The sequence below is a fragment of the Macadamia integrifolia genome, chromosome 3, assembly GCF_013358625.1.
Source record: "Macadamia integrifolia cultivar HAES 741 chromosome 3, SCU_Mint_v3, whole genome shotgun sequence".
Classification (NCBI taxonomy): Eukaryota; Viridiplantae; Streptophyta; class Magnoliopsida; order Proteales; family Proteaceae; genus Macadamia; species Macadamia integrifolia.
The window spans coordinates 18352949-18424779 of record NC_056559.1 but is presented as its reverse complement, the minus strand read 5'-3'; the positions used below and the strand labels follow the sequence as shown (position 1 = coordinate 18424779).

The window sequence follows — 71831 nt, the reverse complement described above, 5'->3', positions numbered from 1 at the left end:
TTTAAACCCTTGATTCGAGTATGGTTTCTTGAGATCTTGTAAATACCCTTTGAAATGATGAATCTAAGGTTTAATAGATGATTTATGTGTTGATCTTGAAGGATTTGAAGAGATATTGACAAGGTAGAAGAAGCATTGTGAGTTTGAAGTGATTTGGAGGGTTTGAAGTCGTTCTTGAGCAAAGAAGGTAAGATGGTTTCCCTCACTTGAATCTAACCTAGATCTAGGTTAGAACCATCTTATAGGACCTTGAGGGTGTGAAGAATGGGTGGGGAAAAGCCCCATTTGATTCCCCAAAGAATGGAGAAAATGGGGAAGAGACAGTGTCTTTCCCGTCAAAATCGGTGGGTACAACCGGCGGGTACCTACCCGCCTGTGGGTACCCACCTGAGAAGGCAGGGGACCTTCAGGCCTAACCGGCGGGTACAACCGGCGGGTAGGTCTTAGCAAAAGGGTCCCTGGCCCAACCGACGGGTACAACCAGCGGGTACAACCGGCGGGCCCCTACCCGTCGGTCTCAAACCGGTGGGTAGACAGCCCACCTGTCTGACCCACCCGTGTGGCCCCGAAGGTGATCCTTATGTCCGATCGAACCCAAATCGGACGTGTGACCTTCTTTTGACGTTCTAAACACGATTTTAACATCGGATTTCATTAATTTTGATTCTAAAATGGTGAAGTACTAACCCCGCTCCATTATGTTAGGTTCACCAAATCCTACCCGATTCGCTCCGGATCTCACCCGTACAGATCGGGAATCCTTACACGCTACAAGTAAGTGGAGAGAGGACATTTGGCCTTGTTTTAAGGCATTTGTTTGGCATTCATATAACTATATCTAATCTAGTCATGTCATCATGAATATGCTATATAGATTAGTCATTCCACACATTGATGTGCATATATGCTATGTTTACTTTTCAAATGCAAATTGAATGAGATGTTTATATGTTGAATGTGGACATCATGGTGCATAATCCATTGATAGACTAGATGCCGTTGTCGGCTTGGAAACGAATGCATTGGTGGCCCGTGGTATGGGACACGAAGGCACTATGCAGTCGTACTATTGTCATATAGGAGCATGCGGTATTAGGATTCTCACCATCCCATGCTACGACCCTTCCCAACAGGGGTTAAGGTGTTGGGTTGCCACTTGGGGGGACGCAGGGGTCGCGGTTGTCGGACATTGTGGCGGTTAGGCATTACGCCTGGCGAGTCATGTAGGACAGTCGGCAACCCCGGTGGTACATTCAAGAGGGCCAATCGTACTGCTTTTGAATTGTTGGAGTCAGCACTTTTAATTTTAGTCATTTACATTTCTGTTGAGAGCCGGTGGACGGCATTGTCTTTACTTTTCCGAGTACTCACGGTGGGCCTTCTCCAACAGCCCTATGGGCGTATCGCGGGAGGGAGTTTGCGGCTCATACCCGGAGTATACGTGCATTGTGGTTGTAGTAGCACTAAAAGCAAAGACTTAGTAATGTTGCTTAGGTGGATGTGATTTAAAATGTATAGCATGGCATGTAGTGCATATGATGTGTTGTGATGTGTGGACTGTTGTGTGTGGTCCACCTTTCTACTTATTGAGCTAGTGAGCTCATCCCACGTGTACACCCCTTTTTAGATGATTTTGCAGGTCACACATCTGAGGAGTCTGGGGTGGGTCCCACAGTTGAGTTTCCTGAAGAGGACTGGTGGACCCCTGAGGAGTTTGAGCACGGCGTAGACTGCTCGTGCGAGAGCTGTGCTGCAGGACAGCAGTTCTGAGGCCGAGCTGAGCTCCACCTTGGAGGCCGTGCTGAGCTCCACTTCTGAGGCCGAGCTGAGCTCTTCTATGTGATGCCGAGCTGGGCACAACCCTTGATGCCGAGCTGAGCTCCAGCCTTGATACCGAGCCGAGTTGTGTACTCTGATGATTTTGGTGATTTCCTGTATATACTTGATATTTGAATTTTATTCTTTTTGTGTATATATATCATGCCTTCGGGCCCAAATGTATATAATTATTGTATCACCATTCGGGTGTCAAGTATATAGGATTTATTCACAGGTAAAACTTAGTCTTCCGCTGATCTGATGAACTTATGTTAGTGTGTGTATGCTGTGGTGGAATACAGTATCTGATGATCCTGGCAGGTTTGGGTTAACCGGTGTTAACTCAGTCACCGCTCCGGTTCAGGGTGAACGGGGTGTGACAACTAGTGTGCCCAAAAAGGCATTCTTGGCAGGTAACATTAATTCCATAATTACTCAGCCTATAGCAGCCAAGTATAAGGATCCAGGGAGCCCTACCATATCTTGTGTCATAGGCAACACCTATATTGAGCATGCCTTACTTGACCTTGGCGCAAGTGTGAATCTTTTACCTTACCATGTGTACAAGCAACTAGGATTGGAAGAATTGAAAATCACTGGAACTACTCTTCAGTTGGCAGATATGTCTGTTAAGATTCCTAAAGGGATAGTTGAGGATGTCTTACTAAAGGTGGGGAAATTTATTTTCCCTGTTGATTTCATTGTGTTAGATACTAAGCCCTTCTCAACCAAGGATGAGATCCCTATAATTCTAGGAAGACCATTCTTGGCTACCAGTAATGCATTAATCAATTGCCGAAATGGTTTCCTAAGATTATCTTTTGGTAACCAAACTGTTGAGTTTAACATGTTTAGGATTGGCAAGCAACCACATATGGAAGAAGAGATCAATATGCTTGAGGATTTTCTGGATTTTTCTGATGATTTAGTTACCAACTTTGATATTGATTTTGATTCAGAATTCCAAGAGTGTATGGATGAGTTGGATGATGATAGTGAAAATTTCTTTTCTAAAATCTTGAGTCTTCACACACTTGTGGAGCCCTTAGGACCCCTTTCCAATTCCATTCCTAAACCTTCCATAGTTGAGCCCCCTAAGCTAGATCTTAAGGAGTTGCCATCTAATTTGAGATATGCCTTCCTAGGGCCTGACCAGACTCTTCTTGTAATAATTTCTTCAAATTTGACTTCTAGCCAGGAAGATGAGTTACTTAAAGTGTTAAAAGATAATAAGGAAGCCCTAGGTTGGACCATGGCTGATATCAAGGGTATAAGCCCTTTTATTGTACAACATCATATACATCTTATGGAGGATTCCAAACCATCCACGGAACCCCAAAGAAGAGCTAACCCAGTGATGATGGAAGCTATTAAGAAAGAGATCCTAAAGTTCTTGGATCATGGAATAATTTATCCTATTTCTGACAGCCAATGGGTAAGCCCAGTTCACGTAGTGCCTAAGAAGTCTAGTGTGACTGTAGTTCCTAATGCCAATAATGAGTTGATCCCTACCCGTGTCCAAACAGGATGGCGTGTGTGCATTGATTACAGGAAGTTAAATGCGGCAACCTGGAAGGACCACTTCACATTGCCATTCATTGACCAGATGTTAGAGAGGTTAGCTGGACATGAATACTATTGCTTTCTTGATGGATATTCCGGCTATAACCAAATCCTAATTGCTTTAGAGGACCAACATAAGACCACTTTTACATGCCCATATGGAACATTTGCTTACAGGCGTATGCCCTTTGGGCTTTGCAATGCCCCTGCTACGTTCCAACGATGCATGATGAGCATTTTTTCTGACATGGTCGAAAAATTCTTAGAAGCATTTATGGATGACTTTTCAATTCATGGGAATTCCTATTCTGAATGTCTTCATCATCTTTCCCTAGTTTTGAAAAGGTGCATATCTAAGAATTTGGTTTTGAATTGGGAGAAATGCCATTTTATGGTTAAATCTGGTATTGTTTTAGGTCATGTAATATCCAAGGAGAAATTAAGGTAGATGGAGCCAAAGTGGATTTAATTGATAATTTACCACCTCCTCAATCTGTTAAGGATGTTCGGTCCTTTCTAGGGCATGCAGGCTTCTACAGAAGGTTTATTAAGAACTTTAGTCAGTTAGCCCGACCTCTCACCTCATTACTTGTCAAAGATCAGACTTTTGAGTTTTCCAAAGAGTGCCTAGAATCTTTCAAGAAACTTAAGAAGGAGTTGACCAATGCGCCCATTGTTCAACCACCTGTTTGGACTGAACCTTTTGAACTGATGTGTGATGCTTCAGATTTTGCCATAGGAGCAGTTTTAGGTCAAAGGATTAATAAGTTTCCCACTGTCATTTACTATGCTAGTAGGACCTTAAATGATGCACAACTCAATTATACAACCACTGAAAAAGAATTTTTAGCTGTTGTGTTTGCATTAGAAAAATTTCGGTCTTACTTAGTTGGTTCACATGTGGTGGTGTATACTGATCATTTTACCCTCAGATACCTAGTTCAGAAGAAGGATGCCAAAGCCCGTCTCATTAGGTGGGTTTTACTTTTGCAAGAGTTTGATTTAGAAATTAGGGATAAGAAAGGAGTTGAAAACCTAGTTGCAGACCATTTATCCCGGCTTCCCAATTCCTTGACTGTTGATTCTCCAGTCAACGAGAAATTTCCAGATGAACAATTATTTGCAATGGCCAGTGAACCATGGTTTGCTGACATTGTCAACTTCTTAGTTTCAAGTGTGACTCCGGATCACTGGTCCACCCAAGATAAGTATAGGTTTCATTCCCAAGTTAAGCACTTTTTCTGGGATGATCCTTATTTGTTTAAGATATGTCCGGATCAGATTATCCGACGATGTGTTCCTGATCATGAGCAACATTCTATTCTCTCTTTTTATCATGATCATGCATGTGGTGGACACTTTGGACCTAAGAAGACTGCCGCAAAGGTTCTCCAATGCGGATTTTATTGGCCCACTCTTTTTAGAGATGCTTTTGATTTTTGCAAGGCTTGCCCTACCTGCCAGTCTTTTGGCCGTATCAATAAGAGGAACATGATGCCCCTCAACCCTATTTTGGTAGTTGAGATCTTTGATGTATGGGGCATCGATTTTATGGGACCATTCCCTAATTCATTTGGGAATTTGTACATACTTTTGGCCGTTGATTATATTTCTAAATGGATAGAGGCCATACCTTGTAAATCTAATGACCACAAAGTGGTGGTCCAGTTTCCCAAAGAGAACATTTTTTCCCACTTTGGTGCACCACGTGCAATAATTAGTGATAGGGGTACTCATTTTTGTAATCAACCTTTTGAGGCCCTAATGAAAAAGTATGGGATCACCCATAAGCTATCTACCCCTTATCACCCCCAAACTAATGGCCAAGTGGAGGTGTCTAATAGGCAGATCAAACAAATCTTGGAGAAAACTGTTAATTCCAACCGTAAGGATTGGTCCCTTAGGCTCATTGATGCCTTGTGGGCCCATCGGACTGCATTCAAGACCGACCTTGGTCAGTCTCCCTACCGTTTGGTGTATGGGAAAGCTTGTCACTTACCAGTTGAGTTAGAGCATAAGGCCTTTTGGGCCATTAAGAAGCTTAACTTTGATTTGTCTGATGTGGGAATTCACCGTAGTCTCTAACTATCTGAGTTGGAGGAACTTAGGAATGAAGCCTATGAAAGTTCTAGAATTTACAAGAAAAATATCAAAGCTTTCCATGATAAACACATTCTGCGTAAATCTTTTGCAATTGGTGATAAGGTCTTATTGTACAACTCTCAATTGTATCTTTTTCCTGGTAAGCTTAGATCCCGATGGGATGGCCCATTTATTGTTCATAATGTATATCCCCATGGGGCTGTGGAGATTTTGAATCCAGGAACAGGGGTATTTTTGAAGGTTAATGGTCAGCGTTTGAAACCGTTCCTCGAGTTTCCTAATACTAGTAGTGAAGAGGTCGTGGATCTCCATGAATCTCTTTACACTGATGACTAACTTTTAATCAGGTATGACCCCCTTGCATTGTCTTTGCTTTTAATTCTTTCTATGCATTGAGGACATTGCATGACTTAAGTGTGGGGGAGGGAAACCAATTTTTACTTTTTTTTTTCACTTTGTTTTGTTTGTTTTTCTTTTTATTTTTGAGCTTGCTAAGGATGAAGTCCTACTTTGGCTTTTTGGTAATGATCAGACCATTCGGTTGCTTGATGTATGAAAATAAAAGTTTTGATTAAGGTACCCATTTTGAATGTATAAAAACTCTGTTGAGAAGAAAGAAACAAGCATGTGTCTTGAGATGGGACTTTCTTTTGAAAAATAAGAGACCCCTGTTTTATGGTGATGGACCATATGTAAGTCTATGGGTTCCTTGTACTTTTGATTTGGAGTTGAGACCTTCTTTTTAATTTGGCATGGGTTGACAAATGCACAATTTTAAATGAAATGTGAAATGTGGTATAAAGAAGAATAAGAGTTTATTCCCTTAGAACTAGACAGGGCATTGCGCCTCAGGAAGCGTGGTGTCTTAATCGAAATTCCTTGGGAGGAAACCTCTGAAGTAACTCTAGCATCACTGTCTTTGTGGGCATATGCAAAAAGCGAAGCTACATAGTAACTTGGGTGTCTGGTGTTTGCTCCACCATGTCATTCAGGCCAAAAGTAGTGGAGTATAATAGAGTTTATTAGTGAAAAAAAAAAGGAAAAAAAATGTGCAAATGTCATTATTGCTTGGTAACATGTTTGGTCAAAAACACTCCAACGCCTTAGTCATTGGTTCCCTATTTCTTCACAAGTGGTTTTGCCTTAAGATAAGGATGTTTTGGAAGAGACGAGGTGAGTTCCAAATTAAGAAATATGCTAGTGCCTGAAATTGATAAAGGGTAATAAAAGTTCAAGTGTGGGGGTCCCTTGTAAGAGAAATTATCTTTGCTCCGGATCGGTATGAACCTTACCTTTAGCCAAAGTTGGGATTTATTTATTCTGAATTTTGGGTGTATATTCACTGCAAACACCCACGAGATACAACTCGTCCACTAGGGGTGACCTAGGGGTTTAAAGGCTTGTTGCACATGCTAAGTGCAACCGTGATTCCTACGAAAGTGAGTTAGGTTTTTTTTTGTTTTTATTCTATTCTTTTTGTTTTGTTCGAGGACTAGCAAAGTCTAAGTGTGGGGGAATTCTGATGAGCACATTTATATGTGAAATCTAGGATAGTAAAACATGCATTTTACATATTTAGAATGGAGCTACCTTGGGTTTTACTCTCTTTTTGCAGGTTTTATATTTTCAAGGCCTTAAGGACTATCGGATACTATATCTTCAATTTTACACGTAAAGAGGTCCTATTTCTTTTCATGGTTACGAAGAGGACGAAATTCTGAGCAAGATGGACGTGTTCAATTAAAAGTACACATTCGTTTGGTCACCCGTACAAAAGATTATTCTTTTCGGGTCAGAAAAAGAATAATGGATTAGAACTGAACTGAGATCCAGAACCAGCCCATTTGCAGTTGTCCCAGAGGTACAAGGAATATTTTAAATACCAACAAGGATCGATGGACCACATCCTTAAGTGATTGAAGATTTGTTTTTGGTAACAACAACTACCTAGTGTAGTTGGTGAGCTATGGTGTGCAAAATTCCCTTGCTCACCAAGAGGTCTCAAGTTCGAATCTTATGGTTGTTTTTTTTAGAGAATTTTGTTGAAGATTTTCTGCTTTTCACTCACTTAAAGCACTAAGGGCATGGAGGGGATTTCCACATCAAATTAGAAGCAAGGAAAATCGTGGAAGCAAGAAGAGAAGAAAAAAAAAAGGAAAGAGAAAAAATGGAAGAAATAAAGATTGTCCAAATCTTCTCTCTCCTCCACTTCATCACCAAAGATTGTCCAAATCTTCTCTCTCCTCCACATCATCACCAAAGATTGTCCAAATCACACAAAGCAAGAAGAAAATCGTCCCTAGGAGAGAGAAAAAGAAGCAAAATAAATTAGAAAAAAAGAAGGAAAGAAAATAATCAAAAAAAATTATAGGAAATTTCTCCAAATTTATTTCTCTCTTCTCTCTCCTCCATCTTAGCACTTTTGGACTCAAAAGATCTCACAATCAATTGTGGGTTTCTCCCTTTTAGGAAAGAGAAAATTGTTACCCTACCTCTCCATTCCCTATAAATACAACTCATGTAAGAGGAGGAGAGACAATTCATTCTTCTTCTAGTTTTTTTTAGTTGCTCTCTCTTTCTCTTGCTCTCTCTTTAGTTTTAGTTCTTCTTTATCTTTTCTTCAATCACTTTTGTAATAGTTTTTTTTTATTTCAATTAATGCAAGCACTCTTTTATTCTTATTCAGCCTTTTTATGTTTATGATTTATGCAATTGAGTTGTAATTTTTTAAGTTATAGTTCTAGGCTTAGATCTAGGTGACAAGATCACAAGCCGTGGAGCAATTTTTTTTTCAAGTTCAAGCATTGATTCAAGTAAGTAGGCTCCTTCAGTCAGTCTTTTCTCCCCCCTCTCATTCCCTCTTCTGACTACCCTTTCTTTCTTAATTTAGGATTTTTATTTTCAGTTGTTACATTATTGCTATCCCTCTCCCCCAAGGTTCATGGCTAGTGTATGTGTTGGCTTTGCCCCTCCTAGCTATAGAACCATCAATTTATTGCTTTTATTTTAATTGTCTCCCTTTCCCTAAAGACAAGTAGAGTAACCCTTGTAAGAGTGACTCTCTGGTCAAGTAGGGAAGCTCATATTATGATGCATCCCTCGGGCTAAGTAGAGAAACCTACTTGTGAGTCTCTCTCTAGCTTTATCCCCTTTCTTTTCTTTATTTTTATTTCAGCATTTTTTTCCTTTATTTATTTATTTTTTTTTTAATTGCGTGGGTTGTTTATTTTTAGTTATTTATTTATTTAATTTTAATTGCGTGGCTTGCGTCTTTAAATTCTTAGATGACGAATGGTTAGGACGTTATTTTAGATACATATGGTTAGGATGGTAATTAGAATTAGATTACAACCATTAATCAGTTCACTTTCGCATTATTAAAAGAAATAAAAAATAAAGTGGCTGCTCTCCCTGTGTTCGACCCATAGCTACACTGATCCGTACGCTTGCGGTTACATTTTAAATCTCAAACAGTTATTATAATATTATGGTTGTTGTTTATTAGGTTTTGTGTTTGAAAATTTTTTGTTTTCTCACTTTACGCCATTATGCTGCCGAAATTTCGTTAAAATTTCAGCTAATAGGTAAATCCACTTATTATAAATTCAAAACTAATTAACAGAATTCATCCTATCAATGCATACATGCCATGAAATGCAAAAACTAAAAATTTCACATTTAATTAAGACTTTTTAACTTTTCATAAGGCTTTTATCTTCACCCATCCCAGATCTATTATAGTTTCTCTAGGGTCTAAGCAGTATGCTGTAAGCAAGTAGAGCATCGCTCTCTAATACCACCATTGTCAAACCCCGCTCTCACAAAATCGAGCCGATGACCGAGTCAACTCCAGTTAACTCACAAACCTACCAGGATCAACAATACAGTAACCACTATACAGTATACATCTACTAAAGTAAGATAAGACATTTATTTTCAGTAGAAGACCTATTCATAATAATACCATTAATTGTTCCCCAAATACTTAATACCTAAATTGAGTTATAAAAGTTATATACATATGGGGTTGAAGGCATGATATGTACACAAAGAAATAATAATAATTTAAGCATCAACTCATCAAAAAGGTACATCAAAAGAATAAAAAACAATCAATCAGGAGTCACTACTGCCACGCGGCATAATCCTCACATGTGCAACTAGCACCGTACTCGAACTCATCAAGAACCCACCAGTCTTCGGAGGGATACTCCATAGTGGGATCCGACTCCTGATCTTCAGGTGGGTAGCCTACAAAATCATCTAAAAAGAGTTGTGCATGTGGGATGAGCTCACTAGCCTAGTAAGTGGAAAGGAAGAACACACAAGCAGTCACAATACAAATGAACCTATATGTATGCAATTCATTTTAATCCTATTCACCTAAACAACATTACTAGGTCATAGGTTATGTGCTACTCATAAGCACAGTGCACGTATACCCTGGGTATGAGCTGCGAACCCCATCCCGCGATACGCCCATAGGGTCGTCAGAGAAGGCCCACCATTGGTACCAGAATATAAATGCAAGCTAACTCCCAGCAATTTAAATGATAGAAAGTAAATAGGTGACTCCATCTGAAATAAAAGCAATACGATCGGCCCTCTGAATATACCACCGGGGTTACCGACTGTCATGGTGATCAGCCATGCGTACTTTTAACCGCTGCAGGAGTCTGACAACCGAGAACCAAAGCTTCCCCCCAATGATAACCCAACACGTAAATCCCTGTTATGAAGGTTCATAGCACAAAGGGGTATATCAATCCTAACCACATACCTCTATATGAGATAGTACGATTACACGATGGCATTGCGTCCCATTCCACGAGCCACCATGCACTCGTTTCCAAGTCTGCTACGACATCTAATCTAGTAGACACATCATGTCCAAATGAGATTCTTCCATCATATACATCAAGACGTAATGAATATTCAAACATAAAACAAAGTATAGCATATTATGTAAATGCACATACAATGCGTGATATGGCATGCGTGATGTCTAGTATACACAAGTGACATGATGACATGACTAGAATAACACATGTTAAGTGATGCATAAACGCTCTAGAATTAAATCAAAGTCCACTCCCCACTTACTTGTATAAGTGCGCAGAGTTTGTACCCGGTATGTAGGAGATCTGATGTGTGGGTATACGTATAATGACTGTAACCTATCATAAACGTAATGATTTATCATTTCACTATTTTTGGGTCAAAATCATCATGATTGAACACTTAAATCAAGTTTAGAATCATAAATGGGGGTTACCCATCTAATTTGGGCCCATTCTGGGTATTTTGGCCTGATAGGTGGGTCTGAGACCTGCCAATTTGATATCCACCGGTTAGGCCAGAGACTCAAAATTGAGTTCTAGGCACATAGGTGGGTCTGAGACCCGCCGGTGTGAAAACCCCAGTCAGAAAATGGGAATTTCTCTATCATATTCCCATCTTCTCTCCAGCTTGGGGAACTTGTTTGGGGCAATCTGGTGACGCTAATCCCTCATCTAAGGTCCACTTATACTTCCATAACCTATATCTAAGATCAAATCAAAAGAAAAATGGGGATTCTTACCTCTTTTCTCAAGAACACCAATGAAACCCCAATTTCACTCATTTAGATCAAGAACTCTCAAAAACTCTAGATCTTCACCAACACTCTTTTCAAATCCTTCAAAATCATAGTACACACCTTCCATTAGACCCTAGATTCAATTACCCAAGTAGGATTAGCATGATTCAAGTGGATTTTTCTCCAAAAATCAAAAGAGGGTTTAAGAAAGGGGTTTTCTTAAAAATCCTTGGAATATACACAATACCTATCTTAAATCAAAGATCCCGGTGAGCTAATCATCATTCCGGCCTCAAAATGCTAAGACCCAGCTCCAGTGAAGCTCTATGATCGATTCCCTTCTTCTTTCTTCTTCTTCTTCCTTTTCCTTTCTTCTTTCTCTCTCTCTCTCTCTCTCTCTCTCTCTCTCTCTCTCTTCTTTACTTTCTCATTGCAACCAACTAGTATTAATGAGGGAGGAAAGCAATAAATATCTCCCTTTTGTACCTGGGCCCCCATAATATCTTTTAGTTATAAGTGGGTGTCTCTCAGGTGGGTACTCTCAAGTGGGTCATCTCAAGTGGGTATCTCAGGTGCGTATCCCAGGTGGGTATATCTCAGGTGGGTATCTCAGGTATATCTCAGATGGGTAACTCAGCCCCCTAGTGTTATACCTTCCAGTCAGCCCATTTGTTAGTGTTTCGTTTGGGCTTCAATAGGAATAAACTCCCACACATAATTAAATTACGTAGGCATCCAAAAATACTAATACATACCTTTACTCCTTGTATATGGCCTCATGGTGTGTGCAAGTGCAAGGAAGTGCACATATTACACTTGGTACCTGCTCGGTTATGTCAGGCCAACCCGAGTTCAAGGTCACTCTTACTACCATATTCTATATGGTACTTATGTTGATTCTCTCTAGTTCAGCCCTTGTATGATCAAACCAAGTCAATACGGGTAATTAGACCAGGTTTAGAAAGTAGGGTATCACATCCCTTATCCAGTATCCCTGTCAGAATACCCAACATCACATATATCATTGCCTTCTTACCATCCCACTTCATGTCCATCATCCCCAACACATTACCCAACTCCCGTTCATCATATAACTTATGATCAATGTATGATCCTCTTTTTCATAAGCTCAAGAATGGATGGGTGGATGGCTATAGTTGGAGTGATATTCTCACAATATCAAAATCTCCAGAATTTACATCGTCAATTTGGTCAATGAATGTTTTGGACAAAGAAGGTCTAAAAATGGATCCTAATTCATTTATACATCCCATCAAGCATGAAAAGAACTCTTTGCCAATAATTGAAGAAGTTATAGATGAGTTACTCGAGGCAATGATGGCATTGACAATTGGTGAGAAGATCAAAGAAGAGGCTTGTTTGATCCATGTAACAAGAGAAATAGATGAGTCTGAAAATGTCATCAATGAACTTCGAGGATATGATGCAGAATCCTACAATATGGAGGTGTTTCGTTCAATACTCTTAGAGTATTATGAGAGCTTGGACGCTGAGGGAATCAATGAAAATGAAGACCAATGAAGATGAAGAGGAGGAGGATGAAGATGAAAGCTTTGAGGAAGAATATAATAGTGATAACAATGAGTTTTGGAGTGCCGATGAAGTGGTCATGTCTATTTATTTCTTATATGAAGACCCATCAGATTACCCAGTATGTGCCATAAGTGGGGACAATCCAATCATAGATCCTATATATACCATTCATTTGGCACTCCCCATATGAATAGATAGTCAGGATAAATGGGAGATTCCAGGATTTGAAGACATCATTGATTGGGCAAAGTACCTACAAGGGAAGACCCGGGAAACTTTAAATTGGGATTGTTGTTGGTGGCCACAAGCCAACTTTTTTTTATGAAGACCCCTGGTTGCAACTACATTAGATTGATGGGCTTGACCCACACTTTATTTTATCTCTGCTTATACATTATGCAGCAGTATCAGCTTTCCCAAGGAGAACGTGAGAAGATCAAGAATTTTTACCCTCCACAAGAGTTGACAGCCCCATTATTGATTTACTTGTTAGGTTTTGGCAAATGTAAGAGGGTTTGACCTCGTGATTTATATTTATTGGACATAGGTTGTGTTAGTTTGGTTTGCCCTGACCTTAATCCACACACGGATGGAGTCAAAAGGCAAAGTTGTGCACTATTGATGAGCACATTTATGTGTGAAATCTAAGTAGTAAAGCATGCATTTTTACATATTTAGAATGGAGCTACCTTGGGTTTTACTCTCTTTTTACATGTTTTGTATTTTAAAGGCCTTAAACATTTTCGGGCATCATATCTCTCCAACAACAACTACCTAGTATAGTTGGTGAGCTATAGTGTGCGAAATTCCCATACTCACCAAAAGGTCTCAAGTTCGAATCTCATGGGGATTTCAACATCAAATTAGAAGATTGTCCAAATCTTCAAAGCAAGAAAAATCATGGGAGGGGTTTCTTGTACAAGAAGAGAAAAAAAAAGGGAGAAATAAATCTTGTCCAATTCTTTTCTTTCCTCCACATTATCACCAAAAGATTATCCAAATCACACAAAGCAAGAAGGAAAATCGTCCAAGGGAAAGAAAAAAATGGTCCAACAAGGGTTGTGTGCAAGATCTGAAGAGAGGGAGAAAAAAAAAGAGAATAATGAATGAAAAAATTATAGGAAATTTTTCTAAGTTTATTTCTCTCTTCTCTCTCCTCCACCTTAACACTTTTGGTCTCAAAAGATCTCACCTACCAATTGTGGTTTTCCCCCTTTTAGGAAAAAGAAATTTGTTACCTTACCTCCCCATTCCCTATAAATACAACTCATGTAAAAGGAGGGGAGACACTTCATTCTTCTTCTAGGATTTTCTTTAGTTGTTCCCTCTCTCCCTCTCTTTAGTTTTAGTTCTTATTTATTTTTTCTTTAATCACTTTTGTAATAGCTTTTTATTTTAATTAATGTAAGCACTCTTTTATTTTTATTCAGCCTTTTATGTTTATGATTTATGCAATTGAGTTGTAAGTTTTAAAGTTATAGTTCTAGGCTTAGATCTAGGTGACAAGATCACGAGCCGTGGAGCATCTTTTTTTTTTCAAGATTTGTTTTCTCTAAGCCTAGAAATTTTAGATTTGGTTCATTCCAGATCTGGTTTTTAGGGTTGGTAGTATCTCAAATCACTGAAACTTTCAAGTTCAAGCATTGATTCAGGTAGGTATGCTTCTTCAATAGTCTTCTCTCCCCCCCTCTCATTCCCTCTTCTGACTACCCTTTCTTTCTTAATTTAGGATTTTAATTTCAGTCATTACATTATTACTTCCCATTTCCCCTAAGGTTCATGGCTAGTGTATGTGTTGGCTTTGCCCCTCCTAGCCATAGAACCATCATTTTATTATTTTTATTTTAATTGCCTCCCTTCCCCTAAATCCAAGTAGAGTAGCCCTTGTAAGAGTGACTCTCTAGTCAAGTAGGGAAGCTCATATTGTGATGCATCCATCGGGCTAAGTAGAGAAACCTACTTGTGAGCCTCTCTCTAGCTTTATCCCCCCTTTCTTTTACTTTATTTTTATTTTAGCATTTTTTTCCTTCATTGCTTTTTAATTGCGTGGGTTATTTATTTTTAGTTATGTATTTATTTAATTTTAATTGCATGGCTTGTGTATTTAAATTCTTAGATGACGAACGATTAAGACGTTATTTTAGATACACATGTTTAGGACGGTAGTTAGAATTAGATCACAATCATTAATCGGTTCACTTTCGCATTATTAAAAGAAGCCAAAAATAAAGTGGCTACTCTCCCTATGTTCGACCCATAGTTATACTGATCTATACATTTGCGGTTACATTTTAAATCCTACCAATTATCCACAAAGATAACATGATAATAAAGGTACATTTAATTAAATAACACCTTCTTGCATTGTTCCAAAAATAAAAGAAAAACAAAAAACCCTATAATATAAAAGAAATAATAAAAAATGTGGTTAAAACCCCATGGGCCCGTGGGAGTGTTCACGAACCAGCGAGGTAAAAAAAAAAAAATCTTCCCCAGTAGGTCTGCTATGATAAACAAGGAAAATAATAATAACAAAGAAAAAAAGGGGATGGTTCCCTTACTCGGGTGTCGGGCATACAAGACCATATGTGAAAATCATGAATATTGTTTGACTATTGGCAGTTATAATACATAGTTTGATCAATTATCTTTTGGCTCGTTTGGTTTACCGGTTTTATTAAATCGGGATGCCATTCGATGACTCAACTACCTTGGCTCATTTGGCTTACCAGTTTGATTGAATTGGGATGCCTTTGGATGGTCCAATTACCTTGGCTAGTTTGGCTTACCAATTTGATTGAATCAAGATGCCATTGGATGGCCCAATTACCTTGGCTCGTTTGGCTTATCGGTTTGATTGAATCAGAATGCCATTAGATGGCCTAATTACCTTGGCTCGTTTGGCTCACCGGTTTGATTGAATCGAGATACCATTAGATGACTCAATTACCTTGGCTCATTTGTCTTAATGATTTGATTAAATTGGGATGCCATTGGATGGCCTAATTACCTTTCGGCTCATTTGGTTTACCGATTTGATTGAATCCGGATGTCACTGGAGCGCCCAGATACCCCTTTTGGCTCGTTTGGTGTACCGGTTTGATCGGATCAAAATACTACCAGACGACCTTTTATAAGTTGAATTATTATGTGTTAACACCTTGGCAGGTCAAGATAAGAAATTTCGTGCTGTGTACAGGTAAGCTTCAAACTCCTCAATTTAAATTTCATAGATAGGATCATATTAATATCTTAACCGATGATTAATCTTATTTGTGAAGTTTACCAATGAATTATCCGCTTGTTTGCACATTTTCACCTTCGCCATCATTGAGCATGATGGCGGCAGCACATGCTCATGGTGACACAATTTGGGGAGATATTTTTTTTCCCTTCGGCCTTGGCACAGGCCTTGGCCAAAGAGAGGCAATTTGTAGGCACCCAATTTTGTCACCCAACTAGGCAGTGATGACACATAGGGAACAATAGAGGTTCATGCTTCACACCGGAAGGGAATCTAGGCCTTTGGTGATGATCCAGGTGATGGCAGTAACTCGAGAGTCAGCTCAAAAGCCTAATCCAGTATGAGACCCGGAAATGGCCTAATCAGCTTGAAACCCTAATACTACCTGAAACCCTAATTCAGCCCTGGGCCAATTTCGGACCTGATATTGTCACACTCGATTCTAGCATGTCATATATTGACAAATTGATTCTAAGTACTCTCTGATGGCGCGGGAATGGCATGAACAAGGATTGCCCAAAAAAACCCCTATTGGTAAAAGGGCAAAGTCCCCTCTTTGCTATTCTCGATATTTTTCGAGTGAATATGGAGCTCGAAACCGACACCATTGGATAGCACTCGGAAAGACGATTCCGATGATATATCACTCGTGAAGAGTAGACCACCGGATCTCTCGGTATAGATCCCGGAATTCAGTACAGGGATTGGTAGACCCGATTCAACCCTTTTTTTTTTTCCAGGACCCATTGTTTGGCCGGACCCATACCCATACTGGCTGTCGGGCCCGTCCAGGGTCCTTATGGGCCTATAAGGTCCATACGGACCCGTATGGGTCCTTCACGGACCCACAGGGCTTTTACCTGAAAAGGAAAGAAGTAAAAAAATTACCTGTTTTTGGAAAGTGTTGGGAAGGGGCCACTAATATTTGGACGGACCCATCAATTTCAAATAAAAATAGAAGTATTAGTGCATTTTAAACATGGGAAAACCCACTTTTAGAAGGTATTTTTATTTGGACCAGTGAGGCCACCCATGTAGGCTCGTGAAATATTTTTTGGGGGCCCGTAAGAGGGAGGGGTTGACACCTATAAATAGTGTCTTCATCTCCCCCATTCAACACACAAGAAAGACAGAAGGAAAAAATACCAAGGCACGACCAAGAAGGAGAGAAAGAGAGGAAAGAGAGAAAGGAGAGATAAAAGGGAAGGAAGTAAAGAAGAGTGTGGTGAGGGAATTCCTCCACCTCCCACCCTTGAGGAGAGCTCCAGAGCTTGGAGGGCTATTGAAGGCCCAGATTCCCCGAACGAGAGAAGTAAGCAACCGAGATCAGTCTTGTCTAAGCTAAGGATTTTTAGCAGAGCCACCGAAACATCAGTCGGTCCCCTCTTGACCATACCGAGTCAATCTCCAGTCCTTCTCGACGGATCAGGCTCACATCCCGAGTCCTAGGCCCTAACGCTAGGTGGCGACTCCAAATATATTATTTTTATTCTTAGAAGATACCCTGGGCGGATAGCACCACGAAATAAGCCCCCCACGAGTCTTTGAGAGAGGATGTGATGGCACAGCGGCTCGCAGGGCAGGCCCCCATCCCCTCCACACCCATCAAGCAGTAACCTAAGTGATCCAGCAAAGCTTAGTATCGCCGAGATCACTACCGAAGGGTAGGTCCAAGTTATTCACCATCTGAACGGAAAGTGGCATGGATAACCCGTTGCTCGGGATAAGTAGCTCGACAATCAGGCCACTCGACCTGTGATTCCAACGGGCTTTCCTCACCAAGATACACCCAAAAGGGCTTACCAAGTCCAACACATGAGTTACAAAATATGGACTAATCTTAATCCGAAAAGGACTCTCAACGGAATATCAACTCTTCCCTAGAAGGAATGGTATCTTGCCATATCCTTAGGATATGGTCAATACATGGAGTTCTTATAGCTGGGAGGACCTCCATATTCACTTTCACATTGCGACCAGGTGGTAAAGTGGTCAGAACAACCTCTTGATATTCTCGGGAGAAGGCAGCAATTCTCTCTCTCCCACCCCCCTCTCCTAACACATTTCTTAATCTTGTGCATTAAATACGTCCTTTTTAAACATCTCCGCACACCCCCGCAATGGAAAGGATCTGAATCCCACTCCCACTTACTTTCGTACTCTTGTGCTGTAGCTGTATTTAAAGTCCCATCGCCTAGAGGATGGAAAAGAAAAAGACCAAAAAAAAAAAAAGGTTACATGTTTAGCAGGAAATAGATCTTCTATCTGAAATCATCAGCTGGAACTTGCCAAGAAAATTTAATTTTCTATTTTTAATCTATAGGCTTAACAAAAATTTATAAAAGTGAACCTCAATGATAATTTTTAGCTGTCAACTTCAAATGGCCTTTTTCTTCTTCTTCTTTTTTTTCATGAATGGCGGCCTCTCTATCAAGTCAAGCTCGAGCAGGAATAGGATAAAGCAGTTTCACACATGCACCACTAGTCTCAGATTTCAGCGAAGTGGTCAATCAGGTTATTTTGGTGAATTGATTATGATAAGAGGGAAAAGGCTGGAGTCGCTGGACATATGACCGGTATACTGTAAGCTAAAGCCCTTTATTTCTCTCTCTTGCCCCATTTGAGGCCTCTACCCACGTATGATGTTTCATCCATTGCCTCTATTGGTGTCGTCCATTAATTTACTGCACACGAACACTATGCTTATCCCTCTCCCAATTGATAAATGGGATTGAATGATTGATCCTCAAGTTCCTCTTAAAATGTTAGGTCTGCACACCTCCTGGTCAAAAAAGGCTAACAGGGATGGTCTAAAGCTCTCTTTGGCATCATTTTTCTTTTTGATTTTTATAATATCATTAATAAAAATCATTTTTTATCAAAACATAAAAATGGTTTGATAACTATTTGAAAAAAATAGTTTTTTATGAGAAATAGTTTGATATCTCTAAGTGCAAAATGATTTTTTGAAGAAATGGATGAAGAGATTTAATTCACCCATCTTCTTTATAACTCTCTTTTTTCACTTTGGACTGAAAAAGAGAAGATAAGAGGTCTGGATTTCTAATTATTAAATAAATGACTGTTTTACCCCTCCATAATTGGTCTTTAAGCACGTGTTCATTAAAGTTTAGCGCAAAAATATTTAAAGATCAATTTTGACCAAAACACATAAATGACTCTTGATCTCTTTTTTATTTTTGTGTTTTATCAATTTTTTTTTTAAATAGAATTAAGTTCCGTAAATAATACCAAATGCATTTAAAACTACTTTTGTAAACAAAAATAAAAAATAAAAATGATACCAAAGAGGGTCTAAGTCCTAGAGTCCTCCAGTTTTTTGTAAATTGTAATCCCTTTGTTCTTATGATACAATCAAATTACTTCCATCGAAACAAATTGCAACTATTTCTATTGGTTATTGTAAGGGATAGTCTTGGTCATCCACAGCCAATGCCATTGACTTTGACCTATATCCACTATTCTGGAATCATGGTCATCAATTCCCTATAACTTTGAGGGAATACATTCATTCACAAAGATGGTAATTGACACCCTTGGAGATCAATGTGGATGGTGCTTTTCGTGATAACCTAGGACCTACTGGTGTTGGCGGTGTATTTAGAGATCACGAAGGGGTATTTTGTTTTGGATTCTCCTGCTATTGGAATCACTCATGCTTGTGTGGTGGAGGCTATGGCAATATTTATGCTCTTAAATTGGCAGCAGGATTTGGCTACTCCTCGATTTGGATTGAAGGGGATAATCTCAGGATCATAAATATTCTCAATCATATTGCAAGTTCTTTTCCATTCCATGGCAAATCAAACACATTATTACTAACTGTTGATCACTGTTAGCCAATTTCACTCAGGTCAAGTTTATCCACAATTATAGGGAAGGAAATGCGATCGCAGATTTCCTTGCTTCGCTTGGAGCGATCACTCAGACTCCAAATTCTTGGACTTCCCCTCCTCCTCCTTTTTCTTATCTTTTAATACTTGATGCTTGTGGTACTGTTTTTTTGCTGCATTTCTTAAATTTTTGTCCATCAAAAAAAAAAAATTTGAAACCCTTGGTTAGGAGATTTGGATGGTTCATAACTTAGTATTGGTCATTCTTATGGAAAAATAAGCTATCATAGGGGAGTGTGCCACCTGGACTGAGCAGGATAACATGAGCAAGCATAGATGGCCTTGGTGCAAGCCTAGACGAACAGTCCGATCATAGTCGAACTATATTCCTATGCGATAGCTCCTATCTAGGTCATGTGCGGCCTAGCCGATCAACATTTGTAAAATGGACCAATTACCGAGCGACTGAATAGAGTCTTGTGGGTTTCCTCCTCATTAGGATACACCCTCTAAAGGGACATTTCTGATCTAATACATGATTTACCCCTAGGTGTATCACTATTAGTATGAATGACACATAAGTAGAAGCTGTATACATGACTTACTGCTGTGAGGACCCACAACAATGATTCAATCTCACATGATGTTAATAATATAGATGCTCAAGGAAGAATCAATTGTAGATGCTCTGTGCATAAGCACTAGCTAACATTGGATATCCTTAGTAGAATGGGCACCTGCTTAAATCAGAAAGATCTTCTCAACCACCTAGACATAATTAAGCGATTCCCTAACTATTTCACCATTAGTCTTTTTTTTTTTTAATGAAAAGAGGGTGCTCCATGGTAGTGATCATAGCCCCTAGGACAAGCCCCCATATGACAAGCGATGCTACAGCAGGACTATGGGCAATAGTTCACCATTAGTCATAATGACGAAAAATATCAGAGACACAAATTACATATGAATTCTTAATTGATTGTAATTTCGGTTTAGCCAGGACATTTAAACCCATGTGGACTAACCTTGTTTATCTAACTTCTTACATTCAATTGTTAGGGTGTCCTACGAAGACAGTGAACAACATCCGACGACAAGAGCGAGGGCTAGAAAGAGGGCAAGGACAAAGCAATCCAACATGGTAAGTGGCATTAGGGTTTGCACTTTGTAGGAGAGGAAAGTGGCAAGTGATGCATCAGAAGTGGGAGAGGGTATGGTCATGTGTTGCCTCTATAGTGCTGGGGAAGGATGGTTCTCGTTTAATGATCTTGGAATTTTATCGTTTCATTGCAATTTAAATCCTAACACGATACTTAAACCCAAGGGTGCAACTATTGAGAAGAATGGATTTAATTCAATTATACTAGGGGTATTGTTATCCAATAAAAAAGTACACGAAAATATGAGTTCGTACTTTTAAACTTTAAAGTACTATGATATGATATGATACACTTTTTTTTTTTTTTGGTAAAAATCTGATTAATATAATATTTATTGATCTTTAGTTAAAAAAAAAAAATCTTAGATGCGGCAATTTTTATTTTATTTATTATTTTTTTATTTTTTAATCAAGGAAAGGTGGAGAAATGCCTCCACCATGCGAAAATTTATTTAAGGAATCTAACAAAATCCTACCTACTATTCAAAATAACAAGCTAAACAAGGAAATTGGGTGGTTCTATCCACCAAACTTTAGACAATATGAACGAGAGAAGCCCCTTGAGCTAAAGTATGATTTTCACTATTAAGAGATGTAGGAACTTAATGAAATGTAAAGGAATCAAAACTATTACGCAGAACGAGAATATCATCAAGAACAAAATTGGTTGCCTAGTCTGAGGCAATAACAGTTCTATCATTAGGCCAAGTGAATCTGAGAAACATTAGATCTTTGCACAAAGAGTAATACGGGCTAACAGGACACTGTTTCTCAAAGCTTCTGCTTCTATGGAGCTTACAGAAAAACTACGAGCAGCCTTGCATTTTGTTGCAATGAACTTTCCACTGGAGTCGTGGATACCATGGCTAGTATTATAAAACCATGCACCATCATAGTGCATTTAAAGATTCATTCCAAAACTAAGAGTCAACTTTAAGGTTACAGCTAAGAGGAATGTTAAGAATAACAGGAGCTTCCAAAACAAAGAAAGATTCTTTGGTCAAATTAGAATTCTAGCAAACAGATCTATAATCAATCTAATCTAAGACAAGAACCAAGTTATTCATTGGAGCACTAATAATCCTTCCCTACCAAATGATGGGATCCAAGGACCCAAGTAGATTTTGGTTGATGCAACATCTCCCCATTTTTCTGCAAATCCCTTTTAAAAGCAGCTCCCGATCTTCAAGAAAACTATGCCAAGTCCCATGAACTAGAAGATTTGAGAGGGGCCGGCCTCAAGGAAAGGGACATGGGGAAAATACTTGCCTATAAGCACTCTTAACCCAAAGAGCATACTCATTTTTAAGGATACACCAACATTCATTCCCTAGCTAACAAAATAGCTGAACAACCTTATTCATATCATTTTATATAGAAATTGGGAGAAGAAAAAAATTGGCATTGCATAAGAAGGAAGACTAGACACAAGTACTTCAATTAAAACCTACTTATCAGCAGTTCACAAAAGGTTGTTCTTCCAACCAGCAAGCTTATTATGCACATTTTCAACAATGGAAGAGAAGAGTGCTCTCTTAGATCTCCCAAATCCAGATGGTAATCCCAAATATTTCTTATAAATCAAAACTAACTTAAGGAACCCTTAAAAAGGTCAGAAATCATAGTTCTACAATCCACATGAGTATACAGATTAAAGTTGACACTTGATTTTCTTGACGTGAAGCTAAACAATACTGTCTAATGACCATGAGAATCTCGAGAAAATCATTTCTCTTGGTCATAGAAAATAAAAGCAATCATCAGCAAAAAACATTAGATGTGAAACTCTAGGTCCAAACCTACTAGTATTAATTCCTGAGATTAAGTGGGACTGCTCAGCATGAATAAGATTGCAAGAAAGCACCTCTTGACAAAGAATAAACAAAAAAGAGATCGAAAGGGCAACCTTGCTTAAGGCCTCTATTAGGCTTTATCGACCCAATTACTCCAATATTGAACCTAATATGATACTTATTAGTAGTCACACAGTACATAACCCATTGAATCCATTTAGCATCAAAATCTATTTTCAAGTGGACATTTTCTAAAAAATAATGATTCCACTTTATTTTAGGCCTTACTAAGGTCTACTTTTTCGGATATCCCTTTTACTCTTATTGTTCCGCATTTGGTGAAGAACCTCATGCGCAACATAGATATTGTCAGACTCTGAAAAGAGCTAACTCATTAACTCAAAAAAGATTCCAATCTATCGACCATACATTTTGCAATGACTTTATAGAGAACATAGTACAAACTAATGGGATGAAATTGGGAGATCACTTCAGGATTCCCTCTGCTTTGAATAAGGACCACAACAGTTTTATCAAACTCCCTAAGGCCTTAGTGAAGAAGTTTTGGACAGCCTGAATGATATAGGCGAAGATTTTTTTTTTTGGGTAGAATATAGGCCAAGAACTTTATAATCCCCAAATTGAAACATAATAGTTTTGATCTGAGAGTCTCAGACATAGGATAACATAGAGCCGAATTTTGCTCAATAGTAGCGAGAGGGGAAATGCACTAGACAAAAGCATCAATATTCATAGGGTTAGAGCAAGCAAACAAGTATGAAGAAGAAAATGAGAGAATATGAGATGCAAGACTGGGATGGTCATCAATCCACACACCAAAATTATTATGAAGTCTAGTAATACGATTAATGCATCTTCTCTGTCATCAATCAATACATCATATTTCTTTATTGAACTTAGAAAATAGATTCGTTCCGATTGGGGTCCAAAACCGTTTATTCGAATTGACAACAAAATCATAACCAACAAAAATCATTTAACTAAAAACCATTTAAAAATTGTTTAACCGATTTGGGATATTGGAAAAGAGATAAATAAAAACAGTTCGATTTTAATTTCTACCTTTCACGATTTGACCTGAATCGAAATCTACCCAAAAAACTAATAATTGCCATGTAGTTGGTTGATTGGTGCCAAATTTCATTCTAGTGGTGGGCAAGGATTAAGGTATTGTTATCAAATTGATACTATCGATTGGATCATATTGGATACTAATACTTGACCAATGTTGAATCCAATATTAAAAGGTAAAATTATAAAAATCTAAATCCCGATCCAAATCAGTATCAAATCAAATTCAGCGGAAACCAATACCATCCCCCATACCGATCTCTAAAACCCTAGTGGTGAGACTCATCCCTATGCTCATGTGTTAAATTTTGGTCACAAATAAATTATTTTTGGTTAGAAAATAAGTTATGCATTACAGAAAGGATTAAAAACCACTTCTTCATTGTTAAAAAAAAAATAATAATAAAAAAAAAAAATAAATAAAAATACCCTTATTCATGAAATCGTCCGATCGTCGTCGTTGGTGGGCCTCCCTATGCCGCTTGCTCAGATATCCCTCTCCTCTGCCTAAGCGAATCAACGACGGTAGTCTTCGCACTCATCAGTCTCCTGCCTGAAACGCTTTAGTTTCGTTTGTTGAAACTCGATGGAAGAACAAGAGGTGAACCACAGCTGCGAAAATGGGAGAAGAAATGGAGAAGCAGAACAAGGAGACAGCGTATTGCAATTTATGGATTCAATCGACAGTTATCTCTGCCTCATGGATTCCCTATCTTCCACACTTCGTCAGGTCGGGTGTGCTCCGACTTTTCTATCTTTTATATGGACAAACTCTGTTGGATTATTATTCTTTCTTCTGTTATTTATTTATTTATTTATTTCATTTGATTATTTGATCGATTTCTTTTGCTATTGCTTTTTCTGGTTTTATCTTATACTTATTGTTGTATTGGATGCCCAAATTGTTTCTAAACAAATTGGAAACTTCTGTCTATAAGATTGTGGCTTGTGGATGAACTATCTGTAATTTCACGTTGACTTGGTTCTGCAACTTGCTGTGACTTCTTTTTTTATTCCTTCCTGAGTGGCGTGCTGTTCCTGCAGATTTCCCACTCAGTGAAGGTTTGCAATAAACAGATAAGAAACGGGCCCGGAGTGGTGCTTGGGGAAGGACACTCCAATGCCAAAATCAGTAAGGGAGGAGTAGAAATTGCAGAGCTCAGAGTGTTCTCAATGTCTTACCTTTAATTAGGCTAACTTCCCTTTATATACTAGTCGATGCTGTTATGGCGGATACTATAACGGTTAACTTGACCATAGTTGTACTCAGTTCTAATAACTGTTAACTCAACTTTGGTAAAGTTCTTTGATTGTGGTTAGGTCTAGGCAGTTATGGATGTCACCATCCTATAGTTAATTATGGAATCTAGGTGATACACTATAGGTGGGGGTAGCTTCTCCCGCGGTATGCTGTTGACACACCTGGTTAACACAGTCGATCATGGGTGGAGCCGATCAATCCTTCTGCCAGTGGAGACGACTAGATCTCCGTAGGTCAGCTTTGGCTATGCAATACCAGTTGAGCGCAATGTTTCCATACTAGATAGGTGTGGTCGGGAAGCATGAGGCTGACCAGGAAACACAAGACTGGCCAAGAAGTGTGGAATCGACCAAGTGTATTAGAGGCTTGTCTCCAATGGTCGGTGATTCCATTGTTATCTCGAACTAATGCCATGCGTGTATTAAAGGCTTGTCTCCAGTGGTGGGTGATTCCATTGTTATCTCGAACTAATTACACGTGTCCTTCTCCGATAGGCCGACCATATTATCGTATATCAGATGCCCGCATGGCCTTAGTTCTGGTCATAGACCAAAGACTAAAGGGAGTAGATGGAGTCTGATGTGATGTGGACTCTTGGGGTCATGTCAGTTCCTTGAAGGCTTTTGAAGGGACTCTCATTTCACTTTTGACGGGAATTGTTTGAACTTGGAGGGGTATACTAAGGCCGTCATTAATGTGTGTTGACGTCATTAAAGCTGTCCCATTGCCGATGGGGAGCCCATCATTAACCCCCTCGATTGCTGTAATTACCAATTGTACCTTGGGAAAATTCCCCTTATGCTGTAATGAAGAGACGTGCACGTGTTGAACTCTTAAGGTGTTAGCAATCATTTGGCAGATCGATTGGTTGCTTGAATTCTAGCGGTTGTTACCTGTGAGGTGTTAACGGAGTGGATGCAGTCTTTTTGTGTTTCTTTAGGGGCTATAAGTTGGGTTAAGAGCCCACCTATTTATCTTCTTCATTCATCCTCCAGTTTGGACCGTCAGAGTTCTTTATTCTTCTTACCGTTGCAATTGCTTTTGGTGGTGAGGCTCCCACGACTCCGTCACCTGTTCTCTCAAGTTCCTCATTGTCGTACAGTTCTCTTTGAACAAACTTCTCTGTTATTTGAACCGATAAGTTTTTTTCCCTTCATCTTCATCTTATCTTTGGCTGTAGTTTTCTTTTTACAGTGTTTTTTGTGATCCCACCTCAAATCTTCTACCTTAGTGGTTGTGTTAGCTCCAGCGTGGGGACTAGTGTAGCGACGTCGTCGCATGGCTAGGGATTTCGGGCGATGAGTTTCCTTGTAAGAAGAAGTCTTGTCGTAAAAGGGCTAATGCTCCTCGCTAGCCCATAAGGGTTGACCCTACCGCTTGGCTTCTCATCAGCAAGGTGGTTTCCATTACCTCCGAGGGGGATTTGGTGAAGCTTAGGAAAAATCACATGATCCCCAATTTCATTCAATTGAGAATTCCAGAGCATGGGGAAAGGGCGAACGGTAGTCGGGATGGGAAAGCTTGTTTTTATGAGTATTTTATTCAAGCTAATCTTCGCTTCCCCATTCATGACATTTGATGTGGGGTGCTTCGGTATTACAGCCTTGTCCCCAATTCTTGGAGGGCTGTGATCGGCTTTGTGATCAGGTGTTGTAAGCTTGATAGCGCGCCAATTACAATTCATGGGTGGAAGAACTGGTATTTCTTTGCCAAGGGCCCTAGGCCTTTAGACTTTCCAACCATCTGGTCGGCAGTCCGAATGAGGAAGGCCAATATTGCTCCCTCCTTGGGTACTAAAGACACGAAATCTTTGCGTGATATCTAGACATTTGTTCGTTTAGATCTTTTAACTGAGGTGGAAGACGGCCATATTCTAGCTAAATATGGTCCAAGTCCTGGTGAGCACTTGTCCTTGTAGATTCTGGTCAGCTCTCGTTTGTTTATTGTTAACACATTTTTTATTGTCCCCTTTCTTTTTTATTACATTAGTGCCTATGGATAGGATTCTCATTCTGCAAGTGATGGATGAGATGGGCTCTGAGGAGGAGAGAGGTGAAGCGCCTGCTGCTTCGGGTGGCCCAACAGTGGAGCTCCCAGGAGCTGACCAAACGAAATCTTCTAGTTTACTAGAAGAAAACTTTGATGCTCTACCTCTGCTTGCATGGAAGCGCAGGCTAGAAGAGAAAGACATGATGAGCTCGAAGAAAAAGAAGGCTACTACTTGGGGGGGGGGGGGAGCTAAGGAAGTCAAAGGGAACTACTCACGTCCTCGCCCTCCCATCCAATACAGGGTCAATGCCATCTCCTCAGGAGGAAGTGACCGTTGTTTCCTCCCATAGTGGTGACTATGTGGATCCAAGGTGAAAGGAGATTGTTGATAAGAGGAAGAACTCCGATGGCAAGAAAATTGGTGAGGGGGTCTCTTCTTCCTCAGATGAGAAGAACACTGACCAGGGCAAGAAAATTGGTGAGAGGGTCTCTTCTTCCTCGGATGAGAAGAACACTGACCGGGGCAAGAAAGTTGGTGAGGGGGTCTCTTCTTCGGTTGAGTTCTATACCCCCCACTATCGGGTTACCTGCGAGCAATTTCTTTTTGAGGATCCATCTGTGGCTCGAGCCGTGGTGATTGAAGGGGCTATGCCCAAAGACATGTCACATCTTTTGCATGTGGCCTTTGACACTTTGATGGATATGGGCTATACCCAACTGGTTGGGATGAGTCTTCTGTTGCTTCTTCCTTTTCTTTATATTGTTCTCTTTTGTTCTTCTCTTTTTGTACTATTTTTACTTATTGTTCTTTGTTAGGATCAAGCTGTTAAGGCGTTAGTTCAAGCCGAGCACTATTATGGGCTTAGTTGGTATTTGAAGAAGAGGCTCGAGAAGTCAGAGGAGGAGAAGAGAAAGTTGAGGCTTGAAAAGGACAAGGCTGAGGCTGAGGTGAAGACCAAGGTTGATGAGTATGCCGCTCTTTCTTGACCCTAAAGGTGATAGAGAGCTCTTCTTTGGAGGCGAGGAAGCATGCTATCCATACTGAGGTGGAGTTGAACTAGAAGAAGGTGAAGCTTGTTAAGGCTCAGGGCGATGTCGAAACTTTAAACAAAAAGCTGCACTTAGATGTCAATGTTAAGATGGATGAGAAGTTGAAGAAGACCATGGCTGAGGCAAAGCATCAGGTTCTTGAGGTTGTTTTGAGCTACAAAGCCACAAAGAATTCCATATGGAGCATGTGAGAGCCAACCTTGAGAGTTATCTGGTCGGCTTGATGGAGATGAGGAAAGAAGTCTTGAAGGTTCGCCCGGAGTTTGACTTTAGCGCCTTTTTCAGGGAGTGGGCCAAGGTTAAAGAGTTGAAGCTTGATCAACGAGAGCCGATTAGACCTGAGTCTCTGCCTAAGAACGCTCCGACCAATAACATTCCAGCCAAGGATACCCAAGAAGATACCTCTGCTTCTACTTTTGCTCCTCCAGTTATAACTACGACTACTGTCTTTCCTAAGGGAGGGGTTGAGTCAGTAGCTCCTCCCTCGTTGGCTAAGGGATCAGACCTTCTTCAAACTCCTTTTATGTGAATTCTGTAAATATAGTTATTGTACCAGTTCCTATGGTACAATGAAAGCCCTTTTTTGTTCTTGCTGAATGTTCCTTTTCTTTTGTTATAGTTCGAGTACTTATATTGTCGTGGCCTTTTCCTTAGCATTTCAACCTTCCTTGGAGGGTTTGGGCTGTGCCCTTGGCACTCGATCTGGTTGGCGTCACGGGCTTTACCCTTGGTGTTTGCCTCTCCTTTGGAGGGTTTGGGCTGTGCCCTTGACACTTGCACCTCCCTTGGAGGGTATGAGCTGTGCCCATAGCACTCATTCTGGTCGGTGTCAGGGGCATTTCCCTTGGCGTATGCATCTCCCTTGGAGGATTTGGGCTATGCCTTTGGCGCTCGTTCCGGTCGGCATCACGGGCGTTGCCCCTGGCACTTGCACCTCCTTTGGAAGGTATGGGTTGTGCCTTTGGCACTTGTTCTGGTCGGCGTCACGGGCATTGCCCTTGGCGCTTGCACCTCCTTTGGAGGGTTTGGTCTATGCCTTTAGCGCTAGTTCTGGTCAGCGTCATGGGTGTTGCCCTTGGCTCTTGCACCTCCCTTGGAGGGTTTGGGTTGTGCCCTTGGTGCTAATTCTGGTCAGCATAATGGGCGTTGCCCTTGGCGCTTCCTTCGTGGGATGAGTAAGCAGAAATGAACATGAATAATGACAGTCTGTGGAGATTTTCATTGAATCATAAGAGTGTAAAAGCAAAACAAGTTTGATGATGGCCTTTTGCCAGATGTCGAGGAATAGATTTTATTGATAGAACTTTCTCAGGTACTTAAAGTTTCAAGTCCTTTCTATCTCGCTGCCCCCTAGAGTTTCTAAGTGATAGGTCTCTTGTCAGACTATCTTAGTAACTTTATATAGTCCTTCCCAGTTGGGCACCAGCTTGCCTGAATTCCTTGGGTCTGATGCTTCTGCTCGGCGGAGGACTAGGTTGCCTAGTCAAAATAGATGTTTCACCTTGGAGTTGTACAACCGACATGGTTTAAGAACTCGAGCGATACTGTTGAAATTTCCCACATTTCGATGGTATCCCAAGACTCCGATACCATATAGCATGTGACTTTTAAAAATCACTGGTTTTCGACAGGTATCGATCAAAATTCTCACATTTCGGTCGAAATGTGTGAAATTTTGAGTAGACCAATGGGTTCGACCCTTTGGGTAGAACCAACCTTTATAAAACATGCTTAAATGGGAAACCAAGTATTCTCATTTTAAAATTTTGACCCTCTCCCCATATTTCTTTTGTGTGAAGTGAGAAACTTGGGATAATGGTCAAGATTTCTCCCTTATACCAAAAAAACTTCAATTTAGGCTTGGATCTTGCAAAATCTACCTAAGGAAGGGAGCTTGGACCAAAAAGGTTAGTCATATCTTCCCCAAAAATCATTTTTTCTTTTTTTAGTGTGTTGAGTGTGTTGAATGTGTTGAATGTGTTGAATGTGTTGAATGTGTTGAATGTGTTGAATATTGAGACTTGAGACTTTAGACTTGAGGGATAACTCACAATTATGTAACATTATTATTTATTTTAGATTTTTTGCATTATGTTTTGTTTGGTTTAAACTTTTATTCATGTATTTCACAATTATGCACTTATGTAGATTGTAGACTACGTATGATGTAGACTATGTAGTATAGTTTCAGTCAACGACTTAGCGCACATTAGCAAACTTTGGTTCACACCACAAGTATGACTTTAGGTGTTTTTTTTTCCATGAAACTAATTATGTGAATGTGTTAGAAATGTCTAAAATAGGACATACACGAAAAATCAGAAAAAAACACATTTTAGGGGGTCGAAACCAAATTTCCACCAAACCGAAAAAAATTCACTGGTTTCCTCGAAATTTCCCAGAATTCGTCCGAAATTGCGGTCTCCCCATAGGTCAAAACCAGGTCAAAACCCGATACTTTGAACCTTGACAACCAAACAGCTTCGCGTTGGTAGATGGATACCTTCAATTAGGCTTCATCCCTTGATTTATCTGAACTGGGCTTTTAGCAATTTCTCAACCTCTTCTTTAATGGCCTTCTGTCTTTCAGGAGCGAAAGTTTGTCTCTCTGCTTGGTCGGCCTATGTGTTGGGTCGATTCTCAATCGGTGCTCGATGACGTGTCTGTCAATGCCTAGCATGTTTGTGGCCGACCAGGTGAATACATCCTGGCTTGCATAGAGGAAATTGACTAGCTTGTTTCTTTCTTCTGTGGCTAATGATGCACCTACTAGAATCTATTTTATGTCGTCTCCTTCAACTAGACTTATTGGTGTTAACACTTAAGCCGGTTCTCCCCTTTCCTACTCTGTCTTTTCAATGAAGTAGTCCATCTCAACACTGAGAGTTTCATTGAGCAAGTCCTTCAAAGTATTGTACATGAAAAGGGTGTCAACGACCAGAAAGTTAACCATGGATGCTTTGCGTCGTTCTCCTGCACCTTCTCGGATCTGCAACTAGATCATTCCCACTGGCTTTACCGCCACTCTAGAGAAGCCATATAGTGGAGTGTTGACAAGTTTCAACTTTCCCTTCTCGATCTCCATTTTGTGCGGCCTAGAAGCGTATATTCGCCAAGCTTCTATTGTCCACCAACACCTTTTCGACTATGAATGCACCCACTCTTAAGGTAATGACGACATCATCATGGGGAAATTCCACTCCCCTTGGTGTACTCCCCTTGGCCTCCCTCTGCTCGGCTCTGATTGTTACGGTTCTGGTCTCTTGTCCTGAGACATCTTTTTTAGGTAACCCTTATTGATTAGATCTTCAATGGAGAACTGAAGCTCCCAACATTGGTCAGTTATGTGGCTATGGTCTCTGTGATAGTCACAATACCAACGTTTATTACAAGTTCCTGGTGGTATTCGCATCCTCAATGGGACTCCTAGGTGATCTTTCTCCTCCCCCGTGATCTGCATCAATATTTATGATTGGAGCTGAGTTGGGTATAACTTTCGTGTGCCCTGCTCGGATTAGCTCAACCATTGTCCTGTGGCCTTTTGACCCTGTTGTCTGGGCCCCTGTCCTCCTCATGCCCTCCTCTTCTCTTGTCAGTGGTTGTAATGGAAATCTTCTGATTGGCCATTATTTCCCCGACGTTGATATACTTGTGAACTTTGCCCCTTAACTCGGACAAGGTTTTTGGCACCTTAGAAGGGGAGAACTTCAACTTCTCGTCCTGGATACCATTGAGGAGGGTAAGGCGTTCAACTTCCCTGGTCGTTGTCTGAGTGCCATTAAGTTTGCTGAAGTCTTGTGGTGTGTTCGGCTCCCCATGAAATTTTTGTCGAATTTCTTGCTGAATTATTTAAAGCTGTCTATTGAGCCTAATTTGAGATGAGAGAACCATGTTGTAGCTGCACCTCGTAATGACACTAGGAACACACGACATCGGGTCGCCTCTAGGACTCCTTGGATGATCATTATAGATCTAAAACTTCTGAGATGCTCCCAAGGATCCTTTGTTCCATCATAGAGTTAAAAGGTTGGTATCTTGAATCCTTTCGGAAGTGGTGTTCGCATGATCTCATTAGAAAGTGTTGATTCACTGAATATGTCTACTTCCTTCGTATCCTCCTTCGACTCCAAGGCTTTGTCCATCCACGCCTATAGCTATTTGAGCTTGTGGTCAATCTCGTCCTCCTACGCCTTTGGGTGCCATTGAGCCAGTCGGTGGAACCTTGCTGCATGTTCACGGTGTATCTCTTGTGGTGATGTCTCGCATTTACTCCTTTTAGGTGGTGGAGAGCACTCACCTTCTTTTTTGGGCAGTCGATTTGTTTAGCTATGGCGATCAAGACTACCGTCGGTAGAGTAAGACTGACTAGGAACTACCTTCCGATGATGTCATTGTTGATTGTGGGATGGCCCAGGTCTTTCAACGGAGGAATTTTGCTCAAGCTCCTAAAAACATCTTGCATAAGTTTGGCAAGGTTCTGCACCTCTTATTGGAGTATATTAAATTGCTCTGTGTGACCGGGGGGTGGCGTCGGGTGGAGGCTTGATTGGGACCCCTGCCAACCGATGTTCATCGTCTACTGCTGGGTCTTGCTCGACCTCATCACCTACTTCTTGTTGATTTACTGGTGGTCGTGGTGCATCTGGAGGATGTGTGGGGGCTTTCTTTGTGTATGTCTTCATTCCCTTAGGCATTTCCGCAACTTAAAGACACTCTGATGGCTTTTCGTTCCAAGCCCACAGACAGTGCCAATCTGTTACTACAGATTTGCCGCTCAGTGAAGGCCTGCAATAAACAAAAAAGAAACTGGTTCGGAGTGGTGCTCTGGGAATGATGCTTCAATGCCATCATCAGTAAAGGAGGATAAGAAGAAATTGCAGAGCTCAAAGTGTTCTGAGTGTCTTACCTTTTATTAGGCTAACTTCCCTTTAAGTATTGGTCGATGCTGTCACCCATTAGTTGCTCGGTCATTTTCATTGTTGACATGGACATGAGCGCCATTGGGGGGCAGGTCCTTGTCTAGGCTGATGTGGCGGATCCTATAACGTTTAACTTGACCATAGTTGTACTCAGGTTTAATAATTGTAAACTCAACTTTGGTAGGGTTCATTGACTGTGGTTACTCTAGGCGGTTATAGATGTCACCATCCTATGATTAACTATGGAATCTAGGTAATACGTTGTAGGTGGGGGTAGCTTCCCTGCGGTATGCCTGGTTGACATACCTGGTTAACACAGTCGATCACGGGTGGGGCCAATCAATACTACTACTGGTGGAGAACTAGATCTCTATAGGTCAGCTCTGGTTATGCAGTACCAATTGAGTGGAATGTTGCCATACTAGACAGGTGTGGTCGGGAAGCATTGGGCCGACTAGGAAATGTAGGACCGGCCAAGAAGTGTTGAACCAACTAGATGTATTAGAGGCTTGTCTCAAGTGGCCGGTGATTCCATTGTCGTCTCGAACTAATGAAACACGTCCTCCGATAGGCCGCCCATATTGTGGTGTATCCTGTGCTAATGGGAAGCTGGCAATTCTATTGTTCTCTGGAATCTGCAAGATTATGTGTTTCTATGTTTGGACTCCTAAAGTACCCTTTCCATTTGTCTAATTCCATGGTTTGATGTGCTGTGTAACTGCAAGTACAAATTTTTGGAGTTGTTGGTTGGTATGGAAAGGTGTTAGGTACCAGATTGAGAAACCAAAAGCTCCAGAGCTAATGGAAACTGTAAGTTGAGGCCCTACAAGGTTGGCCTAATTTAGCGCTGACCTAGGTTGGGCCCCACTTGGAACATAACATACCACCGTGCTTTCTCAACCTTCGTCGTTCTTTTCAAAAGTCTCACTCTGGCAATAGGTAGACCATTTTAGGCAGCTCCACTTTACTCCAAGGTTTTACGAATTACTTGGCATCCATTTATCAAATTTTATGGAAATTTGTTGTGTAATTGCAAGTTCCAACTTTTATAGTTGTTGGGTGGTATGGAAAGAAGGTGTTAGGTACATAACCGATACACCAAAAGCTTTAGAGCTAATGGAACGTGAAATTTGACGCACTATTAGGTCGGCCTCATTTAGTGCCGTCCTTGGTTAGGCCCCACCTAGCACATAATATACCACCATGCTTCCACAACCATTATCCTCAGTGGCTCTCAATCTAGTCGTAGGATACACCAAAATCTCTATAGCTAATGGAATGTGTAAGTTGAGGCCCAATTTTTTTTTGGATGAATAAAATATATTAAAGGAGAAGAATATACAACAAGGGGGAAGAGAGATGGGGGGCAGGCTCACATGGAGCCAAGCAAAAGGGGGAAAACCCAATCAAAAGGGGCGCAACTAAGGGATACAAGTCATCAGGGGGAGAAGTAGATATAATCGAGAGGGGGAGGCCCTAGGAAACAATAGTGAGTCTATTCCTTAGGGAATCTCAGACCGAGTGGTGGGGGAGGGAGGGCGAGCTTGGTGCTGATGTCGAAGAGTGAGAGTTGGACATCCATCTACGAAGATTTCACTCCATCCATAAATGGTTGAGGGTGGCACAAAAAGAAAGTTTCCCAGCGATGTCACAAATGGTAGGGACCCGAAATGTTTTATCAATTGAGATCCATTCCCTACTGAAAGGGAGAACTCTCCTTCTAGAAGGACAATAAAGACCAAGAACTTTTTTCCAGATGGTGGAGGAGAAGTGGCAGGAGAAGAACAAATGGTCAACATCTTCAATGCCATTCCAACACAGACAACACGTAGGAGGAACCTAAATGTGATGGTAGATTAGGAAAGGACTGTGTGGGAAGGTAGTTGGTAAAAGCCCGCCAAGTGGTGGAGCTATGATGCAGAATGTGGCCCTTGAACCAAAGGATTTTTTGCCAGAGAACAAGGGGACATTAGGTCTAATGAAATTCTAGGCAAAGGAGGAACTAAACAAGTTAGAAGGGGAGGGCTTCCACAGGATAGAGTCTTCTCTGCCTCTTTGGCTAGGGGGAGGGGGGGGGGGGGGGAACAAGGGGCCTAGTCATCATTGAGGATGATGGAAGAGACAGTAGTTAATCGATCTAGACCTGAAGAATAGATAATCCTGGGGCTAATAACATGGAGGATCACATGAGATAGGTGCCGAGGGTCAAGCCAGAGGGAGGTAGAGGCACCATTGCCGATGGAGTATGGATGGCATCTGTGGCCAAGGGCCTTAAGCTGAGGATACCTTGCTAGACCCAAGAGACATCCCAACCAGGGGAAGTGGACCAGGGGGAGTCATGCTCCAGTAGGTGGGAGTAAACCCAGGGGACCCAAATGCTGCTTTGTTTGGTCACCACCCTCTAGATAAGCTTTAGGATGCCTGTAGAGTTGATGTCTTTCATGCGCCTAAGGCCCATGCTGCCTTCAGATTTGGGGAGACAGACATTGCTCCAGCGGGTGTGGTGGAGAAACTTGCTAGAGTTAGAACCTTTCCAAACAAGGGAATATATGAGAGACTCAATAATTTAATGGTGGGAGGGGGAAGAACAAAGATTCCAGACCAGTTGAGATATATAGATTGGAGTACAGATCTGGAAAGCTCAAGCCTCCCCGCATAAGAGAGAAGCTTGCTCTTCCACAGTTGGAGCCTTTTCTGTAGGAGATCGAGAATGGGAGTGCAGTGATGGGAAAAGAGCCTGGCAGGGATGGGAGGAAGCCTAAGATACTTGATGGGGAGAGAGCCAAGAGAGAAACCAGTAATCTTGAGGAGACGGGTAGAAGCTACTTCAGAAATCCTTAAAGTGAAGATGCGAGATTTGAGAGAATTAAGGCAGAGACCCATGAAGAAACGATGGAAGACCCAAATGCTGCTTTGTTTGGTCACCACCCTCTACATAAGCTTTAGGATGCCCGTAGAGTTGGTGTCTTTGATGCGCCTAAGGCCCAGGCTGCCTTTAGATTTGGGGAGACAAACGTTGTTCCAACGGGTGTGGTGGAGAAACTTGCTTGAGTCAGAACTTTTCCAGAGAAAGGAACATATGAAAGACTCAATAACTTTAATGGTGGGAGGGGGAAGATCAAAGATTCTAGATCAGTTGAGATACATAGGTTGGAGTACAGATCTGGAAAGCTCAAGCCTCCTGGCATAAAGGAGAAGCTTGCTCTTCCAGAACTGGAGCCTCTTCTGCAGGAGATTGAGAATGGGAGTGCAGTGATGTGCAAAGAGCCTGGCAGGGATGGGAGGAGCCCAAGATACTTGATGGGGAAAGAGCCAAGAGAGAAACTAGTAATCTCGAGGAGACAGGCAGAAGCTGCTTCAAAAATCCTTAAAGTGAAGATGCGAGATTTGAGAGAATTAAGACGGAGACCTGAGAGACTTTCAAAGAGGCGAAGGGAAGACATGATGGAAGAGATTGAGGAATATCAGCTTTAGAAAAGATTATGAGGTCATCAACAAAAGTAAGATGGGTTAGGGATAGAGACTTACGTTTGAGGATGGGGGAGATAAGATGGAGGTCAGTGGAAGATCAGATGGAACTAGAAAGGACCTCATGGCCAAAGGAGAAGAGGAAAGGGGAGGGAGGGCATCGTTGGCGGATGCCAACAGAGGAAGAGAAAAATCCAGCTGGGCTGCCATTAATTAGGATAGAGAAGCGAGGATAGAGATGCAGGCCAAGATCCAATGGACAAAGTTGGGGGGAAAGGACATTTGGAGTAGGACACTTGAGATGAATTCCCAGCTGATAGAGTCAAAAGCTTTATGGAGGTCAATCTTGAGAAGGTCCGCTGATCCGTGAGATTTCTGCTCAAAACCCCAAACAATTTCATGGCACAAAATGATGTTGTCAGCAATACTCTTGCCAGAAATGAAAGCGGATTGATTTTGGCTGACCAAGGAGTCAATGACCTTTTGGATATGGTTGACAAGAATTTTGGCAATGAATTTGTAAATCAAATTACAAAAAGAGATGGGTCTGAAATCCTGCATGAAGAGGCTCCGTCCGACTTGGGGATGAGGCAGAGGAAGGTATGGTTCACCCAATTAATCTGGCTGAGGTCGAAGAAGAAGCTTTTGATAGCTCAAATGAGATCCACCTTGATGATATCCCGGCAAGAGGAGAAGAAACTCATACTGAATCCATCAAGCCCAGGAGCTTTATTTGCTTCGTGGGAGAGGACAGCAAAAGTGAGTTCCTCATCAAAGGGAATGGCTTGGAGAGAGGGGAGAAGGTGATTAAGGAGGGGGGAGGGAGGTTGGGAGGGAGGGGACGGGGGGTTGAAGAGGTCATAGAAGTAAGAAGAGGCTTTAGCTTTGATGTTTGTAGGATTATGGAGAGTTGACCCATCTTTGGAGATGAGAAGGGGGATGGAGTTGACATTATTCCGACCCTTGATGGTGCGGTGGAAGAAAGCAGAGTTTGAGTCACCAAGCTCCAACCAATTGATGCAGGATTTTTTGCTTGAGGAAGCTTTCTTCTTGGATCAGGAGCAAGGAAAGCTCAGGAGAGATAGATCTAGAGTTCCAGAGCTTGAGGGAAGCTTTGACATTCTTGAGCTTCTTGGAGAAGACGATGAGAGGTGAGAAGAAGGCATGCATAGGGAGGCTCCAGACTTCCTTGACAAGAGGGGAGAAGTCGGGGTGGAGGGTCCACATGTCAGAATTTGAAGGGTTTAGGGCCGAAGGAAGTAGAAGAATAAGCGTGGAGGGAGATGGGACAGTGATCTGAAATGGACGGAGAATCAAAGGTGGCATGGGAGGAGGGGAAGGATGAAAGCCAAGCTTCATTGACAAGAGCTCTGTCAAGTTTGCAGGCTACCCTATCAACCCCACTTTTACGATTTTGCCAAGTAAACCTAGCGCCAGACCAACGCAGATCATTCATGCCAATGTCTTCAAGACAAATTGTTGAGGCCCTATTAGGTTGGCCTCATTTAGTGCCGGCTTAGGTTGGGGCACATCTGGCACATAATATACCACCATGCTTCAGTAGCCATTGTCCTTGGTGGCTCTCTCTTGTGGTAGTTTTTCTCAGGTGGCTCACTCAAGCGGTAGTTAGCCCTTTTTAGGCTTTCCTAGCAGCTTTATTCTGCTCCAGGTATCCATTTTTTATGGCTTGCACTTCCAGGTGGCTCTTTCTGTGATTTGATCCTTTGACGTGGTGGTAGGCTCTGGTATAGTCTTGGGTACTTTGACCGGTATGCCAAAAGCTGCAGAGCTGATGGAACGTGTAAAGTCAAGCCTTTTAACCCATTCCATGCTAGGCTGGCCCAAGCCAACACCCATACTTGGGTTTTTGGGTGTTGAATATGAAAGTTTTCTTTTTAAAATTCTACTCACTTGTAAGTGGTCGAGTTCATCCCTTGATATTTAGATTATTTCTTTCCAATCTGGTACTTCAGCTTTGATATTCTTGGGAATTTATTTTTGATATTGTAATAGATTAAATCCAATATGTGATTTTTTAGATGTCATGTGCTGTTGATCCAAACTAGTTACAGCCATTAACACATGGAAGGTGGCTACATTGATCATTAGTCACATGCATGTTCGTTGAGGAATAAGAGATGTATTGAGGTGTTTTTGTTGGAGAACAGGAATAAGATGTCATATAATCTTTTATCCAAGGTGCTACTACTGGCCTTGCATCTTAGCTTGCTACAAGTTCTATTCAGACAATAATCATATTATATCATTATTTTTTTCAAAATTTTCTTTAGTAAGCTGTTCAATACTCATAATATGACATTTTTGTCTAAATTTTCCGGTGTAACCTTAATAATTATTATGTTGAGCTATAGATTTTGGTGTATTTCTTCTGCTTTGGATAGGGTAATTCATTTTCTCCATTGCTCTCTTGGTATTTGCTTGGGGCTTCTCAACTAATTAAGTTCTATTCTCATTTTTAATACTAACATTTGTTTCTTTTTGTTTCTCTTTTACAGGGATGGCTGGAACTTGCTAGTGCTCGGCACTCGATGGGTATTTCACGCGTCACCAGTGCATTGTTTGACCTCAAACCACACTCTGCTGCCACTACAACACAAGTGAATCCTTGTGGGTTTGAATATCCTACTCCAGGTACTTCATGAGTTTATAGACGTCCCATTTGACAATCATTGTATGATATCCTGGATTTTGATGCATTTTAGCTGGAGAGAGAACTTTATAGTGTTCAAACTTACCAAAACAGGCTTCATACAGAGGAACTGCTCATATCAGTTGGCACTGCAGGACCGAAAGCACGTGTCTTCCCTAGTTCCCTTGTCTTCACCATAAATGTGGCAAACATCTAGGAAGGGACCACCAATTGCTAGTTCCACCTAGGAAATATCACAGGCCTAAAGTTTGATCAGATTCATCCCCACACCCACCAACACCCCCCCCCCCCAAAAAAAAAAAAAAAAAAAAAAAGGTTTGGGTTGTGAACTGAGGAAATGGATGTAGTAAGAAAAACATTGAAATCGCGTAATAGTTCATGGCCTATTAGAAGTAGAAGGTGGTGGGATCCTCACGGACAGAAAAAGATTGCAGTCAGCTTTATAACGATCGAGTGACTGAAAATGTGACAAAAGGGGTCAAAATCAGGTTGAAATACCATCATTTCCAAACAGAAAGAAAGATGCATCAAAATTAAGTTTGAAAACAGAAAGAAAGATTCATCAAATTAAGTTGAATGCCTTTGCTATTCTCTTCTCTTCTTGCCCTTTAGCTGTTTGAGATATATTTATTTCCATTCTATTGAGACAGTTTTTGTCTCTTCGCAGGCCTTTTCTTATTTTTTTCCTTCCGTCTTCTGATTGGTTTGGTTTTATCGTAGTTATAATTGTTATTTGTGAACAATTTGTAGATGACCCTATGGTGAGACAACCACATTTTACTCTATCCAAATGGTCATCTTTCAATGCTGGAAAGTGCTCCTTTGGTGAAGTAGCAGCTGAGAAGGAAGAGTTCCAGAATAAACCACAGAATCCACAACTACGACATCGGAGTCCATCCCAATTCCCTGGTATCCTTATATGTTATCCTAACACATGCTAGCTTACTTATGAGGAAATATGAAGTGTGCATTACTGCATTTTGTGGCTTGTACATAGTAGGTATTTACAACCGCATAAAATTAAACAAAATAGATGTGCACAGAACACTTAATTCTATGCTTTGCACATAAGGGAACTTTGGCATGATGAACTTAATCATTCAATCTGTCACTTTTTATTAGTGCATAAAAATGTGATTAGATGGGTTTATGGCATAAGAAACTCCTTAGTACATTTTATGTACTTAATTGCACCTTGGGGGGGGGGGGGATCTCTTTTATGATTAACTTGATAAGAGCTTCAGTTGTCCTACTTCTGTTTGTTTGGTGCATCAAGTCATCCTAACCAGCTGCTGTTTCTCTCTTTCCATTAACTACAGATTTCCCAGAGGCGCACACAACTAGCAAAGGAGCTCCTCTTAGTGCTGATGATGAAGTAAGTAACACTTGAAATATGTTTTATCTCCCCATTGTTTTTGAACATATGAACGAGTTATCGTTTCATTTGGCACTTTTCTTAATATTAGAATTTTAATTGCTAGGACTAATAAGTTGATTTTCGTATCTTTGGAAATCTTTTCTCGTATCTGGCATATTAAATTTGCAGAATGCTTGACTTGACTAAAGTCAACTAAGCCTTTTCCCAACTAAATCCGGCCAGCTACATAAATTCTGTTCCTCCTCTCAGCTCTATTTATATATTTAGAGTGCTGAATGTGATTAGTGGAGCCACTGGATAAATGACAGAGATGTCTTATGGGTGCCTTGTGATACAGAGCAGGAAGATCCGATTATGTCAAATATTTGTGCAAACTTACAGAAAATGTTGGCTTAGCTTAGGAATCACCGAAAGAGAAATGATCGCCACCTAGCTAAATGGCTTTGCAACTGTTATGAAGAGCCTTTAACTCTAGGTCCTGGGCATCCATCAAGTTCAAATAGGGAATTGTAGTGAATGAGTAAATTCTGGTGATTTCAACAGAATTTTGCATGCCCCTGGAAGACCAAAGGTTAGGTTAATATTTTGATTTTTAAGCACGTGATATGGTGTGGGTAGTTGACAGAGATTCAAATTCCTGGAAGGTTTTTGGTTGTGTGCAAACCTTTCAATGTAAAACCACCATGCTTGTTTCCCTCATTGGAACTGAAGGTAGAAGTACCATAGCTAAAGAGGTTGGTAACTTGGTTTGAAATAATAGTCCTTGCACAGGACTTTGGTTTTTGGTAGAAATGAGATACTCAGAACTGAAGATTTCACCAACCTTATCAGATGCCTTGGTGTTGATTAGATCCCAGTAATTGAGTAGGATGCATCAATGCCTCAAAATTGCTGATGCGGGAGCATCTCAAGCTTCAAAGAATGTCGAGCCATTTTCTCATCACCTCTCTTTGGGTCAGTTTTTGGAGGGTCAAAAAGCATGTTCTCTTGGCATGATTTAGGTGCCATTTGGAACATTACTCCCTAATGAGACCAGGATCATGGAAATTGGAGTTCTTGAGAAAGTTCTGGCCATCTAACTTTGGGGGGTATTATGCTGTGAGGGGAATCTGGTGGCTGGCAGGCCTGAAACCCTAACCCTAATTTAAGGGCTAAACTGTAAGCACAGAAAATAGTGAAGAATAGAAGAATTCCTGTATCTCAATTGCCTGGGGTCCGTTGGATCTTAACGGTTACTACAGCCTTCTATAGCACTCTTGTATTTTTCTAATGTAAGGCTGAATACAAGTACCCAACCCCAATAAATGCTCCAACACAGGACTATTGCTAGTACTCAACAGTCCACCCAAACCAAGAATAAGCCCCACTGTAAAGAGGAGAAGAAAAGAGAGAGAGAGAGAGGGCTGTGATTGTGGAACCTTGGGAGTCCAATCGATTAGATTGGGGCTGCCCTCCTCCACTTATTAAATAGAATAGCTATTACAAGTCCTACTAGGAATAGAGAAAAACAAAATAGAACAAAATAGGAACTAATACTAATTGCTAACTCCTAACTGTACTCAGTCCTAATGGGACTAGGAAAACCCAAGGGAGGAGTCTGAGACTTGTGCTAGACTCCTCCTTTCTCACGATAGACTTTTAACACCCGCGAATACAGCCTATTGGTTAGAGAGACTAACCAGCAAACAAGAGATAAATTATCCTACTGATTAGACAACAGATAAGGACCAAATAATAACCAGGAACAGGTACTAAAACTCAGCAATAGGTCCTTGTTACATATCCAAAAATTAGGACAGTAGTAACAATACCTTAGATTAGGGAATTTTAGATCAAAACTGAGAATGAATAGAACTCACAAAGCAAAAGCCCAGGAAGGGCCGAAACTGAGGTCGAAGCTGATTTAAATGAGCATAATAAACCTTCAAAATCCAAGCCTGAGTTGATGGCTGGTTGCAGAGATCCAGAAGTTCTTGAAATTAGGGCAGAATCTGGAGATTTTTGCTAACTCCAGATCCAAGCCAAAGAAAAGGCAAAGAAGCTGGTCGATTGACCTTTCCTGGTCCCTAATAGGCCCTCCAAATTTGTCCTGCAGTGGGCTAGTGACCCACATGTTTGGGAGATGTTGGGGAGTCAACTTCTTCCCAGATTACCATTCAGACAAGAACTGCTGGTCTTGGAAAGAAACCCAGATCGCAGCCACAATACAATCAGATTTAACCTTGAAATTAGTCTTCTAGCAGAGCTTAGATAGCCCACACAATACCCAGAAAACCAGAAGAATATAAGAGGAAGATGGGGAAGAGAATAGTGGATAGAGTGGCTCTCTCATCCTAGGCCTCTCACCCACATCTATCTTAGTTGTTTCTCAGCCTATATTAGACTATGCTTGTGCAAGCAGCAGAAAATCATTGATTTAATTCTGAAAAAAAAAAAGTACAATCGATGGCTTTATATAGGGTAGCCTTGCTCAAAAATAGAAACGTAAGAGGAAAAAGGAACCTGATCTTTCCTTGTACAATAGGAATAAAATAAAAAAGAAAACTAAGACTAAACAGCGTCTTCTAGAAAAGGCTGGTCGATTCCTTTTGTCCTACTCCACAGATTGCCAAACTGATCTTTCCTTGCACACGTTGAATGTCTTTCTGCAGGCATGGCCAATAGTACAAATCAACAACTCGAGAATGTGTCATGTCCTTGCTAAAATGTCCTCCCATTCCACCTCCATGTAGCTCTCGTTAAGGGCTACCTCAAGGATTTATTAAGAATTCATAGTCGCATTGCTAGGAAAAGATATCCATCATCCAATGAGTACTTGACATCACTACCCCCTTCCTGTAAATTTTCAAAAGCTTTAGAAAAATCAACGTCAAGTAAATAATCAACTTTTATGTGCTAAAGACCGGTGCTATGGGTGGTGAAGGTGTTAGTCAGTAGCACTTCACGACTCAATGCATCAACTACTCTTTTCTAGCTTTGTATTTCAGGGAAAAAATAAAATCTTGGGGAGGTTGGCAATCCATTTGGCATGGCGATTGCTAATAGACCTCTGAGAGTGTAGGTATCATGATCCAAATAAAGGATTAACTCCTTGCTAATAAGATGGTGCTTCTAGTGCTTCGAAATTTGTATCATAACATAGTCATAGAGTTGTAAATCATAGGTAGAATACCTTCTCTTTGCATTATTGAGCTTTTCATTGTAGAAGACAATATGGTGTCCTGCTTGCATCAATCCCTCCAATCCCAACTTGATATGTATTGATGGCCACTTCAAAGAGAAGATCAAATATGGGGAGAAGAAGTATAGGTGCTTCCATCATCTTCTTTTCAATAAAATTGAAAACTTTAGTGGCGGTCGATGTCCGTTGGAATGTGCTTTTACCTCTTTTCATAGACTCAGTGATAGGTGTCATGATTGTGTTGAAATTCCGAATGAAACATAGATAAAATGAGGCTTGGCAGTGGAAGTTAGAATATAAGTATGGATAGAAAACAAGAGTGAAAGGTTGGAGAAGAAGAAGAAGAGGAAGAAGAAGGAGAAGAGAGAAGGCAATAGTGGAATGTGGTGTGTAGAGAAAAGATTCTCTATAACATCTATATTACTTCACTAATAAGGTGTAAGGAATTACATACACCTCCCTAGGGAGGTAAAAGGTAAAAAATAGAAAATACAATAAAGACTAGAAGATAATAAGCTCCTAAAGTACCCTTATTACATAAACTCTAATACTCCTTAAGCTGGAGAACAAATATCATGCATTCCCAGCTTGCATAAAAGGGTACTAAATTGGTGAGAGATAAGAGTTGAAATATGTGAATGGAGAGGAACAATGAGATGTGTGATGACGAAGAAGATGGAGAAGTAGAAGAGGGAGAAGAGAGAGAATCGATGGATGTTGGAATAGTGTATTGTGTGAGATAATCTCACCTACACCAATATATCCTTTACATATATTTACAAGGTATTACACAAACCTCCCTAAGGAGGGAAATTACACATACCTCCTTGAGGAGGAAAAGGAAAATAAAACATAATAAATTACAATACTACCCTTAGACTAACATAACTGATATCTCTATCACTCCCCTTCAAGTTGGAGAATAAATATCATACATTCCTAGCTTGGACAGCAGAGAACTGAACTAATGATGAATAAGACCCTTTGTGAAGATATCAGCCAGCTGATTTCCAGTCCTCACAAAAGGTGTGCATATGTAACCGGTGTCAATCTTCTCCTTAATGAAGTGTCTGTCCACCTCTATGTGCTTCGTCCTGTGATGCTACACAGGGTTGTGGGCTATACTTATGGCAGCCTTGTTGTCACAATAAAACCTCATAGGTGCCTCAGTATAAATACCCAATTATTGGATAAGCCTTCTTAACCAGAGAAGCTCACACACTCCATGAGCCGTAGCTTGAAATTCTGCCTCTGCACTAGACCGAGCCACCACAGATTGCTTCTTACTCCATCATGTAATTAGGTTTCCACCTACAAATGTGCAATAGCCTGATGTAGATCTCCTATCAAAAAATGAGCCAATCCAATCTGCATTAGTGAAGCCTTCTATCCTCATGTGGTTATGCTTGGCAAAAAGTAGTCCTCCTGGAGAGGACTTCAAATACTGGATGATGTGGTAAATCGCATCCAAGTGCCCACTCTTGAGAGCATGCATAAACTGACTCATCACCCCCACTGCATAAGTAATGTCTGGACGAGTCAAGAACAAATAAATAAGCTTCCCAACTACCCTTTGATATTTCCCCGCATCAACAAGAGAAGGGCCAGCATCTTCCCCCAGTTTATGATTCTGCTCAATAGGAGAATTTGCAGGCTTGCAGCCCAACATTCCTGTTTCTTCAAGAGGTCTAGAATAAACTTCCTTTGGCATATATTTATGCCCTTCTTGGATCTGCACTTCAATCCCCAAGAAATACTTTAAGGATCCTAGATCCTTAATCTCAAACTGTTGGGCTAGGTAGTTCTTTAGATTGACTATCTCAGTTTTGTCATCTCTAGTTACCACAATGTCATCAACATAGACAATCAAAGCTGTGATGGTGCCATTACCATGCTTAGTGAACAGAGTGTGGTCAGCCTGACTTTGGGAATAGCCATGCTTCAGGATGGCCTGTCGGAACCTTTCAAACCAGGCCTTCAGGGATTGTTTAAGACCATACAAAGTCTTCTTGAGAAGACACACCTTTCCTGCAACTGAAGGGAACTTGAATCCAGGAGGAGTTTACATATACACTTCCTCTTCTAAGTCACCTTATAAGAAGGCATTCTTCACATCTAATTGATATAATGACCAATCCTTATTTGCTGCCAGAGATAAAAGGACCCCTATGGTGTTATGCTTAGCCACAGGAGCAAATGTCTCCTGATAGTCAATCCCATGCACTTGGCTGTATCCTTTTGCCACCAGCCTTGCTTTGTATCTCTCAATAGTACCATCTGATCGGTACTTGATTGTGTAGACCCACTTGCATCCAATTGGAGTTCTCCTCCTTGGAAGGTCAACCAACTTTCAGGTACAATTTTTTTCAAGGGCCATCGTTTCCTCAGTCATAGCTTGCTTCCACTTTGAGTTAAACATAGCTTAGAAACATTCTTGGGAATAGAAGCAGATGAGGGAGCAATAGTAAATGCAACACCTACAGGGGATAGAGAGTCATAGGAAACAAACTGGGCTATAGGATTAGTACAAACTCTTTTTCCCTTCCTAATAGTAATAGGAAGATTTAACTCTGATGTGGAAGGAAGGATATTACCTGGTTGAGGAGGGTGGATCTTAGGAGTTGGATTCAAAGAGGACGCTTGGCAGGTTTTCTTCTTCTTCCTTGTGTACACAATTGTCTCCTTATCATTACCTGAACTCGAACCACCTCTTGAATGATCACCAACATCAATAATATCCACCTCTTTATGTTTCCCAATGTTAAGTATAAAAGGAGAGATAGGCAATGGGGATAGAAAAGAGATCTCATAAGTAGCTTTTTCAACCTTTTTACCTCCATTATGCTCCCCCTGAAAAAGATGCTGAGGAGAGGCAAAAAAAGGAGCAGACTCAAGGAAGGTGACATCTTTAGAGAGAAGCATTTGTCTGGAAGAAGGATGATAGCACTTGTATCCCTTAGCAGTGGAGGAGTAGCCAAGAAAGATACATTTAAGTGCCTTGGGGTCCAGTTTAGTCCGAGAAGACTTATTAACATGGATATAACCAACTCTACCCAAATATTGCTTGTGATGCTTCCGATTGCCATTTTCTTGTGAGATATGATGTTTAGGGGTATTTAGCTCCTATGTTATGATGCTACACCTTGACGGAGGTAAATGTTGTGAATTCCTTTGAAGTGTATGCTTTGATTGGTGGCTGGATTTTTTTTTGGTTCAGGGAAAGCAATTTTTGGGTAGAGTTTGTACTCCCCACCTTGTGTGTGACCCTTTATCGGCAATATGTCTGAAGATAGTGGCCTTGGAGCCCTCTTTAGTGATGTTTCAGCCACTGCATCGAGTAGTGTCCCTCTTACTCCTATGTTTTTTGATAACCCCCATACTCAGATTTCTATTGTGAAGTTAGACACCATCAACTATTTGGATTGAGCCCATTCTGTGAAGCTTTCCTCGCTAAGTAGGGGAAAGCTAGGGTATATTACAAGTTCCATTAAGGCTCCTCAACCAGATGACTTGACATATCTAAAGTGGGAGATTGAAAACTCTATTGTTATGACATGGCTGATTTTCTCCATGAAACCTGAAATTGGAAGAAGGTTTATAAGGAAAGAAACTGCCAAAGATATTTGGGACAGTATTACTAAGACCTTTGACCGTGTGGGTGATTCGGCAAAGGTTTATCAATTACTTCAGAAGGTTATTGGCATGAAGCAAGGAGATAAAACCATATCTGAGTACTACAACACTGTCATTAGTCTCTGGGAGGAGTATGATCACTATAGAGACTTCTAACTGTCCAATCCTGAGGATGAAGCTAAGGTTTACCAGATACTTAAGAAGGAGAGGGTACTTCTATTGCTTGGTCGGTTGAATCCCTAGTATGAGCCGTTCCGGATACAAATATTGGGCCGGTCTCCACTTCCATCCCTTGATGAAGTGTGTAGCTATTTGCAGAGTGAGGAGACCAGGGGAGTGGCCATGGCACATGCTCCTCCTCTTAAGCGATCCGCTCTTACTACTAGCTCTCAAAAAGATTGGCGTGGTGGTGGCAGAGGTGAAGGCCCACCTCATGGAGAGGATAGAAATTGTGATCATTGTGGGAAGTCTGGGCACACCAAAGATAGATGTTGGGCTCTTCATGGTCGACCTCCTCGTGGCGATTCTAGTGGTGCTCGTGGTGGCCGTCGTGGGGGAGCCAGAGCCCACAGTGTTGAGACTGAGCATGCTACTACAGGGTCTGCTCCTAGCCCACAGCTAAAGCACAGTTCTCTTACTAGGGAGGATATTGCAGCATTCCGCAGGGTCATGTCTCAATTGGGAGGCTCATCATCTTCTTCCCTTACAGTGCCAGAGTCCTCAGCTTCCGATTTGTAGGTTTCCTCATCTGCTCCTTGCACAGCTCCATCTTGGGTTATTAATTCGGGTGCTACGGATCATATGACTGGTACGTCTCATTATTATGATACATACTCTATTTGTTCCGGTAGAGATAAGGTCAGGGTTGCCGATGGCTCATTTTCCTTCATTTCTGGTAAAGGTAGCATTCTTGTTACTTCTTCCATTTCACTTGATTCTGTTCTTCATGTTCCTGACCTTACCCGTAATCTCTTATCTATGAGCCATCTAACAAAATCCTTAAACTTGGTGACGAAGAGGATTATTGGCAGTGGGCGTGAGTAGAAAGGACTCTACCTACTTAAACCTCAATCACCTTTTTTGGCTACAGCTTAGTCCTATGTGTGTCGACGTACTGATAGCAGTTTTGTGGATTCTGTGATGTTGTGGCACCAACGTTTGGGGCATCCATCTTTTGTTGTTATGAGAAAACAATTACCTCATTTATTTACTTCTTTTCCTTTTTCCTATGTCTTTCATTGTGAACCGTGTATTTTTGCTAAACTTTGTCGATCCTTTTATCCTTATCATGGTAATAGATCGACTGTTCCTTTTCATATTGTGCACTCTGATGTTTGGGGCCATTCTACTACTACTTCTTTACTTGGTTTTCATTACTTTGTTTCTTTTGTTGATGATTTTTCCTGTGCTACTTGGACTGTTCTGATGAAGCACGAGAGTGATGTGTATGATGCCTTTAAAATTTTTTATCATATGGTATATGCACAATTTGACACTAAAATTAAAATTGTTCGTTCTGACAAGGGCGAGTATATGTATGGTGGTCTTCAGACTTTTTTACTGACCATGACATTGTCCATCAGTTAGCTTGTGTTGACACACCCCAACAAAATGGGGCAACTGAGAGGAAAAACTGCCATTTGTTGGAGGTCAGTAGGAGTCTTCTCTTTGGCATGCATGTTCCTAAAACTTTTTGCTCTGATACCAAGTTGAAATATGTGAATGGAGAGGAACAATGAGATGTGTGATGAGGAAGAAGATGGAGAAGTAGAAGAGGGCGAAGAGAGAGAATCGATGGATGTTGGAATAGTGTATTGTGTGAGATAATCTCACCTGCACTAATATATCCTTTACTAATATATTTACAAGGTATTATACAAACCTCCCTAAGGAGGGAAATTACACATATCTCCCTAAGGAGGAAAAGGAAAATAAAACATAATGAGATAAATTACAATACTGTCCTTAGACTAACATAACTGATATCTCTAACAATAAGCCTTTGGTGAAGATGTCTGTTATTCCCAAATCAGAGGGAGCCTCTTCCAAGTCTGACTTCAAGCTTATAGCCTTTTACAACCTAATCTATAAATTCATTGCCAAAATCCTTACCAATCATATCCAAAACTAGGGGTATCAAAAAAGCCCGGTGATGTAGGGGGTTCCTAGGTGACTAGATCTCCTACAAGATTAACTAACTAGGTAGGGTTAACTCAAGGGACTTAGGTAGATAGGACAAAAAGAAACTCAGCAAACAAGATTAAGCATGCAAAATAAAATGAGACTAATAAACAAAGTAGCCAAAAGCAATAATAATCTAGACGGAAAAACACATAAATTCTTACTTAAGTTTCTAGTGGGGACATGGGGAAGGGAACAAACGACATACGAATGTTAGGTTCAGCACAAATCAATCTAGACACACAAATTAGATATGCAAACAATCAATGTCCTCTAGCAACCAACTAAAATAGAAAATCAGCAAGGTTTTTGGAGATATAACAGTGACGAAACGACTTAAAACAACGGGTAAAAATAGGCATAAACAAAGGGCAAAGGCTGGTTTCAATGTTAATGGGCTGTAATATATAATAGGGATTAATGGAGGTGGGGAGGGTTTAGTTTAATGTTTTACCATGCTGCTGTCCAGATCTAAGGAGAAAAGAAGAGATCAAGGTCCTCTAAAATAAAGAGATGTAGTCCACCTTTAGTTGATGGAGACAAGTCCAATTGGTTGTATAGAGATCCTCAGTATTGTTGATGTAGCTTGGTGAATGATGTTGGGGCTCTCAGCAACTCATGGATAGCAGGTACGGCCAGCAGTAATCCATTCATTGAAAGGGGATCAGCACCGGCAGAGAGTAAACAGCAACCGAGAGTAGCAACAGCCGAGGGTAGCAGCAGCAGTGATGTAACGGCAGCAGTATGTAACAGTAGTAGTGAGTAATCGCAGCAGTGTGTAGCAGCAGCAGTGAGCATCAAAAAGGGGAGATCGGCAGCAACAGTTCAACATTAAGGGGAAAAAAAAATACAGCAGCAGCAGTTCAGCCTCAAGGGGATATAAAACAGCAGCAGAAAAAAAAAAGAAAGGAAAAAGAGAGGGAGGCGAGACAAGAGAGAAGAGAAAGGCAAGATTGAAAGAGAGAGAGAATCGTGAGAGGGGTGGGGGCTTTGCTGTTGGCTGTTTTTCAATTCACATTCATTGAATTAAACAATGGCCAATGGCCTTACACTTAAATAGAATAAACTTCCAAAAATAAAAAAGATATTTAGAAACTCAATTGCTTGAAATAAAAAACTACCTAATAGACCAATATAGAGAAGTCCTAGTTTCCTAATTATGGAAGACAATCAAATATCACTAGATTTGAAGCAAAGTACTAGAATCAAATAAGATTTGGTGGGGTCCACAAGATCTGCAAAGTACTAGAAACAAATAAGATTTGGTGGGGTCCATAAGATCTACTGACTGGGAGGACAAGGGGGGGTCGAAACCAGCGATGGAAGGCTGGTTCGACTCCTCTCTTTCCTTCTTTCTTGTTTAATCTTCCAACCACAAAGATGGATCTGGTTGAATCTTCTTCTTCTTTCAACTGTACACCTAGATGTCCCCATCAACTCTCCTCGGCTTGGAAGAATTCACCTCCGGTGAATTAAAGCTCATGTAATACTCAAGTAGGTCTGGGTTGAGTTGTTGGACTTCTTGCATTGTGATCCAGGTGTTGTCAATTTTCGGACGTCCATGCCACTTGACCAAGAACTCTCTAGAACCTCCAGTGTGTGTGGACACAATCCTCTCATCAAGGATTTCTTCAACTTCTTCAGTTCTTGTCGTGACCTTAGGCACAGGTGATAATGAGGTGGGGGGAAATGGTTGGCTTGGCTCAGAAGTCTCATCAATGTTGAAAAGGAAGTCTTCAAGGTCATCAGGATAAACAAGGGTGAAGGTAGAGGTACCATGGTATGGGACTAGGTCTTCAACATTGAAAATATTACTGATCTCCATGCTAGCTGGCAGATCAAGAACATACGCATTGGCACCTATCCTTTTGAGTACGTTGAACAGACCTATGCTACGAGCATGTAGCTTGCTCGCTTTTCCCCTAACAAAACGTTGCGGCTTGATTCTTACCATCACCATATCACCCTCTTGAAACTCTTATAGCCTTCTGTGCACATCTGCCTTCGATTTGTATTACTCATTACTCAGTGCTATCTGTCTCCTTATACCTGCATACAAATCATGTATATGCTGAGCAAAAGATTCGGCTGACTGAGAGGTCCTAAAACTAGACACGACTGGGATAAGGTCTATGGGTGCCCGAGGCTGGTATCCTAAATAGATCTCAAAGGGGGACAGACCAGTGGTACGGTTCTTAGAACTGTTATATGCACACTCGGCTTAGCTAAGGACTCGATCCCAACTGGTAAGGTGTTCTCTTATGAGGCAACGCAATAAATTCCCTAAGCTCCTATTGACAACCTCGGTTTGGCCATCGGTCTGAGGGTGGAAAGCTGAGGAGAAACGGAGTTTCGTGCCCATCATCCGCCATAGGGTCCTCCAACAATGACTAGTGAACTTAACATCCCTATCGGACACTATGGTGAGGGGTAACCCATGGTACTTGACAACCTCATTAAAGAAAAGTTTGGCTACTATGGATGCATCGGAGGTCTTAGAGCATGGGATAAAATGGGCCATCTTCGAGAAGCGGTCAACAACCACATAAACAGAATCATGGCCTCTCGAAGTTCTTGGTAAACCAAGCACGAAGTCCATGCTAAGGTCCTGCCAAGGGGAATGGGGAACGGGTAGGGGAGTGTACAAACCCGTGTTTTGCTTTTGTTGTTTGGCGGTCTGGCATGTCTTGCACTGACCCACAACTTTAGCAACATCCCTCTTTAGTCCTAGCCAAAAGAATCGGTCCTCAACAAGGGTGATGGTCTTATCGCGACTGAAGTGGCCAGCGACTCCCCCAGCATGCAATTCCCAGATCAGGAAATCTCGGAGTGAAGTCCTGGGAATGCACAACTTGCTTCCTTTAAAAAGAAAGCCCTCCCTAAGTAGGTAGTCCGAGCGATTGACTGGGTTGCTTTCACTCAAGGAAGTGAACGACTCACTAAAATCAGGACAGCTGGGGTATTGGTCCTTGATTCGCTCGAACCCTACAACCTCTACACTTATTGCCTGGAGTAGCACACTAGCCCGACTCCTAGCATTGGTGCGAATGAGGAATATGTTCATCCGGCTTTGTGCATCTGCAGCAGTATTCTCGACACCAGGTCTGTGCTTGAGTACAAAAGTGTACTCTTGGAGAAACTCAACCAACTTAGCATACCTCTGGTTAAGTTTCTTTTGGGCACTTAGGTATCTCAAAGCTTGGTGGTCAGAGAATAGCACGAATTCTTGCGGTAAAAGGTAATGTCGCCAATAGCGCAATGATTGGACAACTGCATAGAATTCCTTGTCGTATGTAGAATATCGTTGCCTAGCTTCATTGAGCTTCTCACTAAAATAGGCAACAGGGTGGCCCTCTTGTCCTAAGACACCACTTATCCTAATACCAGATGCATCACAGTTAACTTCGAAGACCTTAGAGAAATCTAGGAGGCGCAGGACTGGAGCTTTAGTCATAAGCTTTTTAATCTCATTAAAGGCCTTCGTAGCACTCTTAGTCCATTGAAACTCCTTTTTCATGCAATCGGTGATAGGAGACATAATAGAACTAAACCGGTAGATGAATCTTCTGTAGAAAGTGGCTAAACCATGAAGGCTTCGTACCTCATGAATGTTAGTTGGCTCAGGCCACTCTACAATCGCTCTCACTTTCTCAGGGTCAGCAGATACTCCCTGAGCTGACACAACAAATCCCAGGAAGATGACTTGATCACTCATGAAGGTGCACTACCTGAGGTTGACAAAGAGTTTCTCTTGTAAGAGCACATAAAAAACCTTCTGTAAGTGATCCAAGTGGGAAGACGGGGTCTTACTATAGATGAGGATGTCATCAAAGTAAACCACAAGGAACTTGCCAATGAATGGTTGAAGCACTTGATTCATTACCCTCATGAAGGTGCTAGGTGCATTTGACAAGCCAAAAGGTATGACTAACCACTCAAAGAGGCCATCCTTCGTTTTGAAGGCTGTCTTCCACTCATCTCCAGGCCTAACCTTAATATGGTGGTACCCGCTCTTGAGATCAATCTTCGAAAAGATCGAAGAGTTGGCCATTATATCCAACATGTCATCAAGCCTGCGGATAGGGAACCTATACTTGATGGTGATCTTATTGATGGCCCTACTATCAACACACATATGCCAGGTGCCATCTTTCTTTGGCGTGAGCAAGGCAGGTACAGCACACGGGCTAAGGCTTTCCCTAATGAATCCCTTTTGCAACAGTTCATCCACTTGCCGTTTGAGTTCGGCGTGTTCTTTGGGATTCATTCGGTAATGGGGTAAGTTCGGGAGAGAGGATCTTGGAACCAAGTCAATAGCGTGCTGGATGTCACGCATAGGCGGTAATTCATCAGGTAGTTCCTCAGGGAATAACCTCTTGAATTTCCTCAACAAGGGTTGCATTTCTCTAGGAGCCTCAATGAATAAGCATGACCTATCGGTATTACTCTATACGGCAACTAGAGCATAAATCACCCCTGACTCGTGACACTCTCCTTCAAATTGTTGTTGATTTAAAATGTTGAGTGTTTTGGTGGGGGCATGTTTGGATGTATTTCCCTTGTGTTCTGGAACCCTAACTTCTCTAGGGGCACTGGGGGTCAGTCTGATCTTCTTCCCTTTGAACTCAAAGACATAGGTGTTAGACTTCCCGTAATTGGTGACATCGTGGTCATATAACCAGGGCCTACCTAGAATGATGTGGGCAACATCCATCTCTAGGACATCACACCACACTCGATCCTCATATCCTGCAAAGTGTAGGGGAACTAGACACCTCAGATTTACGGGAATGGTGGACTGATCAACCCAGGCAACCTTGTAAGGCTTGGGATGGGGTTCAGGTTTGAGGCCCATTCGAGCAACAACGCTCTTGGCGACCACATTCATGTAACTCCCGCTGTCTATGGCGACGCGACAGTTCTTGCCCTGATGACATGTGTAGGTGATGAAAATATTTGTTCGTCGCCAATCATCGCTACTCTTAGGTTGTGAGACCATGTAACGCACAATGCCGAGCTTGAGGTCACCGGCCTCCTCGGTGTCCTCATCAGATATGGTCTCGTCTGGCCTATGGTCCTCATACTCATGGTCCTGAAAATCCTCTTGGTCACTTTCCTCAGGGGTCTGCTCTCCTACATAAAGATTCCTATTGGGACATTCTCTGGAGAAGTGACCAAACCCACGACACTTGAAGCACTGTTGTTGCCCACTACTCTTAGGTGCTTCTCCCAAAATTCCTTTACCCTTGTTGTCAAATTGACGCTGTGGTGCAGCAGGGGGTTTTGGGAATCCAGTTGAGCCTTGGGGTGGTTTTCTAAATTGGGACTCCCCAGCTTGGAAGCTCTTCCTCTGAGAATAAGTTCTCATGGAGGATTCCACCTCAAGGGCTATCCTGAAGGCCTGTGGAACGTCTCGCACCAGGTGGGGTGCCATACGAGACTGAATTTCGGAGTTGAGCCCGGTAAGGAATCTGGATAGTGTCTGCTCAACATCCTCCCGAATAAGGCTTCTAATTTTTAATTCATTGAACTTGCTCATGTACTCGGTCACAGTCAACTTCCCTTGCTTCAGGGTATTCATTTCATTCAACAACTGGCGCCTATAAGTGATAGGCAAAAATTCCCTCTTGAGCCGCTCTTACATCTCTACCCAGGTGGTGATTGGCTCAAGTCCTAGGTGGTCCTCCTGGTACTCTAGGTCTGTCCAAAAGTCCTGGGCAGCTCCAATAAGCTTGAACTTAGCAAACCGGTAGCGGACTTCCTCTGGCATATCATAGAAATAAAAGTACCTATCCATCTGCTTGATCCAATCCAGAAGGATCCTAGCATCAATTTGACCATCGTAGGTAGGGGCATCTATCTTAATCATCCGTCTGACATCAAAGCCCCTATCATGGTGCTCATAGCCCTCATCATCTCCATATTGGGTTTGGCGTCTTGGCGGTGGGCCTCGACCCCTACCCTGATCCTTGCCACGCCTTAGTCCTTGGAAGTTATCCCCTATCTGGTCATAACCGTTAGTCTGGTTATTTTCGTTTACTTCCTCAGGGTTAGGGCCTCTGCCCCTAGGTTCAGTGCCAGTTATGTTACGGCCTTGCTGTCCATCAGGGGTTTGGGCACTTGTCTCGAGGGCAGCCAACTTATCGGTAAGGGATTGGAGATGGATAGCTTGTGTTTCATGTATGGTTTGAACGGCTTTCATGAATTCAGCCAATTGCTCCGACTGAGTGGCGGTGCTAGGAGGGTCAGACATATCCTGGTATGCTCTACCACTACGAGTGGACATAAGGAGATGGGCAGCCAAAGGTACGGTTGCCACCAAAGACTCAAGGTCTACTTAGGATCTTCAATTGAGATAAGTAGTTAGCCCTTTCAATCTTGAGGTCAGAAATCTCCCTCTCGAGTATATGCTTTTGGAGGGAATAACGTCCAATGCTATTTGGCCCCGCCAATTTAAGAAAGAAAATGGTGTCCTCTAATCTATGGTATCGCTCTCTTAGCTCAGATTCGACCACGGACAAATGGTGACGGAGACTAGACCTCAAAAGATAAGACATGTAAACAAGGGACAGCAGTACTTAATTACCCTCAACCTAGACAAAACCATGCTTTGATACCAAGATGATAAAGGAGGGGTTCCTAGATGACTAGGTCTCCTACAAGATTAACTAACTAGGTAGGTTAACTCAAGGGGCTTAGGTAAATAAGACCAAAGAATCTCATCAAACACGATTAAGCATGCAAGATAAAGCGAGACTAATAAACAAAGTAACCAAAAAGCAATATTAATCTAGATGGAAAAACGCATAAATTCTTACTCAAGTTTCAAGTGGGGACATGGGGAAGGGAACAAACGACATATGAATATTAGGTTCAGCACAAATCCATCTAGACACCCAAATTAGATATGCAACAATCGATAAAATAGGCATAAACAAAGGGCAAGGGCAGACTTCAACGTCAATGGGTTGCAATATATGTAATAAGGATTTAGGGAGGTGGGGAGGATTTAGTTTAGTACTTTACCACACTGTTATTCAGATCTGAGGAGAGAAGAAGAAATCCAGGTTCTCCAAAATAAAGAGGTTGTATTCCACCTTTTGTTGAAGAAGATACATCCAGCTAATTGTAGAGAGAGTAGCAGCAGTGGTGTAAAGGCAGCAGTGTGCAGCAGTGCAGTTTTGTACCGGCAGAAATATGTTGCAGCAACAAGTTTATAACAGCAGGAATATGTTGCAGCAGCAGTGAGGTAAGGTAGCAGGTGCAGCGGCAGCAATTTTGTAACTCCAGTAATGTGTTGCAGCAGCAATGAGGCAAGGTAGCAGGTGCAGTATTAACAACACAGCAGCAGAAAAAAAAATTGATAAGACTGAAAAGAAAGAGAGGGAGGCGAGACAAGAAGATTGAGAGAAGAGAGAGCCGAGAGAGTAAGGGAGGAAAGAGGCGAGAGAGAAAGATGAGAGAACGAGAGAGAGAGAGAATCGTGAGGGGTTTGAGGGTTTATTCTTCTTTTCAATATTCTTCATTAATTGAACATGAACAATGGCCAATTGCCTTACACTTAAAGAGAGTAAACTTCCAAAAATAAAAAGATACTTAGAAACTCAATTGCATGAAATAAAAACTACCTAATAGATCAATATAAAGAAATCCTAGTTTCCTAATTGTGTAAGACAATCAAATATCACTAGATTTAAAGCAAAGTACTAGAATCAAAAAAGATTTGGTGGGGTCCACAAAATCTTCCAAGATCTTCTAAAAAATCTGGATCGATCTTTGGACCAAATAAGATTTGGTTGGGTCCACAAAATCTTCCAAGATCTTCTAAAAATCTGGATCGATCTTGGGACCCACAAGATCTTCTGAAATCTTCTAAGATCTTCTAAAATCTGGATCGAGCTTGGGGCCCACAAGATCTTCTTTCTATTCTTCCAGCCACAAAGATGGCTGCTTCTTCTTCTTCTTGCGCCTGTACACTTTGATGTCCCCATCACATATTCCGCCCGACTCCTCTGCTTTCCCCCACCTCACCACGCCCACACCACACCACACCATTCCATTCCGCTTCTTATCATTTAAATACCCCCTCCTCCCTCTCCTCTCTGAAGTGGCACCTGTGGTGTTCCAAGTGCTCGCTCTCTCTCTCTCTCTCTCTCTCTCTCTCTTTCTCTCTGTGAAAGAAGTGATGGGAGAAGGTGGGTTCATTTCAATTGTGATATTGTGCATTTTGGTTGTATTATGGTGGGGATGGAAGGTGTTGGAATGGATATGGTGGAAACCCAAGAAGCTGGAGAGGCTTCTCCAGGAACAAGGCATCAAAGTCACTCCGTACAATTTACTGTTTGGTGACCTGAAAGAGTTCCAGAGGATGTTCAAGGAAGCTCAGTCCAAGCCAATGAACCTATCCCATGATATTGTTCCACGTGTGTTGCCTTTTCATCTTCAAACCATACAGAAGTTAGGTATGTTTTCCCTCCGATTTTCTCTGCAAATGTTTTTTCTTTGTCGAGTAGTTATTAATGTAACGATGGAAGATGATGTTTTCAAAAATCACATGATAAATTTTTGTCTATCTTTTTTTTTTTTCAGTCTAAAACTTTTGTTCCCACTCAAAGTTGGGAAAGAGCACAATAATGCCATGAGTACACTGGTACATATTGCGAGAGAGAAGAAACTATTAATAGTTTAAGTAATTGACTTGATTCTTTTGGGATAGCCCAAAGTCTTGCAGCCTTAAATTTTAAGCCTTGAAAAGAAGATTCTATTTTTTTTAGGGTAAAATACAACTATTTATTGATAATTGAAATTTCAAAATGCAGGTAAAAACTCAGCCTTTTGGTTTGGAACAAATCTAAAATTGTATATTATGGATCCTAACCTTGTAAGGGATATTATGAGTAACAAGTTTGGTCACTTTGCAAAGATCAAAGGAATTCCACTTGGACGGTATTTTATAGGTGGACTTGCAACTTATGAGGGTGAGAAATGGGCCAAACACAGAAGGATTATAAACCCTGCCTTTCATTTGGAAAAACTTAAGGTTGGTTCTATATCTTAAACATTTTTTTTTTCTAATCCTATTATTGTAGCTTTTTCATGCTATTGTGATGCTGATAGATTGTATATTCTTCTTCTTTGTTAACTATTAAAGCGAATGTTATCTGCATTTTATACAAGCTCTAATGAGATGGTAAGCAAATGGGAGAAATTGGTTACATCAGAAGGGTCTTGTGAATTAGATGTGTGGCCAGAACTCCAATATTTAACAGGAGATGTCATCTCTAGGGCAGCATTTGGTAGCTCCTATGAAGAAGGTATACGGATATTCAAATTGCAAGATGAGCAAGCCGATCTCATCATACAGTCTTTTCGGACCCCATTAATATTCGTGCCTGGTTATAGGTATAACTCATCTTTCTTGTCTATTGAGCATTACTAGCAACAAGCCAATATCCATTTTCCCTAGCTTCTTGTGGAAAAAATGGCAAATGTGGTCATGAAGTATGACATTGATAACTTATAAATCACAAATATATAGTGTTGATCTAGAGTCATGTCCAGTGAAGACGTGCAACCAACGGATAAGAAAACCAAGACTTGAGGGGTATTCCTGTAAGGAGGCTCTAATGCCTAAGTCAGTAGTGCAGTTGAGAAAGAAGGAAGATGAAGTAGGGTTTAGATTGTTTTGAGTGCCCTTACCCTTAATTTGGTTGACTCCCTCTTATATAGTGGTCGATGCTAATGACCATTGGAGAACTAGTTGTTTTCTCCTTTAATGTTGATCCAAACGCTATTGGTGGAGGTAAGCCTTGTAGGCAAGACACGTGGTCGGCATAGATTGTGTTCTCTGGATTGATTGGTGGAGACAACCAGCCTCTAGTTAGTGGAGACGACCAACCCTTGGTCTTGAGAGAGAACCAATCCTGGTTGTGGGTGGATGGGCAGTGCTATACGGTAATAGTAATTGGCTCTAGTCAGTGTGAAGCCAACTTGTAAATCAGTATATGTGTGTGCCCCTATGGTTGGCATTATTGTAGTATATCGTATAGTTAAAAAAGGTTAATCCTTGTTTTTATTAATGTTATCATGTGTTATGTGTACAGTTTTCTACCAACTAAAAAGAACAAAAGAATAAAAGAAATTGATAGAGAAGTGCAAGCCATTTTAATGGGCATCATCAACAAAAGACAGAAGGCTATGAAGGTTGCGGAAGCCAACAACGATGACTTGTTAGGGTTATTACTTGAATCTGACAATAATGAAATTCAAGAAAATAAAAACAAGAAGAATGCTGGGATGACCATCGAAGAGGTCATCCAAGAGTGTAAACTATTCTACTTTGCAGGGCAAGAAACCACATCTGTTCTACTCGTTTGGACGATGATTGTATTAAGTATGCATTCAGAATGGCAAGCTCGTGCAAGGGAAGAAGTCTTACAAGTCTGTGGAAAGAACAAACCAAATCTTGATGGACTAAGTCACCTCAAAATTGTAAGAACCTATCAATCTTAGATACATATAGATTATATTAAAATTTGAAAGTTTGAAACATATTTTTTTAAACTCTCTTCCCTTTCTTAATCCTCCATTGCAGGTTACCATGATTTTGTATGAGGTTCTTAGATTATATCCACCAGTGTTATCTCTTGATCGGTGTACAAACAAGAACATAAAACTAGGAGAAATGTCTCTACCCCCTGGAGTACAACTAATGTTACCTATAGCCCTTCTTCACCATGATCATGAAGTCTGGGGTGAAGATGCAGAGGAATTCAAACCAGAGAGATTTGCAGAAGGAATCTCAAAAGCCACAAAGAATCAAGTTTCATTCTTCCCATTTGGTTGGGGCCCTCGAATATGCATTGGGCAGAACTTCGCAATAACAGAAGCAAAGATGGCTTTAGCCATGATTCTACAACGTTTTGCTTTTGAACTTTCTCCATCCTATGCTCATGCTCCTACCACTGTAATAACTCTTCATCCACAACATGGTGCTCAAATCATATTAAATAGATTGTAGAATCATCTTCATAATCATCATTTTTTGATGATCCGTCATTATAAACTTTTATTTGAATTATTTTGATAGTTGAATGTGTTTAATTTGTACCAAATGTACACTGTACACTTGTTTGAAAATCTATTGTTATAAAAGAGAGGTTATGGTTATTGGTGTAACAATTTCTGCGAAGTTTGCAGAAGCCACATTATAGATTTGAGCCATCAATTTTTATGGTTTTTCTTATCTAAATTGTCTTATTCTATTCATACACTATGAAATTCAACGTGACTAATCTAGACCTTATCCTCTCTATCCAACCGTTGGAATGAACACATCATCTAGAATAGATGCCTCGTGAGATTTGAAAAAGTGTTAATCCGTAAGGACAATTTCTCCTATTTTAACTATGGGAAAAAAAGCTTAAAAAGTTGCATGACTTGTGCACCGAGACATAGAGGGCGGTGAAATGATCGCCTCACCTCTCATGAAATGTAGAAAATATGCCCTTATTAATGCTTCCGTGGCTGCTCTCATTGACTTTCATACTGATGTAAAGACCACGCTGCCTTTTAAGGAACCCTCTCCCTTTAACTATTTACTAGCTTGGTATTAAAATATAATACAATTTAAAGAAAAGAAAAAAGAAAATACTGCGAGTGCTAACCACAGTTCCCTTTTGTAAATGGAATTTTCAGCCCACTAAAGTATTAGTTTGATTCTTATTTTATAGGAATACCATGAGAATACATCTACCAGTGGACTTCCTGCTCGTCATGATTATGCCGATTTTGTGGTGTTGACTTTAAAGAGCTTTCCCCTTTTTCATTTGAAAATTCAAAAATTTCCTTATTAGGGGAATCTGCTGATAGACCAATTGTGTGCTTGGACTGGATACTTTTTAAATTTCATTTTTTGTTCTTTGTTTTACTCTGTTATTTATAGAGTCCATCCTACATAGAATGCCAAAGTTAGACAATAATTCTATTCATCTTAACGTGACTGTTAGCCAGAAACCTTTACATTAAGAGAGTCTTGATAAAGGAGCATTATGATAGCCAATCAACTGTCAGAAAAATGTACACTTTTCTTGCCAACATTGAAGCAACTAATTAATTCAAGGGAAATCAATGAAAACCTCTCAATGGCCAAGGCTGATTCCATCAAGATTTACAAGAAACCCCACGAAAGATGAAGCCTAGAACTTGTGTTTAGTTGGAACATAGATAATGTTAACAACTAAATTAAAATGATAAATCAAAATTAAGCGTGTCAATCTAATTGATCCCACATAGTTTGGAGCATTCTTCTAAATTTCAGTATCATATTGGCCGTATCATATCGGCATCGAGTAGATTGATACTTGACTGATTCAGATAAGGTATTGGTATCAGAATAGGGGTAAAATCGTAAAAAAAATATACTTCTAAGAAAAGTAAGAACAAAATTAACCAATGTAGATCAATACAACCAATCTAGGATAAGTATCAAATTGATCTCAGTTGGGACTGATAACTAAATCCTTGACTTGGAGGCAAGAAACTAACAGATACTTGACTAATTCAGATAAGGTATTGGTATCAGAATAGGGGTAAAATCGTAAAAAAAATATACTTCTAAGAAAAGTAAGAACAAAATTAACCAATCCAGATCATACAACCAATCTAGGATAAGTATCAAATTGATCTCAGTTGGGACCGATGACTAAATCCTTGACTTGGAGGCAAGAAACTAACAGATTATCAGTGAAAATCCAATGCATAAAAATCCTCTGCGTGACTACGTTAAGGCAGTGAGCAACAATGAGAATCCAATGGCTAGGATGCATGCCAGGGTCCTCCTAACTATTGAATTCTCATTGCTATTCACCGCTCACCGCTCACCGCTCACCGCTCACCGCTTACTGCTTATTGTAGAGAATTTGAACCAAAGGACCGGCAAGTTAGTCGATTAATGAGCTAATTGGGCTCACCATAGAGGATAGAGATCAGATGCGAAGTTAGTCTGAAGTCTGAAGTCTGAACAGGGCCGTAGGAATAGTATTCGGATTGGAATCTGCACTGCCCGATTCGACCCCGGGTTCGTTTTATAAAACCTTGGGCACAACTGTTAGTAATCCCACCTGTTATACGCATGCAATCCACCACCTAGCTTTTCCTTGTGTATGGATCAATCCCGTATGAAAACCTGATTTGCTCTTGTTAAAGTATTGAGGTCTTATCTACTTAAAAAAAAAAAAAAGTACAAGGTCAAATAAGGGAAGCTAGAGTGCTGTAATATCAATTTATTGACTCAACTTCATGGCAAGCATCTTGAGGCAATAGCCATGAGCCACTTAGTTTTCTTGGTCAACGCCTTAGCCCACAAGGCTATGAACTTGAAAACTCTAATTAGGGATCCTAATATCCTGATAGACACTTATTTTAGTTAATAAATTTCTTTTCTTTTGATTAAAAAAAAAAAACTTAACTACTCTAGTGATGAAGAGTTTATTGTGATTTGACTGAAATAACTGAGCCTTATTGTGTTCGGACAATTCAAAACCCGGTTTTCCTACTATGATCAAACCCCAAAATTTCAATAAGAAAAAAAATTGTAAAAAATTGACGACTCAATCTACGATCAAAATTAAAGATCACAAAAAATGTATATTTGTAATTTAAAATGAACAATATTTTCATGTGTTGCCCACCTAAGAAGGCCTTCCAACATAACCCAAATTTTTGCCATTTAATAGCTTGAATACTGACCCCATGATAATGAGTGAAGCTATAAAAGCCACTAATACTTCTCCATAGGCTTTTTAATTAATTTTTGCTTTCTATCAATTTTCTCCCAAGAAACATTAGAAACAAGAAAAATATACACCTAGAGCGAGTTTAGATCTCATCCCCATGTGGAAACGGGTGAGGCGAGATCTCATGAGGTGTGAGATTTGCCTCTGGCATGCAAGACCCACACCTCATGGAGGGTGGAGATCTGTCCCCACCCATCCCCATGTGAGGAGTTAATCCAAATTCCATAGAAGCTGACATGGAGACAATCACAATCATATGCGAATAATTGCAAAAAGAGAGAGAGACGTAGATATTTTAGAACGGAAGGATACAAAAAGGGTAGAAGAAAAACTAGGGGTGTCAAAACCCTAAACTGAATCGGTAAAACTGGTTGGACCAAACCACTAATAGTCTGGACCAGACCAAACCGAAGCCCTATTGGGTCAGTTTCGGTTTGGAGTATTGCAACCCCAAAACAAAACCGAATCACACCGGAAACCGGATGAATCCAAAACCAAATCAAAACGGACTCAAAACCTGGACCAAAATCGAAATCAAACCGGTAAGAAATCATAAACAGTCCAAAATTCATTAAAAAAAAAATTTTTTTTTTGCATGGTTTTTTATAGGTTTGTATAGAAATTCGAATCCAAACCAGACCAAAAACTGAAACCAACCCAATTACCAACCCATATAAGAAACTTTGAAGATAAACCAAAACCGAAACCAAATCAAAACTGAAATTTTCTTATTGATTCGATTTTGATTTCAGCATTCCTACACCAAAACCAATTCAATCCAGAATGAAACCGACCCACACCGACCCGTTGACACCCGCGTGAAAAACCATAAAAACATATCTTCATGTGAGGACAAGATCTCAAACGTTCCTAGTTCTATCGTGCTCTTATCAATATACCCTTTAATATGAGGCCTTTATGTTGCCACAATAGAGTGTTGTAGGCCTGTATTGGGTCGGCGTAAGAGGATCAATATGTGGAGGTCTCATGAGGTTTCACCATCCGTCCCCACAAAGGCATGATTCCTTGGTTTTTTATGGCGCTTGACGCAGTCATATACGTCATAAACATAATATAGGCATATTCCGCCCGACTCCTCTGCTTTCCCCCACCTCACCACGCCCACACCACACCATTCCATTCCGCTCCTTATCATTTAAATGCCCCCTCCTCCCTCTCCTCTCTGAAAGTGCCACCTGTGGTGTTCCAAGTGCTCTCTCTCTCTCTCTCTCTCTCTCTCTCTCTCTCTCTCTCTCTCTCTCTCTCTCTCTCTCTCTGTGTGTGTGAAAGAAGTGATGGGAGAAGGTGAACCTCTGTGTGTGTGAAAGAAGTGATGGGAGAAGGTGGGTTCATTTCAATTGTGATATTGTGCATTTTGGTTGTATTATGGTGGGGATGGAAGGTGTTGGAATGGATATGGTGGAAACCCAAGAAGCTGGAGAGGCTTCTCCAGGAACAAGGCATCAAAGTCACTCCGTACAATTTACTGTTTGGTGACCTGAAAGAGTTCCAGAGGATGTTCAAGGAAGCTCAGTCCAAGCCAATGAACCTATCCCATGATATTGTTCCACGTGTGTTGCCTTTTCATCTTCAAACCATACAGAAGTTAGGTATGTTTTCCCTCCGATTTTCTCTGCAAATGTTTTTTCTTTGCCGAGTAGTTATTAATGTAACGATGGAAGATGATGTTTTCAAAAATCACATGATAAATTTTTGTCTATCTTTTTTTTTTTTCAGTCTAAAACATCTGTTCCCACTCAAAGTTGGGAAAGAGCACAATAATGCCATGAGTACACTGGTACATATTGCGAGAGAGAAGAAACTATTAATAGTTTAAGTAATTGACTTGATTCTTTTGGGATAGCCCAAAGTCTTGCAGCCTTAAATTTTAAGCCTTGAAAAAAAGATTCTATTTTTTAGGGGTAAAATACAACTATTTATTGATAATTGAAATTTCGAAATGCAGGTAAAAACTCAGCCTTTTGGTTTGGAACAAATCTAAAATTGTATATTATGGATCCTAACCTTGCAAGGGATATTATGAGTAACAAGTTTGGTCACTTTGCAAAGATCAAAGGAATTCCACTTGGACGGTATTTTATAGGTGGACTTGCAACTTATGAGGGTGAGAAATGGGCCAAACACAGAAGGATTATAAACCCTGCCTTTCATTTGGAAAAACTTAAGGTTGGTTCTATATCTTAAACATTTTTTTTTTTTTCTAATCCTATTATTGTAGCTTTTTCATGCTATTGTGATGCTGATAGATTGTATATTCTTCTTCTTTGTTAACTGTTAAAGCGAATGTTATCTGCATTTTATACAAGCTCTAATGAGATGGTAAGCAAATGGGAGAAATTGGTTACATCAGAAGGGTCTTGTGAATTAGATGTGTGGCCAGAACTCCAATATTTAACAGGAGATGTCATCTCTAGGGCAGCATTTGGTAGCTCCTATGAAGAAGGTATACGGATATTCAAATTGCAAGATGAGCAAGCCGATCTCATCATACAGTCTTTTCGGACCCCATTAATATTCGTGCCTGGTTATAGGTATAACTCATCTTTCTTATCTATTACGCATTACTAGCAACAAGCCAATATCCATTTTCCCTAGCTTCTTGTGAGAAAAATGGCAAATGTGGTCATAAAGTATGACATTGATAACTTATAAATCACAAATATATAGAGCCCGTTTGGTATCGTTTCTATTCAAGAAACGCCGTTTCTTTTCAGAAACGAAAATTTTAGTTTCTGTGTCAAAATGCAGTTTTTAAACGAAAAAATGGTGTTTCAAAATTTCAGATTTTTATTGGGAACTTTTTTTTTTTGTAAAATGGAACGAAACTGGGAAGACAGAACTCCATTTTGGAGTTCCGTCCAATCTCGTTTTTTTTTTTTTTTTTTTTTTTTTTTTTTTTTTCACTTTTTGTTCTAAAAAAACAGAAACTGACCATAAGTGCGCCAAACAGAAGATTCCGTTTTTCGTTCCAATAGAACGAAAAAACTCCAAAAATGTTTTTTTAGAACGATACCAAACAGAGCCATAGTGTTGATCTAGATTCATGTCCAGTGAAGACCTACAACCAATGGATAAGAAAACTAAGACTTGGGGGGTATTCCTATAAGGAGGCTCTAATGCCTAAGTCAGTAGTGCAGTTGAGAAAGAAGGAAGATGAAGTAGGGTTTAGATTGTTTTGAGTGCCCTTACCCTTAATTTGGTTGACTCCCTCTTATATAGTGGTCGATGCTCATGACCATTGGAGAACTAGTTGTTTTCTCCTCTGATGTTGACCCAAACGCTATTGGTGGAGATGAGCCTTGTAGGCGAGACACGTGGTCAGCATAGATTGTGTTCTCTGGATTGATTGGTGGAGCCAAACCAGCCTCTAGTTAGTGGAGACGACCAACCCTTGGTCTTGAGAGAGAAACAATTCTGGTTGTGGGTGGATGGGCAGTGCTATACGGTAATAGTAATTGGCTCTAGTCAGTGTGAAGCCAACTTGTAAATCAGTATATGTGTGTGCCCCTATGATTGGCATTATTATTAATGTTATCATGTGTTATGTGTACAGTTTTCTACCAACAAAAAAGAACAAAAGAATAAAAGAAATTGATAGAGAAGTGCAAGCCATTTTAATGGGCATCATCAACAAAAGACAGAAGGCTATGAAGGTTGCGGAAGCCAACAACGATGACTTGTTAGGATTATTACTTGAATCTGACAATAATGAAATTCAAGAAAATAAAAACAAGAAGAATGCTGGGATGACCATCGAAGAGGTCATCCAAGAGTGTAAACTATTCTACTTTGCAGGGCAAGAAACCACATCTGTTCTACTCGTTTGAACGATGATTGTATTAAGTATGCATTCAGAATGGCAAGCTCGTGCAAGGGAAGAAGTCTTACAAGTTTGTGGAAAGAACAAACCAAATTTTGATGGACTAAGTCACCTCAAAATTGTAAGAATCTATCAATCTTAGATACATATAGATTATATTAAAATTTGAAACATATTTTTTTAAACTCTCTTCCCTTTCTTAATCCTCCATTGCAGGTTACCATGATTTTGTATGAGGTTCTTAGATTATATCCACCAGTGTTATCTCTTGAACGGTGTACATACAAGAACATAAAACTAGGAGAAATGTCTCTACCCCCTGGAATACAACTAATGTTACCTATAGCCCTTCTTCACCATGATCATGAAGTATGGGGTGAAGATGCGGAGGAATTCAAACCAGAGAGATTTGCGGAAGGAATCTCAAAAGCCACAAAGAATCAAGTTTCATTCTTCCCATTTGGTTGGGGGCCTCGAATATGCATTGGGCAGAACTTCGCAATAACAGAAGCAAAGATGGCTTTAGCCATGATTCTACAACGTTTTGCTTTTGAACTTTCTCCATCCTATGCTCATGCTCCTACCACTGTAATAACTCTTCATCCACAACATGGTGCTCAAATCATATTACATAGATTGTAGAATCATCTTCATAATCATCATTTTTTGATGATCCGTCATTATAAACTTTTATTTGAATTATTTTGATAGTTGAATGTGTTTTGTACCAAATGTATACTGTACACTTGTTTGAAAATCTACTGTTATAAAAGAGAGAATATGGTTATTGGTGTAACAATTTCTGCGAAGTTTGCAGAAGCCACATTATAGATTTGAGCCATCCATTTTTATGGTTTTTCTTATCTAAATTGTCTTATTCTATTCATACACTATGAAATTCAAAGTGACTAATCTAGACCTTATCCTCTCTATCCAACCGTTGGAATGAACACATCATCTAGAATAGATGCCTCGTGAGATTTGAAAAAGTGTTAATCCGTAAGGACAATTTCTCCTATTTTAACTATGGGAAAAAAAGCTTAAAAAGTTGCATGACTTGTGCACCGAGACATAGAGGGCGGTGAAATGATCGCCCCACCTCTCATGAAATGTAGAAAATATGCCCTTATTAATGCTTCTGTGGCTGCTCTCATTGACCTTCATATTGATGTAAAGACCACGCTGCCTTTTAAGGAACCCTCTCCCTTTAACTATTTACTAGCTTGGTATTAAAATATAATACAATTTAAAGAAAAGAAAAAAGAAAATACTGCGAGTGCTATCCACAGTTCCCTTTTGTAAATGAAATTTTTCGGGCCACTAAAGTATTGGTTTGGTTCTTATTTTATAGGAATACCATGAGAATACATCTACTAGTGGACTTCCTGCTCGTCATGATTATGCCGATTTTGTGGTGTTGACTTTAAAGAGCTTTCCCCTTTTTCATTTGAAAATTCAAAAATTTCCTTAATAGGGGAATCTGCTGATAGACCAATTGTGTGCTTGGACTGGATACTTTTTAAATTTCATTTTTTGTTCTTTGTTTTACTCTGTTATTTATAGAGTCCATCCTACATAGAATGCCAAAGTTAGACAATAATTCTATTCATCTTAACGTGACTGTTAGCCAGAAACCTTTACATTAAGAGATTCTTGATAAAGGAGCATTACGATAGCCAATCAACTGTCAGAAAAATGTACACTTTTCTTGCCAACATTGAAGCAACTAATTAATTCAAGGGAAATCAATGAAAACCTCTCAATGTCCAAGGCTGATTCCATCAAGATTTACAAGAAACCCCACGAAAGATGAAGCCTAGAACTTGTGTTTAGTTGGAACATAGATAATGTTAACAACTAAATTAAAATGATAAATCAAAATTAAGCGTGTCAATCTAATTGATCCCACATAGTTGGGAGCATTATTCTAAATTTCAGTATCAAATTGGCCATATCATATCGGCATCGAGTAGATTGATACTTGACTGATTCAGATAAGGTATTGGTATCAGAATAGGGGTAAAATCATAAAAAAAATATACTTCTAAGAAAAGTAAGAACAAAATTAACCAATCCAGATCAATACAACCAATCTAGGATAAGTATCAAATTGATCTCAGTTGGGACCGATAACTAAATCCTTGACTTGGAGGCAAGAAAGTAACAGATTATCAGTGAAAATCCAATGCATAAAAATCCTCTGCGTGACTGCGTTAAGGCAATGAGCAACAATGAGAATCCAATGGTTAGGATGCATGCCAGGGTCCTCCTAACCATTGAATTCTCATTGCTATTCACCGTTCATCGCTTACTGTAGAGAATTTGAACCAAAGGACCGGCAAGTTGGTTGATTAATGAGCTAATTGGGCTCACCATAGAGGATAGAGATCAGATGCGAAGTTAGTCTGAAGTCTGAACAGGGCCGTGGGAATAGTATTCGGATCGGAATCCGCACTGCCCGATTCGACCCCGGGTTCGTTTTATAAAACCTTGGGCACAACTGTTTGTAATCCCACCTGTTATCCAAGAGGACCGGAAACCAGTCGTGAGTTCGTCGTTCTTTGATTTTCTCCGACCTCGGAATGGCATTTGCTACCTGGTTCCAACCCTCGTCCTCATCTTACGCAATGGCTCCAATCGTCTCCCGACAACCGAGACTTCCTTCTGGCCTCCTCCGCCACGTCTTTTCTGTTGGTCGTTCCCACTCCTGCAATACCTCGACCAGAGCTCCAGTAATGGAGATTTCTGCCCAGGCAAGGCGAGCCTTTTGATTTAAAGAGGATGAAGTAGCATATCGTAAGTAACTTTTCATTCTTTAACTTACACGCAGCTTTCTGGTTGCGTTCTACATTGGTTACAGCACATGCCAATCGGAACCGATTTATGTCGAGTTCAGTATTTTCTGTGATCAATCTTTTGTTGTTGAACTGTTTCTTTTGGTCTTGTTAAGAAATCGATAGGATTAGAACGCCGGTGCAAAAGTGATTTCTGATTTTGTAATTTTTTTTTGGTTGCTTTATATCTTATTTACGTTTCCGAATTTGGTGAATTTGAATTGCTTGTAGCCGCTGATTTGTCCTTCGAGTCACCTCTCAAAATTGTGGAGTACCCCGACCCCATACTGAGGGCGAGAAACAAGATTATTGGTAACTTTGATGAGAATCTGAAGAAGTTAGTCGAGGAGATGTTTGATGTAATGTATAAATAAGTTTTCTTTCATTTCACTGGGAATTTAGTTGATGACTGTTATGAAGTGTATATACGTAGAAATCTCACACAAGAAATAGAAATTGGGACTTGAAATAATCCTGTTATCTGTAACTGTCTTGAAAATCTCTTGTTTTCTTGCATTTGAAATTCTAACTTTCTCTTTATTTTTTATTTAGCTGTTTATTTGGAATTCACAGATGCATTACAACCTATCCATAATTTCAGTACATGTAAATACATTAAAAGTAATCCTGCAGCAGTAATGTGAATTAACTAGTGGGTGCATTCCTGCACCAGTTATTAATGATGTTCTTATAACGAAAACACTAGTACTTTGAACCTAGTTGTCATGCAGTTTCACCATAAACTACAGGTCTGCTTTATTTATGGCATAAAAAAGAAAAAAGATGGCTATGGAATTGACTCATGGTTTGGTACTGGTAGTGACTACTTTAGATATTAGTTGGTGAAAATTAAGTGGGAAATTGTTCAGATCCTGATCACCTTTCTTTATCCAGTTGTGTTGTAAGAAACAAAGAAACGAAAGGCAAAGGCAAAGATGAACTTCTTGTTCCTATGGAGGTGAAGGAGTAATAATGGGATAGCTCATTTGGAAAAACAGGGTATTGTCCACCCTTGGCTTTTAATGCAATCTGGTTAACCTAATTAGGTGCAGATGCAAACCACAGGTAAGAATCATCGGGCAATCAAGGGAACCAGATTTAGGGGAAATCTAAGAACGCTCAATCCAAGACTCTACTTCTCTGAATTTTTGATTGTAGGTATTACTCGACCAATGGGAGAAAGTCTCAAACTTTCAAGGGAATGCAATGGCTGGATTCTGATACGTGACTCACAGCAGGAAATAGAAACCAAGATCCTAAATTTTAGGAAACCAAATATCTTCAGGAGCAAGGATCAGATCTGCAAAATCTGCCGGTTGAGTGCTTAGTCTAATGAGCTGTATGAGTGGTCAAAATCTCAGTCAAAACTTAGGGCTATCTATTGAGACACAGAATTAGTAACTTTTTTTATTGGTGCCAAGGTGGACACACCACAGTGGTGTCCCGGAGGGGGACTGGGTTCCTCGAGGGTTCCAGGGGGTAGGTGGGGGAGTATGGAGAAGTAAAAGTAGGTGGTAGAAGCAATTTGCCATTAACGTACAATAAAAATTTTCTAGCATAGGATCTTAACAAACACAATCAATGTAATCAAATGACTAGTAGAGAAGGTTACCTAGAACGTTCATCATCTTGGTTTCTTGTGAAACCAAAGACAAAATGTGGGCTCGAAATGTTATTGGACCAGGTTTCGGTCGAAACCTGGTTCAACCCAGGCTTTAAAGTCACATGTCTCCCACAAAACCTGTCTGTTTCGACATGTTTCAACATGTTTCAACACAGAATTCAAATATCTCTCTAGAAACTTGGAGGTAGATTTTTTTATTTGTTTCTCTTTTTTCTTTTTCTTTATTTTTTTTTTTGGGGGGGGGGGT

The 71831-nt window shown here is 40.5% G+C and overlaps 2 protein-coding genes and 1 pseudogene across 3 annotated transcripts; all 3 read left to right on the top strand.

Annotated features, from left to right (window-relative positions):
- The first annotated feature begins 24197 nt into the window (after positions 1 to 24197).
- On the top strand, positions 24198 to 49062 carry LOC122073259. 2 transcript variants are annotated; one of them, XM_042637811.1, is made up of 5 exons: positions 24198 to 24488; positions 38962 to 39097; positions 39867 to 40025; positions 40436 to 40491; positions 48892 to 49062. In XM_042637811.1, exons 1-5 carry the CDS (start codon positions 24345 to 24347, stop codon positions 49045 to 49047), a joined length of 651 nt encoding a protein of 216 aa, XP_042493745.1. In that variant the 5' UTR covers positions 24198 to 24344; the 3' UTR covers positions 49048 to 49062. The 2 variants fall into 2 exon arrangements, with proteins under 2 accessions (XP_042493745.1, XP_042493746.1); XM_042637812.1 differs by lacking the exon at positions 48892 to 49062 and adding an exon at positions 46548 to 46631 and having other exon boundaries at positions 24202 to 24488.
- An 8387-nt stretch (positions 49063 to 57449) lies between these two features.
- Positions 57450 to 60734, top strand: LOC122073444 (cytochrome P450 72A397-like). Its single transcript, XM_042638035.1, has 5 exons — positions 57450 to 57951; positions 58309 to 58529; positions 58641 to 58891; positions 59593 to 59980; positions 60084 to 60734. The coding sequence occupies exons 1-5, from the start codon at positions 57471 to 57473 to the stop codon at positions 60507 to 60509; spliced, it is 1767 nt and encodes a 588-aa protein (XP_042493969.1). The 5' UTR covers positions 57450 to 57470; the 3' UTR covers positions 60510 to 60734.
- Positions 60735 to 64407: 3673 nt separating this feature from the next.
- On the top strand, positions 64408 to 68012 carry LOC122073446 (annotated as a pseudogene).
- Positions 68013 to 71831: the final 3819 nt, after the last annotated feature.

Excerpts from the sequence above, each read along its gene's own strand:
- LOC122073259 (XM_042637811.1), top strand. The coding sequence starts at position 24,345 with ATGGAAGAACAAGAGGTGAACCACAGCTGCGAAAATGGGAGAAGAAAT. Across the intron at positions 24,489-38,961 it reads TATCTTCCACACTTCGTCAG|GGATGGCTGGAACTTGCTAG; the intron begins GTCGGGTGTGCT and ends TCTCTTTTACAG. Across the intron at positions 40,492-48,891 it reads CTCTTAGTGCTGATGATGAA|TTAGCTTGTGTTGACACACC; the intron begins GTAAGTAACACT and ends ATTGTCCATCAG.
- LOC122073444 (XM_042638035.1), top strand. The coding sequence starts at position 57,471 with ATGTCCCCATCACATATTCCGCCCGACTCCTCTGCTTTCCCCCACCTC. Across the intron at positions 58,530-58,640 it reads TTCATTTGGAAAAACTTAAG|CGAATGTTATCTGCATTTTA; the intron begins GTTGGTTCTATA and ends TAACTATTAAAG. Across the intron at positions 59,981-60,083 it reads GACTAAGTCACCTCAAAATT|GTTACCATGATTTTGTATGA; the intron begins GTAAGAACCTAT and ends CCTCCATTGCAG.